This window comes from Rana temporaria, chromosome 8, assembly GCF_905171775.1.
Source record: "Rana temporaria chromosome 8, aRanTem1.1, whole genome shotgun sequence".
NCBI lineage: Eukaryota > Metazoa > Chordata > Amphibia > Anura > Ranidae > Rana > Rana temporaria.
Window position 1 is genome coordinate 412,735 of NC_053496.1, and position 72,089 is coordinate 484,823.

At 49.9% G+C, this 72,089-nt stretch overlaps 1 protein-coding gene and 1 non-coding gene across 2 annotated transcripts; both read right to left on the reverse strand.

Moving 5' to 3' along the window:
• Positions 1-1,331: 1,331 nt before the first annotated feature.
• Positions 1,332-47,583, reverse strand: LOC120946601 (F-box/WD repeat-containing protein 7-like). The gene is made up of 10 exons (XM_040361157.1): positions 47,502-47,583; positions 45,330-45,435; positions 37,382-37,479; positions 36,266-36,378; positions 30,010-30,115; positions 19,547-19,665; positions 14,440-14,523; positions 8,698-8,784; positions 6,925-7,013; positions 1,332-1,673 (listed from the first exon to the last, which is right to left on the reverse strand). The coding sequence occupies exons 2-10, from the start codon at positions 45,426-45,428 to the stop codon at positions 1,347-1,349; spliced, it is 1,122 nt and encodes a 373-aa protein (XP_040217091.1). The 5' UTR covers positions 45,429-45,435; positions 47,502-47,583; the 3' UTR covers positions 1,332-1,346.
• Positions 47,584-49,986: 2,403 nt separating this feature from the next.
• Positions 49,987-50,058, reverse strand: TRNAR-UCU. Its single transcript has one exon. It is a non-coding gene; the product is annotated as a tRNA-Arg (tRNA).
• Positions 50,059-72,089: the final 22,031 nt, after the last annotated feature.

The following is a 72,089-nucleotide window of genomic DNA, read 5'->3' on the forward strand; positions in this document are numbered from 1 at the left end:
GAGGGTGGCTGCATATAGCTCAGCTCTGCACGGCGCATGCGCAATGACTTTCACATGTGCCGCACGCTCCCGAAGCTACTGCTACTCTGCAAGGGGCGGGGTGATTTTACCAATAAAGTACACGTCTTAGCGGGGCTGGCGGCCATCCAAGTTAAATGTGCCATCAAACACGCCCCGCTAAGACGTGTACTTTATTGGTAAAATCACCCCCGCCCCTTGCAGAGTAGCAGTAGCATCGGGAGCGTGCGGCACGTGTGATAGTCATTGCGCATGCGCCGTGCAGAGCCGACTCTCAGCTCTACATGTCCGGCTATTTTCGGAGACTCGGCGCCGCGCCTGCGCAGTACAAGGGGGTCCTTATCCGCCGGGCGGAACTTATTGGGCAGAACACCGGCCTTAAAGTGGAGGTTCAGCCTAAAACTAAAATCTGTGGGGCAGATCCTCAAAGAAATTACGCCGGAGTATCTCTTGATACGACGCGTAATTTCAAATTTTGCGCGTCGTATCTGTTTTGGTATCCACAAAAACAAAATACGACGGCATCTGGGTTAGATCCGACAGGTGTACGTCTTCGTACGCCGTCGGATCTTAAATGCAATTTTTCGGCGGCCGCTAGGTGGCGTTTCCGTCGTATTCCGCGTTGAGTATGCAAATGAGCTATTTCCGACGATCCGCGTACGAGCAGCCGTCGCATTTTTTTATGTCGTTTCCGTTCGGCTTTTTCCGGCGTATAGTTAAAGCTGCTATCTGGTGGCGTACTCAATGTTAAGTATGGCCGTCGTTCCCGCGTATAATTTTGAAAATTTTACGTAGTTCGCGTAAGTCTTCCGTGAATGGGGCTGGACGCCATTTACGTTCACGTCGAAAACAATGACGTCCTTGCGACGTCATTTGGAGCAATGCACCCTGGGAGTTTTTACGGACAGCGCATGCGCAGTTCGTTCGGCGCGGGGACGCGCTTCATTTAAATGAAACATGCCCCCTACCCGCCAAATTTGAATTCCGCGCCCTTACGCCGCGAGAGATACACTACGCGCAAATTCGTTGAGGATTCAAACCAAATCAAAGTAAGTTACAGCGGCGTAGCGTATCGTACATACGCTGCGCCCGGCGCAGATGTATGTGGATCTGCCCCCTGTAAATCTACTTGAAGCCGCAATCCAAGACTGACCTATCTAAGCCTTGTAATGAAGAAACTCCGGGAGGGAGGTGTTCTGTAATCCTGTCCTAGGGTGACAACGCCGCCTCCCCATAGACAGAGTACAGTGAGTGAACGGAAGGGTGTTACTGGCAGGATCACAAGGTGGAAGTACCGAAAAATCAGAAAACTAATGCAGCTGCCACATCTAAGGACATATGAGCTGCAATACATTACACGTCTGTTTTTGTTTTACGAATCGCTTTGACTTCTCCCGATTCCACACAATACAGGTACAATAAACACGGGTTCTATACTCTGGTCTCCTACCTCGCTTCCAGTCCACCACTTTTAAAGAAGCTCCTTGATTGGCTACATAGATGTGATCCGGCGTGGCGCAGAGAGCGTAGAGACCGCGCAGAGGGAGGGACAGACTGTCACAGGAGTGCAGGAGACTCAGCCAACCCGAGGAGGAGACTTTCCAAACCTTCAGATCGCCGTCTGAGGATCCGGAGTACAGCAATCCGGCGTGGAGCTGAAAAGGAACAAACACGATCTTTATGGCTGAAGTACAATCGGCTTATACAGGGGAACCTCGCTTTACGAGTAACGCGGGTCACGAGCGCTTTGAAAGACGAGCAACTTTTTCTTTAAATCCTGACTCGGTTCGCGAGTGTTGTCTGCAAATTTAGCAGGATTCAAGCCAATGGGGTGTGCAGTACCGCATTTGGCCAACGGTGTGGGGGCGCCGGTGACACTTGGAGCCGCTCGGAAACACTCAGTTCCTATGCCTTTCCGAGTTCAGTCGAGCTGTCTCTGAGTATTTCCGATTCTCTCCAGCGCCCCCCCCACTCACCTCTGGCCACATGCGGTATTGCATGCAATAGAAATCAATGCGGAACGAATTACCTTAGTTTCCATTGACTTCTATGGAGAAACTCGCTTTGATATGCAAGTGCTTTGGATTACAAGCATTCTCCTGGAAGGCATTATACTCGTAATGCGAGGTTCCTCTGTACTGTGTCTTCCCTGGTTCCTCCCTCCCCTCTCCCTCATCAACACGTCAGGGAAGTTTTTAATTCAAACATGTCTGCTTTCATTACATACCGCATTTCATTGATTGGTTCTCAGTGCTTTTCTATGTAATGCCTGTGTTTCACCAGATTTGGCGACCCGTCAGAATGTGTAACGGAAGTGACGCTCCGTCACCGCCATCTTGGTACACCCCACACTCCTCCATAGTAAGGATACACTGAGAAGGGGGAGAGCGGACATCTTGGTACACCCCACACTCCCCTTCTCAGTGTATCCTTACTATGGAGGAGTGTGGGGTGTACCAAGATGTCCGCTTTCCCCCTTCTAAGTGTATCCTTACTATGGAGGAGTGTGGGGTGTACCAAGATGTCTGCTTGCCCCTTCTCAGTGTATCCTTACTATGGAGGAGTGCGGGGTGTACCAAGATGTCTGCTTGCCCCTTCTCAGAGTATCCTTACTATGGAGGAGTGCGGGTGTACCAAGATGTCCGCTCTCCCCCTTCTCACTGTATCCTTACTATGGAGGAGTGCGGGGTGTACCAAGATGTCCGCTCTCCCCTTCTCAGTGTATCCTTACTATGGAGGAGTGTGGGGTGTACCAAGATGTCCGCTCTCCCCCTTCTCACTGTATCCTTACTATGGAGGAGTGCGGGGTGTACCAAGATGTCCGCTCTCCCCCTTCTCACTGTATCCTTACTATGGAGGAGTGCGGGGTGTACCAAGATGTCCGCTCTCCCCCTTCTCAGTGTATCCTTACTATGGAGCAGAGCGGGGTGTAGCAAGATGTCCGCTCTCCCCTTCTCACTGTATCCTTACTATGGAGGAGTGCGGGGTGTACCAAGATGTCCGCTCTCCCCCTTCTCACTGTATCCTTACTATGGAGGACTGCGGGGTGTACCAAGATGTCTGCTTGCCCCTTCTCAGTGTATCCTTACTATGGAGGAGTGCGGGGTGTACCAAGATGTCTGCTTGCCCCTTCTCAGAGTATCCTTACTATGGAGGAGTGCGGGGTGTACCAAGATGTCCGCTCCCCCCTTCTTACTGTATCCTTACTATGGAGGACTGCGGGGTGTACCAAGATGTCCGCTCTCCCCCTTCTCACTGTATCCTTACTATGGAGGAGTGCGGGGTGTACCAAGATGTCCGCTCTCCCCCTTCTCACTGTATCCTTACTATGGAGGAGTGCGGGGTGTACCAAGATGTCCGCTCTCCCCCCTTCTCACTGTATCCTTACTATGGAGGAGTGCGGGGTGTACCAAGATGTCCGCTCTCCCCCTTCTCACTGTATCCTTACTATGGAGGAGTGCGGGGTGTACCAAGATGTCCGCTCTCCCCCTTCTCAGTGTATCCTTACTATGGAGCAGAGCGGGGTGTAGCAAGATGTCCGCTCTCCCCTTCTCACTGTATCCTTACTATGGAGGAGTGCGGGGTGTACCAAGATGTCCGCTCTCCCCCTTCTCACTGTATCCTTACTATGGAGGAGTGCGGGGTGTACCAAGATGTCCACTCTCCCCTTCTCACTGTATCCTTACTATGGAGGAGTGCGGGGTGTACCAAGATGTCCGCTCTCCCCTTCTCACTGTATCCTTACTATGGAGGGGTGCGGGGTGTACCAAGATGTCCGCTCTCCCCTTCTCAGTGTATCCTTACTATGGAGGAGTGTGGGGTGTACCAAGATGTCCGCTCTCCCCCTTCTCAGTGTATCCTTACTATGGAGGAGTGCGGGGTGTACCAAGATGTCCGCTTTCCCCCTTCTAAGTGTATCCTTACTATGGAGGAGTGCGGGGTGTACCAAGATGTCCGCTCTCCCCCTTCTCACTGTATCCTTACTATGGAGGACTGCGGGGTGTACCAAGATGTCCGCTCTCCCCCTTCTCACTGTATCCTTACTATGGAGGAGTGCGGGGTGTACCAAGATGTCCGCTCTCCCCCTCTCAGTGTATCCTTACTATGGAGGAGTGCGGGGTGTACCAAGATGTCCGCTCTCCCCCTCTCAGTGTATCCTTACTATGGAGGAGTGCGGGGTGTACCAAGATGTCCGCTCTCCCCCCTTCTCACTGTATCCTTACTATGGAGGAGTGCGGGGTGTACCAAGATGTCCGCTTGCCCCCTTCTCAGTGTATCCTTACTATGGAGGAGTGCGGGGTGTACCAAGATGTCCGCTCTCCCCTTCTCACTGTATCCTTACTATGGAGGAGTGCGGGGTGTACCAAGATGTCCGCTCTCCCCTTCTCACTGTATCCTTACTATGGAGGAGTGCGGGGTGTACCAAGATGTCCGCTCTCCCCCTTCTCAGTGTATCCTTACTATGGAGGAGTGCGGGGTGTACCAAGATGTCCGCTCTCCCCCTTCTTACTGTATCCTTACTATGGAGGAGTGCGGGGTGTACCAAGATGTCTGCTTGCCCCTTCTCACTGTATCCTTACTATGGAGGAGTGCGGGGTGTACCAAGATGTCCGCTCCCCCCTTCTCACTGTATCCTTACTATGGAGGAGTGTGGGGTGTACCAAGATGTCTGCTTGCCCCTTCTCAGAGTATCCTTACTATGGAGGAGTGTGGGGTGTACCAAGATGTCCGCTCTCCCCTTCTCACTGTATCCTTACTATGGAGGAGTGAGGGGTGTACCAAGATGTCTGCTTGCCCCTTCTCAGAGTATCCTTACTATGGAGGAGTGCGGGGTGTACCAAGATGGTGGCGACAGAGTGTCACTTCCGTTACAAATTCTGACGGGTCGCCTAATCTGACGAAACACAAGCAGATTATAGCTTCCTGATAACATCACAGTGCCCTTCCTCAGTACTTTGCTTGGCTGTCCAGCCAGACAGTGGATGTGTCGGCTGATCGCTCAGGTCACCCGTTGGGACAGAGAGCCCAAGGGAGCCATGAAAAGAGGGGGGCAGGAGGGGAGGCCCCCTCCCACTGCTTGTAATAGCAACCGAGTAGCTTGTTAGGCATTCTGATTGCTATTACAAGAGAGATGACCACCGGTGTTCTGTCGAGAAGTGCCCCCTGTCAAATAGTGCCCGCGCATGCGCAGGACGGAGGCGCACTCCAGCCGATCAGCTGGAGTGACGTAAGCGCACATCTTAGGAGTAGGGTGACCACATTTCCAAACTACCATTCAGGGACACCCCCCTTCCCAAAAATCATCTTCTGCTGTAACGAATCACAGCACAGTAATTAGAGACAAGAGGCGGGGTTTATGAGGGCCCCATGAGTTGAGGGCCCCATGAGTTGAGGGCCCCATGATATGAGGGCCCCATGAGATGAGGGCCCCAGGTGGCGGCCTTGCCTAAAAAATCCTGAGCGCAACTCGCCACGATCCTGGGAAAAGGCCTGGTGAAAGGGCGCGAGTGGCGATCGACCTTGCAGCCTTTTCCGAGGATCGCGGCAATCTGGAATTCTTAGGCGCGGCCCCGCCTTCGGCCTAGTCCACTGTGATCCTGGGGAAAGGCCGTGGACTTGGCCGAAGCCGCGGCCTTGCCTAAAAAATCCTGCTCGCAACTCGCCACGATCCTGGGAAAAGGCCGCAAATCGATTTTTTTCCTAGCCCTACAATCAACAAGAAGAAATCATGTGCTGTAACCTCTAGCAACTAATCAGTGAGCCGTAATGTGTGCTGTAACCTCTAGCAACCAGTCAGTAAGTGGTAATGATACACTGTAACCTCTAGCAACCAGTCAGTAAGTGGTAATGATACACTGTAACCTCTAGCAACCAGTCAGTAAGTGGTAATGATACACTGTAACCTCTAGCAACCAGTCAGTAAGTGGTAATGATACACTGTAACCTCTAGCAACCAATCGCAATCACTGCCTGATCTGATACAGTAAACTGATTTTAAGTCTAGCTGATATTTATTGTATGTCTCGAAGAAGGTGGAGAGAGAAATTTTTGCCCAGACGGCCCTGAGCTGGAGGGCCGCAGGTTGAGGGCCCCATGAGATGAGGGCCCCATGAGATGAGGGCCGCAGGTTGAGGGCCCCAGGTTGAGGGCCCCATGAGATGAGGGCCCCATGAGATGAGGGCCCCATGAGTTGAGGGCCCCATGAGATGAGGGCCCCATGAGATGAGGGCCCCATGAGTTGAGGGCCCCATGAGATGAGGGCCCCATGAGATGAGGGCCCCATGAGTTGAGGGCCCCGTGAGATGAAGGCCCCGTGGGATGAGGGCCCCGTGGGATGAGGGCCCCATGGGATGAGGGCCCCATGAGTTGAGGGCCCCATGAGATGAAGGCCCCATGAGATGAAGGCCCCATGGGATGAAGGCCCCATGGGATGAGGGCCCCATGGGATGAGGGCCCCATGGGATGAGGGCCCCATGAGATGAAGGCCCCATGGGATGAGGGCCCCATGAGATGAAGGCCCCATGAGATGAGGGTCCCATGGGATGAGGGCCCCATGGGATGAGGGCCCCATGGGATGAGGGCCCCATGAGATGAAGGCCCCATGAGATGAAGGCCCCATGAGATGAAGGCCCCATGAGATGAGGGTCCCATGAGATGAGGGTCCCATGAGATGAGGGCCCCATGAGATGAGGGCCGCAGGTTGAGGGCCCCATGAGATGAGGGCCCCAGGTTGAGGGCCCCATGAGTTGAGGGCCCCATGAGTTGAGGGCCCCATGAGTTGAGGGCCCCATGAGTTGAGGGCCCCATGATATGAGGGCCCCATGATATGAGGGCCCCATGAGCTGGAGGGCCCCAGGTGGAGGGCCCCATGAGATGAGGGCCCCATGAGATGAGGGATCTTCTTACCTGCAAAGCTGTGACTTTCTCCTCATGTGCTCTCTCTGAACGAACGTTCTCCTGGGTTTCCAGGTCCCAGACATCGATCTTCCCGCCGTCTGCATTACAAGAATGACGTCAGTTTTCCACTCAGGAATGGATCAGAACATATTTGTGACTACCAATCCCCTCCCCCCCCCACACACAATATTTATAGAGAACCTGAAATCCTGAGAGAAGATTTCCTCCCGGAGTAATCCTAGGAAGTCCGTCTTCATTAAATTCATTTATGAATCCCAATTCAGATGAAATCACAAATCACACGTCTCCGGGGCAACAAACCAAAAGTCTTATTGGTCGGAATTTCCGACAACAAATGTTCGATGGGAGCTTGTTGTCGGAAATTCAGAACGTGTGTACACACTTCCAACGCACAAAAATCCTACGCATGCTCGGAATCATTGAACTTTTTGGCTCGTTGTAGTGTTGTACGTCACCGGCGTTCTTGGGGGGTCGGAATTTGGTGTGACCGTGTGTGTGCGCAACACAAGTTTGAGCCGAATTTTTTTTTTAATTTTTTTCATTCTTTATTAGATTTTTTATTTTTTCCATCATATTCATAAATATAAGACCTTCATATTATCTTTTCCAATTACTCCTATAATATAATCCTTTTAATGTCATACATTTAGGCTCCATGCCCACTGAAGCTGATAAAAGCGATAAAAAAACGCCAGTAGCTTTGCAGGGAGCATTTCAACGTTTTTTAGCGTTTTTCAGTGTAGCTTTTTTATTTTATTTTATTTTTTTTCTTTCTTGTTTTTTTTTTTCTCAATGGATAAAAAGAACGCGAAAAACACGCTGGCACCAGCGTTTTACGTTTTTTTTTTCGTTTTTCACGCCGAAAAACTGCACTTTGAACACAAATTTCGGGCGTTCAGAAAAAAGCCAATAAACTCCATAGCTCATTAACACTAAAAACCGCCCAGGTGTGCCCGGGCACATAGGCTAACATAGAGTTCAGTTTATGGGCTTTAACCACTTAAGCCCCGGACCAATATGCTGCCTAAAGACCCAAGGGGTTTTTACAGTTCGGGACTGCGTCGCTTTAACAGACAATTGCGCGGTCGTGCGACGTGGCTCCCAAACAAAATTGGCGTCCTTTTTTTCCCCACAAATAGAGCTTTCTTTTGGTGGTATTTGATGACCTCTGCGGTTTTTATTTTTTGCGTTATAAACAAAAATAGAGCGACAATTTTGAAAAAAATGCAATATTTTTTACTTTTTGCTATAATAAATATCCCCCAAAAACATATATAATTTTTTTTTTTCCTCAGTTTAGTCCGATACGTATTCTTATACCTATTTTTGGTAAAAAAAATCGCAATAAGCGTTTATCGGTTGGTTTGCGCACAATTTATAGCGTTTACAAAATAGAGGATAGTTTTATTGCATTTTTATTTTTTTTACTACTAATGGCGGCGATCAGCGATTTTTTTTCGTGACTGCGACATTACGGCGGACACTTCGGACAATTTTGACACATTTTTGGGACCATTGTCATTTTCACAGCAAAAAAGGCATTTAAATTGCATTCTTTATTGTGAAAATGACAATTGCAGTTTGGGAGTTAACCACAGGGGGCGCTGTAGGAGTTAGAGTTCACCTAGTGTGTGTTTACAACTGTAGGGGGGTGTGGCTGTAGGACTGACATCATCGATCGAGTCTCCCTATAAAAGGGATGACACGATTCAGTGTGCATGGAGCCTTATTCAAGTTCTTTTTGGATGCAGAGAGACTCACCGGATCCGGATATGATGAGTTTGGTGTCGGGGATATGAACGATGGCGGACACTGCGGAGAAGGTGTAGATGCTGAGCACAGGCTGACCTGGAGGGGTTCAAATAGAGGAAAAAACACATCAACAAGTCTGAAGAGATAAAAGAGCAGAAGGTGCCTCACATCTCCGACAGAATATAAAACACGAGACGCGCCGCGCATTATCATCACTAGACACCGCCATTGTCCCAATAAACCTTTATAAACCTCGTCCTGCGCGGCTATAATAAATCCCGACCACATATGAATACCGGAGTCCGTCTTCCACACATCTCCAGCTCTTGTCAAGTTTAGATTCGCTCCACTTTTTTGTTTTAAAAGTTAAAGAGGACAGCATTATTCAGAAAAAAAAAAAGGAGGTGTTGCTGCAATACTCACCATCAATCTAAAGTCAACCCCCCCCCCCATGGTAATGTCTTTTCGCCACTAGATGGAGCTAGTCTTCCATGCTAAATGACAGCCAGCATCATTTAACCTACTTCCTCTGAGCCCAAGATATCATGAACTCCCCCCTCCCCCCAGGGCATTATCATCCAGCAGCCCCTGGGCTCCAGAGGGGAGGAGGAAGGGCTTTTGTCATCACTGTTCCAACCAAAAGGTATAGATGTATTTTTTGTTTTAAGTGTTGGGGAGGAGGGTTAAAGTGTCATAAACCAAACTTGTCTACCGGGCAATCCCCCCCCCCCTCTAATTAGGCGGCCGCCTAAGGCCTCGCACTCACAGGGGCCTCGCGGCCGCCTAATTTGCGTGTGCTCGATCACTAATGTGGACTGACAAAATGGCTCCAGGGGCCATCTGTAAAAGGCGCCCCGGGCGGGCCGCAAGTCCATGTGGGGCCCTAAAGCAGCTGAGCTGCTCCTTCAGCCCGCGCCGCTCACCTGCCGGCTGCCTATTCGGGGTCAGGAGTCCGGCCAGGTGGTGGAAACTATCCAGCTGACTGTCTGTGAAGGGGAAGGAGGAGCTCCGGTGGATGGATCCCATCCCAGCGCCTTCTGCAGCCTGGCTGACCGCCCAGAGAGAGAACGTGAGCGCCCGGCCGTGCCGCCCTCCTGTGTGCCTGGATAGGAGGAGTCTAAATTTTGCCTAAGGCCTCACAAAGCTTAGAGCCGCCTCTGACCCCACCCTCTGACCCCGCCCTCTGACCCCGCCCGGTCCAATGTTCAGTTTCCAGCGCTGTCACACTTTAAATGACAATTACTCTGTCATTGTACACATAGGACATTTTTATCATTTGTGTCACACAAATAGAGCTTTCTTTTGGTGCTATTTAACCACTTAAGGACCAAGCCTGTTTTTCATACTCTGTGTTTGCAAGTTTTTTTTTGCTAGAAAATTACTTAGTACCCCCCAACATTATATATATATTTTTTCTAAAACCCTAGAGAATAAAATGGCGCTCATTGCAATACTTTTTGTCACACCGTATTTGCACAGCGGTCTTACAAGCGCACTCCCTCTCTCCTCCTCCTCCCACTCGACGCCCACTAACCATCTAAACACAATGGGGGACGGGATATTACATGTAGATTACTGGAAACTTCACCTTCCTGTTGTTCTAAGACACAGGCTGGAGACGCGTGACACAGCCTGTGTCTGGTAGAAATTCGCCCACGCCATTTTATTTCCACAAAAAAATAAACATTTGATTTAAAAAATATATTTGTATGACAATTTATTGATATGAAATATTTATTTTTCCTCTGTATTCCAAAGGCTGTTTTTTTTTTTGTGATCATGTGACCAGCAGACAGGCTGGGAAGGAGGGAGCCGAGTCATGTGACGGCTGGATATGGGGGAGAGCCGGGTCATGTGACGGCTGGATATGGGGGAGAGCGGGTCATGTGACGGCCGGATATGGGGGAGAGCCGGGTCATGTGACAGCTGGATATGGGGGAGAGCCGGGTCATGCGACGGCTGGATATGGGAGAGAGCCGGGTCATATGACGGCTGGATATGGGGGAGAGAGCCGGGTCATGCGACAGCTGGATATGGGAGAGAGCCGGGTCATGTGACAGCTGGATATGGGAGAGAGCCGGGTCATGCGACAGCTGGATATGGGAGAGAGCCGGGTCATGTGACGGCTGGATATGGGAGAGAGGCGGGTCATGTGACGGCTGGATATGGGGGAGAGCCGGGTCATGTGACAGCTGTATATGGGAGAGAGCCGGGTCATGTGACGGCTGGATATGGGGGAGAGCCGGGTCATGTGACAGCTGGATATGGGAGAGAGAGCCGGGTCATGCGACGGCTGGATATGAAAGAGAGCCGGGTCATGTGACGGCTGGATATGAGAGAGAGCCGGGTCATGTGACGGCTGGATATGGGAGAGAGCCGGGACATGTGACGGCTGGATATGGGGGAGAGCCGGGACATGTGACGGCTGGATATGAGAGAGAGAGCCGGGTCATGTGACGGCTGGATATGGGGGAGAGCCGGGTCATGTGACGGCTGGATATGGGGGAGAGAGCCGGGTCATGTGACAGCTGGATATGGGAGAGAGCCGGGTCATGTGACAGCTGGATATGGGGAAGAGCCGGGTCATGTGACAGCTGGATATGGGAGAGAGAGCCGGGTCATGTGACAGCTGGATATGGGGGAGAGCCGGGTCATGTGACGGCTGGATACGGGAGAGAGGCGGGTCATGTGACAGCTGGATATGGGGGGAGAGAGCTGGGTCATGTGACGGCTGGATATGGGGGAGAGCCGGGTCATGCGACGGCAGGATATGGGAGAGAGCCGGGTCATGTGACAGCTGGATATGGGAGAGAGAGCCGGGTCATGTGACAGCTGGATATGGGAGAGAGAGCCGGGTCATGTGACAGCTGGATATGGGAGAGAGAGCCGGGTCATGTGACGGCTGGATATGGGGGGAGAGAGCTGGGTCATGTGACGGCTGGATATGGGGGAGAGCCGGGTCATGCGACGGTTGGATATGGGAGAGAGCCGGGTCATGTGACGGCTGGATATGGGAGAGAGCCGGGTCATGCGACGGTTGGATATGGGAGAGAGCCGGGTCATGTGACGGCTGGATATGGGAGAGAGCCGGGTCATGCGACGGCTGGATATGGGAGAGAGCCGGGTCTTGTGACGGCTGGATATGGGAGAGAGGCGGGTCATGTGACGGCTGGATATGGGGGAGAGCCGGGTCATGTGACGGTTGGATATGGGAGAGAGCCGGGTCATGCGACGGCTGGATATGGGGGAGAGCCGGGTCATGTGACGGCTGGATATGGGGGAGAGCCGGGTCATGTGACGGTTGGATATGGGAGAGAGCCGGGTCATGCGACGGCTGGATATGGGAGAGAGCCGGTTCATGTGACAGCTGGATATGGGAGAGAGCCGGGTCATGTGACGGCTGGATATGAGAGAGAGAGCCGGGTCATGTGACGGCTGTATATGGGAGAGAGCCGGGTCATGTGACGGCTGGATATGGGAGAGAGCCGGGTCATGTGACGGCTGCATATGGGAGAGAGTCGGGTCATGTGACAGCTGGATATGGGGGAGATCCGGGTCATGTGACGGCTGCATATGGGAGAGAGCCGGGTCATGTGACGGCTGGATATGGGAGAGAGCCGGGTCATGCGACGGTTGGATATGGGAGAGAGCCGGGTCATGTGACAGCTGGATATGGGGGAGATCCGGGTCATGTGACGGCTGCATATGGGAGAGAGCCGGGTCATGTGACGGCTGGATATGGGAGAGAGCCGGGTCATGCGACGGTTGGATATGGGAGAGAGCCGGGTCATGTGACGGCTGGATATGGGAGAGAGAGCCGGGTCATGTGACAGCTGGATATGGGAGAGAGCCGAGTCATGTGACAGCTGGATATGGGAGAGAGAGCCGGGTCATGTGACAGCTGGATATGGGAGAGAGCCGGGTCATGTGACGGCTGGATATGGGAGAGAGCCGGGTCATGTGACGGCTGGATATGGGAGAGAGCCGGGTCATGTGACGGCTGGATATGGGAGAGAGCCGGGTCATGTGACGGCTGGATATGGGGGAGATCCGGGTCATGTGACGGCTGCATATGGGGGAGAGCCGGGTCATGTGATGGTTGGATATGGGAGAGAGCCGGGTCATGTGACGGCTGGATATGGGAGAGAGCCGGGTCATGTGACAGCTGGATATGGGAGAGAGCCGGGTCATGTGACGGCTGGATATGGGAGAGAGCCGGGTCATGTGACGGCTGGATATGGGAGAGAGCCGGGTCATGTGACGGCTGCATATGGGAGAGAGTCGGGTCATGTGACAGCTGGATATGGGGGAGATCCGGGTCATGTGACGGCTGCATATGGGAGAGAGCCGGGTCATGTGACGGCTGGATATGGGAGAGAGCCGGGTCATGCGACGGTTGGATATGGGAGAGAGCCGGGTCATGTGACAGCTGGATATGGGGGAGATCCGGGTCATGTGACGGCTGCATATGGGAGAGAGCCGGGTCATGTGACGGCTGGATATGGGAGAGAGCCGGGTCATGCGACGGTTGGATATGGGAGAGAGCCGGGTCATGTGACGGCTGGATATGGGAGAGAGCCGGGTCATGTGACGGCTGGATATGGGAGAGAGCCGGGTCATGTGACGGCTGGATATGGGAGAGAGCCGGGTCATGTGACGGCTGGATATGGGGGAGATCCGGGTCATGTGACGGCTGCATATGGGGGAGAGCCGGGTCATGTGATGGTTGGATATGGGAGAGAGCCGGGTCATGTGACGGCTGGATATGGGAGAGAGCCGGGTCATGTGACAGCTGGATATGGGAGAGAGCCGGGTCATGTGACGGCTGGATATGGGAGAGAGCCGGGTCATGTGACGGCTGGATATGGGAGAGAGCCGGGTCATGCGACGGTTGGATATGGGAGAGAGCCGGGTCATGTGACGGCTGGATATGGGAGAGAGCCGGGTCATGTGACGGCTGCATATGGGAGTCGGGTTATGTGACAGCTGGATATGGGAGAGAGCCGGGTCATGTGACGGCTGCATATGGGAGAGAGTCGGGTCATGTGACGGCTGGATATGGGAGAGAGAGCCGGGTCATGTGACGGCTGGATATGGGGGAGAGCAGGGTCATGTGACAGCTGGATATGGGGGAGATCCGGGTCATGTGACGGCTGGATATGGGAGAGAGCCGGGTCATGTGACGGCTGGATATGAGAGAGAGCCGGGTCATGTGACGGCTGGATATGAGAGAGAGCTGAGTCATGTGACGGCTGGATATGGGAGAGAGCCGGGTCATGTGACGGCTGGATATGGGAGAGAGCTGAGTCATGTGACGGCTGGATATGGGAGAGAGCCGGGTCATGTGACGGCTGGATATGGGAGAGAGCCGGGTCATGTGATGGCTGGATATGGGAGAGAGCCGGGTCATGTGACGGTTGGATATGGGAGAGAGTCGGGTCATGTGACAGCTGGATATGGGGGAGATCCGGGTCATGTGACGGCTGGATATGGGAAAGAGCCGGGTCATGTGACGGCTGGATATGGGAGAGAGAGCCGGGTCATGTGACGGCTGGATATGGGGGAGAGCAGGGTCATGTGACAGCTGGATATGGGGGAGATCCGGGTCATGTGACGGCTGGATATGGGAGAGAGCCGGGTCATGTGACGGCTGGATATGGGAGAGAGCCGGGTCATGTGACGGCTGGATATGGGAGAGAGCCGGGTCATGTGATGGCTGGATATGAGAGAGAGCCCTCCTCCGTCTCTTACCTGAGATCAGACTCCAGACTTTGATACTGCAGTCCGCTGATCCGCTGCAGACGAAGTGTTCATATGGAGGGAAGAGACTGGAGTCTGAAAGGCAAAAATATGACAAAAAAATAGAATTAAGACAAACATATTGGGAGGGGGGGGGGAGATTTACTAAAACTGGAGAGTGAAAAATCTGGTGCAGCTCTGCATGGGAGCCAATCAGCTTCTTCTTATAACCGGTTCACGCAGATATACTGCGGCACAATCCCGTACATATACGGCTTTGCCCATGAGAGCCACTGGAGGGCGCACGTGCCCCCTGCACGGTGGGGAACCCGATGCGCGTGGCCGGCGCGATCGCGTGCACGAGCACGGGGGCGGGTTTGTGTGTGTAAACCCCTGAGGAGAGAAGGACAGATCCTGTCTAGAAAACACAATCTGTCATCTCCTATAGTGAGTCCCCCCCCCCCCAGTTAGAACACACAATAGGGAACACCGTTAACCCCATTGATCGCCCCCTAGTGGTTAACCCCTTCCCTGACACTTATACAGTAATCAGGGCATATTTATAGCACCGATCTCTGTGTAAAAAGAATCTGACCTGTCCGCCACAACGTCGCAATACGGCAGAAAAAAAAAAACACACAGATCGCCGCCATTACTAGTATTAAAAAAAAAAAAAGCCATATAAAACGCCATAAAAACTGTCCCCTATTTTGTAGACGCTATAACTTTTGCACAAACCAATCCATAAACGCTTATTGCGATTTTTTTTTTAACCAAAAAAATGTAGAAGAATACGTATCACCCTAAACTGAGGAAAAAAAATGTTTTTTATTTTTTTTTAAATTGGGAATATCAATCACAGATCTGCAGATTGAAAAGGAAAGGGAATTTTTATTAAAGTGGAATTCCACCCAAAAATAAAAACTTCCGCTGATCCGGGTCCCCCCCCCTCCCCCCCGCTTCCGGTGTCACATTTGGCACCTTTCATGGGGGAGCAGACACTCGTCTAATACCGGTATTTGCCCCCACTTTCTGTGAAAGATCTCCGCAGTATCCACGTCGATCTATACCATGTCCTGCCCCTCCTCCATTCCCCCGCTGTCTTCTGGGAGACACACGGGTCCCAGAAGAAAACAAAAACAGGAAACGGATTGGCTACAATGTAAAGCTGCACTGGACATACAATGAGAGAAAATACCGATCGTCTCCCCTGCAGATCGTTACATAGAAATGAATATAATTTCTCTCATAGGTGTATTTTATATGATAGAGACAGAATATCAACCAAAACTCCAGAGAGATCACATGATACAAATGTTATACATGGAGGAAAATAAGTATTTGACCTCCCGACCAACAATAATTCTCCCCCCACAGACTGAATACAGGGGGCGCTCATGTGGTGTATATATGGGGTATATAGAGAGTGTATAGAGTATATATGGTATATAGAGAGTGTATATAGTATATATGGGGTGTATAGAGGGTGTATATAGTATATATGGGGTATATAGAGAGTGTATATAGTATATATGGGGTGTATAGAGAGTGTATAGAGTATATATGGGGTATATAGAGAGTGTATATAGTATATATGGGGTGTATAGAGAGTGTATATAGTATATATAGAGTATATAGAGAGTGTATATAGTATATATGGGGTATATAGAGAGTGTATAGAGTATATATGGTATATAGAGAGTGTATATAGTATATATGGGGTGTATAGAGGGTGTATATAGTATATTTGGGGTATATAGAGAGTGTATATAGTATATATGGGGTGTATAGAGAGTGTATAGAGTATATATGGGGTATATAGAGAGTGTATATAGTATATATGGGGTATATAGAGAGTGTATATAGTATATATGGGGTATATAGAGAGTGTATATAGTATATATGGGGTATATAGAGAGTGTATATAGTATATATGGGGTGTATAGAGAGTGTATATAGTATATATGGGGTATATAGAGAGTGTATATAGTATATATGGGGTATATAGAGAGTGTATATAGTATATATGGGGTATATAGAGAGTGTATATAGTATATATGGGGTATATAGAGAGTGTATATAGTATATATGGGGTGTATAGAGAGTGTATATAGTATATATGGGGTGTATAGAGAGTGTATATAGTATATATGGGGTGTATAGAGAGTGTATATAGTATATTTGGGGTATATAGAGAGTGTATATAGTATATATGGGGTATATAGAGGGTGTATATACCGTATTTTCCGGCGTATAAGACGACTTTTTGGATGCAAAAAAATGCATCCAAAGTCGGGGGTCGTCTTATACGCCGGGTACGGTCTCCGTGCAGCTGCGATCGTCATAATTTCAAAGCTGCGCGCCGTATTCTCAGCACGTCCTCGCTGTCCTGTGATTGGCGGAACAGAAATCTTCCCAGCAGCGCCTCTGTTCTGTTTTCCGCCTATCACGGATGCCTTCTCATCCTCGGACGAGATGAGAAGGCATCCGTGATTGGCGGACCATAGAACAGAGGCGCTACTGGGAAAATGTGTGTTCTGCCAATCACAGGACACGCTGAGAAGACGGCGCGCGGCTTTGAAATCATGGACGCTCGCAGCAGACGGAGACTGTCACCGGCCTGCAAAACGTGAGTGATGGCACAGTGGGGGGGAAAGTGGGGGCATGCAATGTGATGGCACTGTGGGGGAATGCAATGTAATGGCACAGTGGGGGCATGTAATGGCACAGTGGGGGCATGTAATGGCACAGTGGGGGCATGTAATGGCACAGTGGGGGCATGTAATGGCACAGTGGGGGCATGTAATGGCACAGTGGGGGCATGTAATGGCACAGTGGGGGCATGTAATGGCACAGTGGGGGCATGTAATGGCACAGTGGGGGCATGTAATGGCACAGTGGGGGCATGTAATGGCACAGTGGGGGCATGTAATGGCACAGTGGGGGCATGTAATGGCACAGTGGGGCTTGAAAAAAAGGGGGTAGTCTTATACAGTGAGTATATCCCAAAACCAAAAATTTTCCTGGAAAATTAGGGGGTCGTCTTATATGCCGGAAAAGTATATATGGGGGGTATATAGAGAGTGTATATAGTATATATGGGGTATATAGAGAGTGTATATAGTATATTTGGGGTATATAGAGAGTGTATATAGTATATATAGAGTATATAGAGAGTGTATATAGTATATTTGGGGTATATAGAGAGTGTATATAGTATATATGGAGTATATAGAGAGTGTATATAGTATATTTGGGGTATATAGAGAGTGTATATAGTATATATGGAGTATATAGAGAGTGTATATAGTATATATGGGGTATATAGAGAGTGTATATAGTATATTTGGGGTATATAGAGAGTGTATATAGTATATATAGAGTATATAGAGAGTGTATATAGTATATATGGGGTATATAGAGAGTGTATATAGTATATTTGGGGTATATAGAGAGTGTATATAGTATATATAGAGTATATAGAGAGTGTATATAGTATATATGGGGTATATAGAGAGTGTATATAGTATATATAGAGTATATAGAGAGTGTATATAGTATATATGGGGTATATAGAGAGTGTATATAGTATATTTGGGGTATATAGAGAGTGTATATAGTATATATAGAGTATATAGAGAGTGTATATAGTATATATGGGGTATATAGAGAGTGTATATAGTATATATAGAGTATATAGAGGGTGTATATAGTATATTTGGGGTATATAGAGAGTGTATATAGTATATATAGAGTATATAGAGAGTGTATATAGTATATATGGGGTATATAGAGAGTGTATATAGTATATTTGGGGTATATAGAGAGTGTATATAGTATATATAGAGTATATAGAGAGTGTATATAGTATATATGGGGTATATAGAGAGTGTATATAGTATATTTGGGGTATATAGAGAGTGTATATAGTATATATGGGGTATATAGAGAGTGTATATAGTATATATAGAGTATATAGAGGGTGTATATAGTATATATGGGGTATATAGAGAGTGTATATAGTATATTTGGGGTATATAGAGAGTGTATATAGTATATTTGGGGTATATAGAGAGTGTATATAGTATATATAGAGTATATAGAGAGTGTATATAGTATATTTGGGGTATATAGAGAGTGTATATAGTATATATAGAGTATATAGAGAGTGTATATAGTATATTTGGGGTATATAGAGAGTGTATATAGTATATATGGAGTATATAGAGAGTGTATATAGTATATATGGGGTATATAGAGGGTGTATATAGTATATATGGGGGGTATATAGAGAGTGTATATAGTATATTTGGGGTATATAGAGAGTGTATATAGTATATATAGAGTATATAGAGAGTGTATATAGTATATTTGGGGTATATAGCGAGTGTATATAGTATATATGGAGTATATAGAGAGTGTATATAGTATATTTGGGGTATATAGAGAGTGTATATAGTATATATAGAGTATATAGAGAGTGTATATAGTATATATGGGGTATATAGAGAGTGTATATAGTATATATAGAGTATATAGAGGGTGTATATAGTATATTTGGGGTATATAGAGAGTGTATATAGTATATATAGAGTATATAGAGAGTGTATATAGTATATATGGGGTATATAGAGAGTGTATATAGTATATTTGGGGTATATAGAGAGTGTATATAGTATATATAGAGTATATAGAGAGTGTATATAGTATATATGGGGTATATAGAGAGTGTATATAGTATATTTGGGGTATATAGAGAGTGTATATAGTATATATGGGGTATATAGAGAGTGTATATAGTATATATAGAGTATATAGAGGGTGTATATAGTATATATGGGGTATATAGAGAGTGTATATAGTATATTTGGGGTATATAGAGAGTGTATATAGTATATTTGGGGTATATAGAGAGTGTATATAGTATATATAGAGTATATAGAGAGTGTATATAGTATATATGGGGTATATAGAGGGTGTATATAGTATATATGGGGGGTATATAGAGGGTGTATATAGTATATATGGGGGGTATATAGAGTGCCCCCCCATTGTATCAGTTCTGTCACAGGAATGACATCATACAAGATGGCGTCTCCATTACACGGCTTTCACTTACTTTGCTGCGCTTCCCCCGGTGAGACGGAAGCCAGGCATGTGACCGCTCCTGTGTGCCCGCACAGCGTCCTGACCTCAGAGGCGGAGAAGAGGTCCCAAACACGTACCGAGGTATCCCAACTGTCACAAGATAAAGGAGAAGAGGGACATGGTGAGCGTGGAGTATACCGTCACGGAGAGGAGTATACCGTCATGGAGAGGAATGTACCGTCATGGAGAGGAATGTACCGTCACGGAGAGGAGTATACCGTCACGGAGAGGAGTATACCGCCATGGAGAGGAGTATACCGTCACGGAGAGGAGTATACCGTCATGGAGAGGAATATACCGTCATGGAGAGGAGTATACAGTCATGGAGAGGAATGTACCGTCACGGAGAGGAGTGTACCGTCATGGAGAGGAATATACCGTCACGGAGAGGAGTGTACCGTCACGGAGAGGAGTATACCGCCATGGAGAGGAGTATACCGTCATGGAGAGGAGTATACCGTCACGGAGAGGAGTATACCGTCACGGAGAGGAGTGTACCGTCATGGAGAGGAATATACCGTCATGGAGAGGAGTATACCGTCACGGAGAGGAGTATACCGCCATGGAGAGGAGTATACCGTCACGGAGAGGAGTATACCGCCATGGAGAGGAGTATACCGTCACGGAGAGGAGTGTACCGTCATGGAGAGGAGTATACCGTCACAGAGAGGAGTATACCGTCATGGAGAGGAGTATACCGTCATGGAGAGGAGTATACCGTCACGGAGAGGAGTATACCGTCACGGAGAGGAGTATACCGTCACGGAGAGGAGTATACCGTCATGGAGAGGAGTGTACCGTCACGGAGAGGAGTATACCGTCACGGAGAGGAGTATACCGTCACGGAGAGGAGTATACCGTCATGGAGAGGAGTGTACCGTCACGGAGAGGAGTATACCGTCAGGGAGAGGAGTGTACCGTCACGGAGAGGAGTGTACCGTCATGGAGAGGAGTATACCGTCATGGAGAGGAGTGTACCGTCATGGAGAGGAGTGTACCGTCATGGAGAGGAGTATACCGTCATGGAGAGGAGTATACCGTCATGCTGATGAGTGTACCGTCATGCTGAGGAGTATATCGTCATGGAGAGGAGTGTACCGTCATGGAGAGGAGTGTACCGTCATGCTGAGGAGTGTACCGTCATGCTGAGGAGTATACCGTCACGGAGAGGAGTATACCGTCACGGAGAGGAGTATACCGCCATGGAGAGGAGTATACCGTCATGGAGAGGAGTATACCCCCATGGAGAGGAGTATACCCCCATGGAGAGGAGTATACCGTCATGGAGAGGAGTATACCGTCACGGAGAGGAGTATACCGCCATGGAGAGGAGTATACCGTCATGGAGAGGAGTATACCCCCATGGAGAGGAGTATACCCCCATGGAGAGGAGTATACCGTCATGGAGAGGAGTATACCGTCATGGAGAGGAGTATACCGTCATGGAGAGGAATATACCGTCATGGAGAGGAGTATACAGTCATGGAGAGGAATGTGTGAAGGATGTCAGTGTAAATCTCCCTGCTTGGTTCATGTGTCACAAGCTATTGACATGTTAATGACCCTTCCTCAGCCAGCTCCCTAGTTCAAATGGTAATTGATTTATTGTGTGTGGGAAGGAGACCGGCCTTACTGTTTACAATGATTAGATAAGGGGCTCATGTTAATTATTCTGATTGCTTCATTGTGGTCAGGCTGTTACACCTAGTAATTAACTCCGCTGATGTCTTTATCTAAAGAAACATGTCTGCATGGTCGGCTCCGACTTGTCTCCTATAATCTGTATGGGAAACCCCACTGTGTGAGGGGGGCGTTCCTAACAGGCTGTAACCACATATAAGCTGAGTTTTTGTGTCAAAGTGTCTTGTTCCAGCAGTAAGCTTGTCTCATGTGTGGCTTTCTGGGCGATTCCAGGGATATCCCTCCTCGTGGAATATTGGGGTGATTGTCGTTATGGGAAGAAGGGAACGTTGACGGGGATATCATACCGATACCGTCACAATTGGTTGGTAGCAGTGGGATTTTTCCCTTCTATTCCCCTTCACACCCGGATTCCAAGCAGACACTGGAAGAACTACTGGAAGTTCGTGGAAGGATCGCTAGCAACAAAACCAAGCGGGTCATCATAGCAGAATTAATGGAGCTAGACCAGGAGGACGGGATTGCAGCAACGCCAGCAGTACAAGAGATGGAGACACCAGTGATTCAGGAGGAGGAATCGCCAGCCAACAAGCTAATGAGAGAGAAGCTAGCGTGGTTCGGCCCGAACCCAACGCCAGATGTGGTTCTGAAAGTGATGGACCTGTTAGCGGAGGAGGCTAAAGAAATAAGGGACGCAGAACTCCAGAAGGCTAAAGAAATAAGGGACGCAGAGCTACAGTTAAAACTGGCAGCAGTCCAACAAGCAGCCGCACCTTCTCCAAACAGTGAGTACAGCACAGCAGACGCAAGGAAGATTCCGTTTAGCGCTTTTAAAGCTTTTGATGAAAAGGACTGTGAAATTGATAACTACCTGGCGGACTTTGAGCGACAATGTAACCTGCACCGAATTGCTAGAAGAGAGTGGGTTGCAATATTGTCAGGCAAACTGTCAGGCAAAGCTTCTGATGCTTTCCGGACCGTGCCAGATCAGGATATCCATAGCTACGCCCGGGTTAAAGAAGCGCTCCTGGCTCGTTATGCAGTAACCCCAGAGTCCCACCGACAGAAGTTCAGGGACTCACGCAAAACCACGAAAGACTCTTACGCAGAATGGGCATGCCAGCTGTCCCTGTCGGCCTCTAACTGGGTTAACAGCAGCCAGGCCACCACCGCAGAGGACATTTTGCAACTAATGCTCCTGGAGCAATTTTACAATCACATCCAGACGGACGTCAAAGATTGGGTGAGAGATCGCAGGCCCATGACTCTACCAGAGGCCGCGAAGTTGGCGGATGAATATGCGGATACTCGCAAGACAAACCAGGTCACACCCCGGGTACAACCTCCACAACCAACGGCGCCCTCACACCCACCAGCCGCTAGATACCAACCGCCTAACAGACCGATGACATCTAGCCCTCGCTACCCACGCCAGGAGGACAACGAACAACGCTGCTTCCGGTGCAAACAGTTGGGTCACTTCAAGCAGAATTGCCCCATGAACGACAACACCAGGTCAAATTGGTCTCAACCTGGGTACCGCCCACCAGCAGCAGCCCATTGTGTAGACTCGGCTTGGGATCTCCAGGAGCTGGGTCCGGAAGAACCATTGGGCACCCCTTACGAAGCCCTCATGGTACAATCTGTTATTACGGACAACAGGGAACACCATTGTCAGCTGGTCATGGGCGACCGCCATGAGCCGGAGGGGCCTTGGAGGGAGCTGGGCAGAAAGAGGCACCGCCAGCTACCCTCCAAGAAGAAGAGGTCCTGGAAGTCATATAACCAGCGGACCTGGGAGGAGAAGAAGCGACTGGAGGAGATGGAATCGCAGCGGGCGCCCCAGATGCGGGCCGAGATGTTCGCCAAGGGCCCACCGGTGGCCCCTTACACCACCACCCAGTTCCTGATGATGAAGGACCACGTGGAGAGCCTGCAGGACATGAGCAAGCAGGATCTGATCCGTGAGTACATAGAGCTGGAGGAGTGCATAAGCCGCATGGAGGAGGAGAACAACCACCTGAGGTCACAGCGGGCTGACCCCCCCAGGCTCCATGAACTGGAGATGGAGCTGGAGAAGCTCAAAGAGGAGAACCAGCGGCTGCGGAGGGAGCAGGGGGTGGCTGACCTTATGGGGCTCTGAGTCCCCTCTCCCCCCCCCCCCGGACTCTGAGCACCAGTGCTACAGCATTTCAACAAATATAACTTTTTCTTTTTATGAATCTCCTGTGATTGTCACTTCAGAGCCATAACCTGCCCCCTCCCATAGCGGGACACCTAGACGGCGGCGCACAGACCCATTCGCTGTCTTCACACTGACTTCTGGTGACTTTGCAGATCGCACAAAGACTTGGGGACTGACCGGCGTGTGATCTGACGACCCGGTAGCATACCTGAGTCGGAAGCAGTTACCAATGGAGGTCAGTCACGCCAAACGGAGTTAACCTCGGACTAAAAGCTCTGAACCCGTCAACCCTACTGGACCAGGGAAGGTCCAACCGGGTTTGCCGGAGCAGGGAGAAAAAGGGGGGCCATTGTGAAGGATGTCAGTGTAAATCTCCCTGCTTGGTTCATGTGTCACAAGCTATTGACATGTTAATGACCCTTCCTCAGCCAGCTCCCTAGTTCAAATGGTAATTGATTTATTGTGTGTGGGAAGGAGACCGGCCTTACTGTTTACAATGATTAGATAAGGGGCTCATGTTAATTATTCTGATTGCTTCATTGTGGTCAGGCTGTTACACCTAGTAATTAACTCCGCTGATGTCTTTATCTAAAGAAACATGTCTGCATGGTCGGCTCCGACTTGTCTCCTATAATCTGTATGGGAAACCCCACTGTGTGAGGGGGGCGTTCCTAACAGGCTGTAACCACATATAAGCTGAGTTTTTGTGTCAATAAAGTGTCTTGTTCCAGCAGTAAGCTTGTCTCATGTGTGGCTTTCTGGGCGATTCCAGGGATATCCCTCCTCGTGGAATATTGGGGTGATTGTCGTTATGGGAAGAAGGGAACGTTGACGGGGATATCATACCGATACCGTCACAGAATGTACCGTCACGGAGAGGAGTATACCGTCATGGAGAGGAGTATACCGTCATGGAGAGGAGTATACCCCCATGGAGAGGAGTATACCCCCATGGAGAGGAGTATACCGTCATGGAGAGGAGTATACCGTCACGGAGAGGAGTATACCGCCATGGAGAGGAGTATACCGTCACGGAGAGGAGTATACCGTCATGGAGAGGAGTATACCGTCACGGAGAGGAGTATACCGTCACGGAGAGGAGTATACCGTCATGGAGAGGAGTGTACCGTCACGGAGAGGAGTATACCGTCAGGGAGAGGAGTGTACCGTCACGGAGAGGAGTGTACCGTCATGGAGAGGAGTATACCGTCATGGAGAGGAGTGTACCGTCATGGAGAGGAGTGTACCGTCATGGAGAGGAGTATACCGTCATGGAGAGGAGTATACCGTCATGCTGAGGAGTGTACCGTCATGCTGAGGAGTATATCGTCATGGAGAGGAGTGTACCGTCATGGAGAGGAGTGTACCGTCATGGAGAGGAATATACCGTCATGGAGAGGAGTATACCGTCACGGAGAGGAGTATACCGTCATGGAGAGGAGTATATCGTCATGGAGAGGAATATACCGTCACGGAGAGGAGTATACCGTCATGGAGAGGAATATACCGTCATGGAGAGGAGTGTACCATCACGGAGAGGAGTATACCGTCATGGAGAGGAGTATACCGTCATGGAGAGGAGTATACCGTCACGGAGAGGAGTATACCATCATGGAGAGGAGTATACCGTCATGGAGAGGAGTGTACCGTCATGGAGAGGAGTGTACCGTCATGGAGAGGAGTATACCGTCATGGAGAGGAGTATACCGTCATGGAGAGGAGTATACCGTCATGGAGAGGAGTATACCGTCATGGAGAGGAGTATACCGTCATGGAGAGGAGTATACCGTCATGGAGAGGAGTATACCGTCATGGAGAGGAGTATACCGTCATGGAGAGGAGTATACCGTCACGGAGAGGAGTATACCGCCACGGAGAGGAGTATACCGTCATGGAGAGGAGTATACCGTCATGGAGAGGAGTATACCGTCATGGAGAGGAGTATACCGACACTCACAGCCCCAACGATGCGGCTGCCCGGAGGCTCGCTCCTCTCCCCAGCACCGTCATAGTAACTGTGGGCACCCGGCCGTGGCAGCTTATGGCTTCACACGCGAGTCGGCACTGCGCTCTCCTATTGGCCAGCCGATTTTCTGGGACCCGAGTTGTGTCCCAGAAGATGGCTGGCAGGGAGGGGCCGGTGTTCTGTCAGATAAGGTGACCTGTCAGAATTGGTAACGGAAGTGAAGTCCCGTCGCCACCATCTTGCTACACCCCGCACTCCACTACAGTAATGATACACTGAGAAGGGGGCAAGCGGACATCTTGGTACACCCGCCGGAGATTTGCATGCCACACTTATGCTTAATAGGAAGGTTATGTGCTTAAATACAGGATTTGGAGATCCGACGGACTGTTTACATGTTAAGATTCAGAAGCCGCAGCAAACCTGCCGACCTCACCAATGTGACAGAACACCTCCGATTATAAAATTCAACATGGAAACTGTGCGTCGGATCTCCTAATCTTTAAGCACATAAGATCCGTTTTGTGTTAAAAAAAACTGTGAAATGCAAAACTCTGGCGGGTGTACCAAGATGTCCGCTTGTCCCCCTTCTCAGAGTAACATTACTGTGGAGGAGTGCGGGGTGTAGCAAGATGGCGGCGACGGAACGTCACTTCCGTTACAAATTGTGCCCGGTCGCCTAATCTGGCGGAACACCGCCTAGGGCGAGAGCAGGAGTCGCCTAGGCGGCCGAAGAAAAGGAAGCAGGAATCGGGACAGGAAGTCCCATTAAAAAGGGTCACCCCCCCTCTTCTCAGTGTAACATTACTGTGGTGGAGCGCGGGGTGTAGCAAGATGTCCGCTTGTCCCCCTTCTCAGTGTAACATTACTGTGGAGGAGCGCGGGGTGTAGCAAGATGGCGGCGACGGAACGTCACCTCCGTTACAAATTCTGACGGGTCGCCTAATCTGACGGAACACCGCCCAGGGCGAGAGCAGGAGTCGCCTAGGCGGCCGAAGAAAAGGAAGCAGGAAGCGGGACAGGAAGTCCCATTAAAAAGGGTGCACCCCCCCCCCCCCCCCGGCAGCAGCCATCGGCACCTGCTGCTGTCAAACACAACCAGTCAGCCAATGAGGAGAGAGAGGGGGAGGGGCCAAGCCACACTCTGTGTGTCCATTTCCCAAAAGCACAGCTCAGGAACAAGCCTGCTCGAGTACCCCTGTAACCAGAAGCTTGTTATTGGGGGCACTCGGCAGGGGGGAGGGGCCAGGACCGCCTGCGGGGGACTCAAAAAGAAGAGGATTGGGGGGCTGCTCTGTGCAAAACAATTACACAGAGCAGGCGAGTAGAACGTGTTTGGTATTTAAAGAAAGAACGAAATGACAGCCTTTAGAATTACTTGCCAACATTTTATTACCGGGGTCTCCAAACTTTCTATAACAAAGGGCCGGTTTACTCTCCTTCAGACTATAGGGGGGCGGACTGCCTTTGGAAGTATAAATTGTCCTGAACTCAGCGAGGCTGCAGATGGGCACAGCGAGGCTGCAGATGGGCACAGCGAGGCTGCAGATGGGCACAGCGAGGCTACAGATGGGCACAGCGAGGCTACAGATGGGCACAGCGAGGCTGCAGATGGGCACAGCGAGGCTACAGATGGGCTCAGCGAGGCTACAGATGGGCACAGCAAAGCAGCGGATGGGCACAGCGAGGCTGCAGATGGGCACATCGAGGCTACAGATGGGCACAGCGAGGCTACAGATGGGCACAGTGAGGCTACAGATGGGCACAGTGAGGCTACAGATGGGCACAGCGAGGCTGCAGATGGGCACAGCAAAGCAGCGGATGGGCACAGCGAGGCTACAGATGGGCACAGCAAAGCTGCAGATGGGCACAGCGAGGCTACAGATGGGCTCAGCGAGGCTACAGATGGGCACAGCGAGGATGCAGATGGGCACAGCGAGGATGCAGATGGGCACAGCGAGGCTGCAGATGGGCACAGCGAGTATATATACGGTATATAAAAATAGCAACATTTTATTTCAACGTTTGTTAAAAAAAGCGTTTACAAGTGACATCATCATACAGTATCCATGCGATTATGGAAGAAATGCTCTCTACATGTTTCACCAAATAATGGCTTCTTCAGGAGACTGACAGCTACTGCCTGTATAATCACTGAATATCAGGAGATGGACAATGGTGGTTCATATGTCGGGGGAGGGTCTCAAGGCGATATACAGAGAAACCCATAGAGGAAGATATCAAGATTCCAAAAAAAAGACAATGTATCAAATGCTGATCAGAGAAAGTTTCTATTCTCAGTTGTAAATAGAAGTTCTCACTGTGATGTCACCAAGATGGTAAACCTCCCATGTAGTACATCTGGGTGTGGTGAAGAATGGAACGTCCTCTCTCTCCTACAACGAGCCGCCACTTATATTTGCAACTGAGAATAGAAACTTAGTAAATCCCCTTGGATCGCTTCTCATTCCTCTCGCTTTCCTCTGATTAGCATTTGATACATTGTCTTTTTTTGGGGGGAATCTTGATATCTTCCTCTATGGGTTTCTCTGTATGAGACCCTCCCCCGACATATGAACCACCATTGTCCATCTCCTGATATTCAGTGATTATACAGGCAGTAGCTGTCAGTCTCCTGAAGAAGCCATTATTTGGTGAAACATGTAGAGAGCATTTCTTCCATAATCGCATGGATACTGAATGATGATGTCACTTGTAAACGCTGCTTTTAAAACAAACGTTGAATTTAGCTATTTTTATATAGGTTTTATTGGTGAATAACATGCACTTTTTCACCCTGAAAATCGGTGAAAATCGTGTATGCATTTTATACGCCGAGCGTTCAGATTTTGGGGGGGGGGGGGGGGGATGCTGTCAGATTACATACATTGAGAATCTCCTGATTACTCAGCAGGCCTCTGTAATAGGAAGTGCCGTCTCCTGGGCTGGTATTGGACCAATGTTCTGTCTATCATAGAAGCCGGCCCAGGAGGCGGGACTTTGTAGTACAGAGGCCGCCGAGTAAACAGGAGATTCTGGCTGTATGTGATCTGTAGGCGCTCGTCCCTCCCCCTCCCTGTCCCCTCCGAGGTAGCAGGAAGGGGAGGCTGCATTAACGGCACTTGTGAGGCTGCAGATGGGCATTGATCAAGCTGCATTGGGGCAATGGCGAGGCTGCATCTGCAGATGGGCATTGATCAAGCTGCATCGGTGCAATGGGGAGGCTGCATTGATGGCACTTGTAAGGCTGCAGATGGGCATTGATCAGACTGCATTGAGGCACTTGTGAGGCTGCAGATGGGCATTGATCAGACTGCATTGAGGCACTTGTGAGGCTGCAGATGGGCATTGATCAGACTGCATTGAGGCACTTGTGAGGCTGCAGATGGGCATTGAATAAGCTGCATTGGTGGCAATGGCGAGGCTGCATCTGCAGATGGGCATTGATCAAGCTGCATTGGTGGCACTTGTGAGGCTGCAGATGGGCATTGATTAAGCTGCATTGATGGCAATGGCGAGGCTGCATCTGCTGATGGGCATTGATCAAGCTGCATTGGTGGCAATGGCGAGGCTGCATCTGCAGATGGGCATTGATCAAGCTGCATTGGTGGTAATAGTGAGGCTGCATTGATGGCACTTGTGAGGCTGTAGGTGGACATTGATCAAGCTGCACTGGGGCAATGGTGAGGTTGCAGATGGGCACTGATCAAGCTGCATTGGTCGCAATGGCGAGGCTGCAGATGGGCATTGATAAAGCTGCACTGGTGGCAATAGTGAGGCTGCAGATGGGTATTGGTGGCAATAGTGAGGCTGCAGATGGGTATTGGTGGCAATGGTGAGGCTGCAGATGGGTATTGGTGGCAATTGTGAGGCTGCAGATGGGCATTGGTCAGGCTGCATTGGTGGCAATAGTGAGGCTGCAAATGGGTATTGGTGGCAATGGTGAGGCTGCAGATGGGCATTGAGCAAGCTACAATAGTGGCAATAGTGAGGATGCAGATGGGCATTGAGCAAGCTACAATAGTGGCAATAGTGAGGCTGCAGATAGGCATTGATCAGGCTGCATTGATGGCAATGGTGAGGCTGCAGATGGGCATTGGTGGCAATGGTGAGGCTGCAGGTGGGCACTGCTCAAGCTGCACTGGTGGCAATGGTGAGGCTGCAGGTGGGCATTGATCAAGCTGCACTGGAGGCAATGGTGAGGCTGCAGATGGGCATTGGTCAGGCTGCATTGGTGGCAATGGTGAGGCTGCAGATGGGCACTGATCAAGCTGCACTGGAGGCAATGGTGAGGCTGCAGATGGGCACTGATCAGGCTGCATTGGTGGCAATGGTGAGGCTGCAGATGGGCACTGATGACAATGGTGAGGCTGCAGATGGGCACTGATCAGGCTGCATTGACAGACACTTACCGTTATTTTGCTTCACGGTTCCTTATTTAAAATTTACGTATTTTTTCCTGAATCTTCCCTCTCTAAGTGAAGGTGTTATAATCTGATAAATATGGTAATTTGTCTGATTGGCACCTAAACAATCCATTTCTTTTCCTTTCCTATGAATATTCCGGACATGTGGGGGGGGCGGGGCTGACGACTCTCTGACACCCAGGAAATGATTTCTATAAATCAGGCGCTTGTCTCACCTTCCAGAGACGATGGATCGGTGGTGGATGAGGACAGACGTCACAAGATCGCTGTGCCCTTCCAGGCTGTGAACGAGGAACTGGGAGTCCTGCAGGGGGGAGCGATCTGTGGGGGAAACGTGACAGAATTAGGAGGATAACCCCCATCACCCCCCCCCCCCCAGGCATTGCAGTGAGTGGAGTGTTATTAGAGCACAACGTGGACGACACCGACAGAGAGGAAAGAAGAATCTGTAATTGTGATAGAAAGAAAATACCAACAAGAGTCACACCCCCCCCCCCCGCAGTGAGAAACAATCACATGACAAACCGCTGAAGTGTCACATCCCCCGACATGAGAATTCAGAGTCACCCACTGACAAAGTGACAGGTTCTCTTTACAGCTCTGACCCCCTCCCCCCATTGATCTTCCCTTTTACTACACGAGCCTGTCCCTATACTACACTAGCCTGTCCATATACTACACTAGCCTGTCCATATACTACACTAGCCTGTCCCTATACTACACTAGCCTGTCCCTATACTACACTAGCCTGTCCATATACTACACTAGCCTGTCCTTATACTACACTAGCCTGTCCCTATACTACACTAGCCTGTCCATATACTACACTAGCCTGTCCCTATACTACACTAGCCTGTCCCTATACTACACTAGCCTGTCCATATACTACACTAGCCTGTCCCTACACTACACTAGCCTGTCCCTACACTACACTAGCCTGTCCCTATACTACACTAGCCTGTCCGTATACTACACTAGCCTGTCCCTATACTACACTAGCCTGTCCCTATACTACACGAGCCTGTCCATATACTACACTAGCCTGTCCCTATACTACACTAGCCTGTCCCTATACTACACTAGCCTGTCCGTATACTACACTAGCCTGTCCCTATACTACACTAGCCTGTCCATATACTACACTAGCCTGTCCCTATACTACACTAGCCTGTCCCTATACTACACTAGCCTGTCCCTATACTACACTAGCCTGTCCCTATACTACACTAGCCTGTCCCTATACTACACTAGCCTGTCCCTATACTACACTAGCCTGTCCCTATACTACACTAGCCTGTCCCTATACTACACTAGCCTGTCCGGATACTACACTAGCCTGTCCGTATACTACACTAGCCTGTCCCTATACTACACTAGCCTGTCCCTATACTACACTAGCCTGTCCCTATACTACACTAGCCTGTCCGGATACTACACTAGCCTGTCCCTATACTACACTAGCCTGTCCCTATACTACACTAGCCTGTCCCTATACTACACTAGCCTGTCCCTATACTACACTAGCCTGTCCCTATACTACACTAGCCTGTCCGGATACTACACTAGCCTGTCCCTATACTACACTAGCCTGTCCCTATACTACACTAGCCTGTCCCTATACTACACTAGCCTGTCCCTATACTACACTAGCCTGTCCGTATACTACACTAGCCTGTCCCTATACTACACTAGCCTGTCCATATACTACACTAGCCTGTCCATATACTACACTAGCCTGTCCCTACACTACACTAGCCTGTCCATATACTACACTAGCCTGTCCATATACTACACTAGCCTGTCCCTACACTACACTAGCCTGTCCCTACACTACACTAGCCTGTCCCTATACTACACTAGCCTGTCCGTATACTACACTAGCCTGTCCGTATACTACACTAGCCTGTCCCTATACTACACTAGCCTGTCCGTATACTACACTAGCCTGTCCCTATACTACACTAGCCTGTCCCTATACTACACTAGCCTGTCCCTATACTACACTAGCCTGTCCCTATACTACACTAGCCTGTCCCTATACTACACTAGCCTGTCCCTATACTACACTAGCCTGTCCGTATACTACACTAGCCTGTCCCTATACTACACTAGCCTGTCCGTATACTACACTAGCCTGTCCCTATACTACACTAGCCTGTCCCTATACTACACTAGCCTGTCCCTATACTACACTAGCCTGTCCCTATACTACACTAGCCTGTCCCTATACTACACTAGCCTGTCCCTATACTACACTAGCCTGTCCCTATACTACACTAGCCTGTCCCTATACTACACTAGCCTGTCCCTATACTACACTAGCCTGTCCGTATACTACACTAGCCTGTCCCTATACTACACTAGCCTGTCCGTATACTACACTAGCCTGTCCGTATACTACACTAGCCTGTCCCTATACTACACAAGCCTGTCCCTATACTACACTAGCCTGTCCCTATACTACACTAGCCTGTCCCTATACTACACTAGCCTGTCCCTATACTACACTAGCCTGTCCATATACTACACTAGCCTGTCCATATACTACACTAGCCTGTCCATATACTACACTAGCCTGTCCATATACTACACTAGCCTGTCCCTATACTACACTAGCCTGTCCTTATACTACACTAGCCTGTCCCTATACTACACTAGCCTGTCCCTATACTACACTAGCCTGTCCATATACTACACTAGCCTGTCCCTATACTACACTAGCCTGTCCCTATACTACACTAGCCTGTCCCTATACTACACTAGCCTGTCCCTATACTACACTAGCCTGTCCGTATACTACACTAGCCTGTCCATATACTACACTAGCCTGTCCATATACTACACTAGCCTGTCCCTATACTACAAGAGCCTGTCCCTATACTACACTAGCCTGTCCCTATACTACACTAGCCTGTCCCTATACTACACTAGCCTGTCCGTATACTACACTAGCCTGTCCCTATACTACACTAGCCTGTCCCTATACTACACTAGCCTGTCCCTATACTACACTAGCCTGTCCCTATACTACACTAGCCTGTCCCTATACTACACTAGCCTGTCCCTATACTACACTAGCCTGTCCGTATACTACACTAGCCTGTCCCTATACTACACTAGCCTGTCCCTATACTACACTAGCCTGTCCCTATACTACACTAGCCTGTCCCTATACTACACTAGCCTGTCCGTATACTACACTAGCCTGTCCCTATACTACACTAGCCTGTCCCTATACTACACTAGCCTGTCCCTATTCTACACTAGCCTGTCCCTATACTACACTAGCCTGTCCCTATACTACACTAGCCTGTCCCTATACTACACTAGCCTGTCCCTATACTACACTAGCCTGTCCGTATACTACACTAGCCTGTCCCTATACTACACTAGCCTGTCCGTATACTACACTAGCCTGTCCCTATACTACACTAGCCTGTCCCTATACTACACTAGCCTGTCCATATACTACACTAGCCTGTCCCTATACTACACTAGCCTGTCCCTATACTACACTAGCCTGTCCCTATACTACACTAGCCTGTCCCTATACTACACTAGCCTGTCCCTATACTACACTAGCCTGTCCCTATACTACACTAGCCTGTCCCTATACTACACTAGCCTGTCCGTATACTACACTAGCCTGTCCCTATACTACACTAGCCTGTCCGTATACTACACTAGCCTGTCCGTATACTACACTAGCCTGTCCCTATACTACACAAGCCTGTCCCTATACTACACTAGCCTGTCCCTATACTACACTAGCCTGTCCCTATACTACACTAGCCTGTCCCTATACTACACTAGCCTGTCCATATACTACACTAGCCTGTCCATATACTACACTAGCCTGTCCATATACTACACTAGCCTGTCCATATACTACACTAGCCTGTCCCTATACTACACTAGCCTGTCCTTATACTACACTAGCCTGTCCCTATACTACACTAGCCTGTCCCTATACTACACTAGCCTGTCCATATACTACACTAGCCTGTCCCTATACTACACTAGCCTGTCCCTATACTACACTAGCCTGTCCGTATACTACACTAGCCTGTCCGTATACTACACTAGCCTGTCCATATACTACACTAGCCTGTCCCTATACTACAAGAGCCTGTCCCTATACTACACTAGCCTGTCCCTATACTACACTAGCCTGTCCCTATACTACACTAGCCTGTCCCTATACTACACTAGCCTGTCCCTATACTACACTAGCCTGTCCCTATACTACACTAGCCTGTCCCTATACTACACTAGCCTGTCCCTATACTACACTAGCCTGTCCCTATACTACACTAGCCTGTCCCTATACTACACTAGCCTGTCCGTATACTACACTAGCCTGTCCCTATACTACACTAGCCTGTCCCTATACTACACTAGCCTGTCCCTATACTACACTAGCCTGTCCCTATACTACACTAGCCTGTCCCTATACTACACTAGCCTGTCCCTATACTACACTAGCCTGTCCCTATACTACACTAGCCTGTCCCTATACTACACTAGCCTGTCCGTATACTACACTAGCCTGTCCGTATACTACACTAGTCTGTCCGTATACTACACTAGCCTGTCCATATACTACACTAGCCTGTCCCTATACTACACTAGCCTGTCCCATATACTACACTAGCCTGTCCATATACTACACTAGCCTGTCCCTATACTACACTAGCCTGTCCCTATACTACACTAGCCTGTCCATATACTACACTAGCCTGTCCCTATACTACACTAGCCTGTCCCATATACTACACTAGCCTGTCCCTATACTACACTAGCCTGTCCCTATACTACACTAGCCTGTCCCTATACTACACTAGCCTGTCCCATATACTACACTAGCCTGTCCCTATACTACACTAGCCTGTCCGTATACTACACTAGCCTGTCCCTATACTACACTAGCCTGCCCGTATACTACACTAGCCTGTCCGTATACTACACTAGCCTGTCCCTATACTACACTAGCCTGTCCGTATACTACACTAGCCTGTCCGTATACTACACTAGCCTGTCCATATACTACACTAGCCTGTCCGTATACTACACTAGCCTGTCTATATACTACACTAGCCTGTCCCTATACTACACTAGCCTGTCCCTATACTACACTAGCCTGTCCGTATACTACACTAGCCTGTCCCTGCCCCGATCCTCCTCTTCTGGGGTTTCCCACAGCGGCTCCTCCCCACATTAGTTAACCCCCTCTGGGAAGCTCTCTCCCCGAGGCGGTTACCTTACAGGCGTGCTCCTGTGTCATACAATCGGCGTCCATAGCCGCCAAGTGTATGACTCAGCCCTGCCCCCCCCGGTCATTGGATTTGATTGACAGCAGCGGAAGCCAATGGCTGTGCAGCTATCAATCTATCCAATGAAGAGCCGAGAAGCTGTGGGGAGAGCGACGCGGGATCGCGCCCACTGAAATTTGGGGCTCAGGTAAAAAAAACGGGGGGGGGTGACACTCCATGCACACTGGAAAGGAAGATTAGTGGAGTCTAGCACTGGAATGTGTTCCGGTTCTAGGCTCCACTGCCCGCCGCGGTACTCGGGACGGATTCCGGGGACAGCGCGTCTCGGCCCCGATTCCGGGGGACAGCGCGACTCGGCACGCATTCCGGGGGACAGCGCGACTCGGCACGCATTCCGGGGGACAGCGCGACTCGGCACGCATTCCGGGGGACAGCGCGACTCGGCACGCATTCCGGGGGACAGCGCGACTCGGCACGCATTCCGGGGGACAGCGCGACTCGGCACGCATTCCGGGGGACAGCGCGACTCGGCACGCATTCCGGGGGACAGCGCGACTCGGCACGCATTCCGGGGGACAGCGCGACTCGGCACGCATTCCGGGGGACAGCGCGACTCGGCCCCGATACGGGGGACAGCGGGACTCGGCCCCGATTCTGGGGACAGCGGGACTCGGCCCCGATTCCGGGGACAGCGGGACTCGGCCCCGATTCCGGGGACAGCGGGACTCGGCCCCGATACCGGGGACAGCGGGACTCGGCCCCGATACCGGGGACAGCGGGACTCGGCACGCATTCCGGGGACAGCGGGACTCGGCACGCATTCCGGGGACAGCGGGACTCGGCGCCCATTCCGGGGACAGCGGGACTCGGCACGCATTCCGGGGACAGCGGGACTCGAGACGAATGCTTCGGCGCCCCCACCTCTGCAGCGCCCGGGTGTGGAGCACCCCGCGCACCCGCCTAGGATGGGTCCTGCTGCAAGGTGTTTTTTCACCTCAATGCATTAAAGTGAAAAGACACAAAAGTTTGGAACCCCTTCTAGTCTTCCCCTCCAGCCGTCCTTTATAGGAATATTTCCGCTGTAATAAATATTGTATCTTCCTGGAATAAAATGTTTAGATCTCCATAGAATGCACATTTATCAGGAACATAATAATAATATTTATCAGAGGCTCCGAATCTCGGACTCCCGTCTCACCTCGTCCCTTCAGTTTTACTTTTGGCGTGGGCGGAGCCGTTGTCATTTTGGGAGGGGTCTTGGGAGGGGTGCGCTTCTTCAATGGAGGATCCGGGAGTGAGGAGGACTCCGAGCTGTGAGGACAAAAAGGAGAAAACACAAGGCGAGTCCCATAAAAGTCATCATCAATGTTGTGCACAGCGTATGAAGACGTCCAATCAGAATTCATCGTTTCCTGGTCTCACTTTGGAAATAACAGAAATCTTATAGGTTGCTGATCATTTAGCTCTGCCCATCATGGCTGCACTTAGTACCGTATATACTCAGTATAAGCCGAGGCACCGAATATTACCACAGGAAAAAATGGGAAAACTGATTGACTCGAGTATAAGCCTGGGGTGGGAAATGCAGCAGCTACTACAAGTGGAAAAGAAAGTCAACAATGCCCATCTGCAGCCTCACTGTGCCCATCTGTCTCATTAGTGCCCATCTTCAGTCTCACTGTGCCCATCTGTCTCCTCAGTGCCCATCTGCAGTCGCACTGTGCCCATCTGTCTCATTAGTGCCCATCTGCAGCCTCACTGTGCCCATCTGTCTCATTAGTGCCCATCTGCAGTCTCACTGTGCCCATCTGTCTCATTAGTGCCCATCTGCGGCCTCGCTGTGCCCATCTGTCTCATTAGTGCCCATCTGCAGCCTCCCTGTGCCCATCTGTCTCATTAGTGCACATCTGCAGCCTCACTGTGCCCATCTGTCTCATTAGTGCCCATCTGCAGTCTCATTGTGCCCATCTGTCTCAGTGCCCATCTGCGGCCTCGCTGTGCCCATCTGTCTCATTAGTGCCCATCTGCAGCCTCACTGTGCCCATCTGTCTCATTGGTGCCCATCTGCGGCCTCACTGTGCCCATCTGTCTCATTAGTGCCCATCTGCAGGTAAGCCTTAGTCTAGGACCTTGAACCTAGAACCAGTTAGTATTGGATTGGACTTCCATGGTAATCACTTTCATATAAAAATGGATTTCAGCTTTACTATAAGAATAGAGTGGAAGGAGGTCCCCCCTCTCGGGGTCACTGCGATAATTTCCGGCTGCTCTGGGATTGATATCCGACATCAACAAGAAAACATTCACATCACACCTGCCATGTTCCCTGCTCTCGGCCTCCTCGGGTTCTACTTTCAGATTCTCCGACAATATTTCTTCCACACGTCTGCGAAGTTCCACCTTGAGAGATACCTGGAGATTCACACAGGAGAGGAGAGAGAATGGATTGTGGGGATCTCTCTATAAACATCACAAATACAACCAATCACAACCCCCCCTTACACAGCGATATGTCACTCACCTGTACCCCACCTCCAGCACAAATACAACCAATCACAACCCCTAACACAGCGATATGTCACTCACCTGTACCCCACCTCCAGCACAAATACAACCAATCACAACCCCTAACACAGCGATATGTCACTCACCTGTACCCCACCTCCAGCACAAATACAACCAATCACAACCCCCCCTTACACAGCGATATGTCACTCACCTGTACCCCACCTCCAGCACAAATACAACCAATCACAACCCCCCCTTACACAGCCATATGTCACTCACCTGTATCCCACCTCCAGCACAAATACAACCAATCACAACCCCCCCTTACACAGCGATATGTCACTCACCTGTACCCCACCTCCAGCACAAATACAACCAATCACAACCCCCCCTTACACAGCGATAGGTCACTCACCTGTATCCCACCTCCAGCACAAATACAACCAATCACAACCCCCCCCTTACACAGCGATATGTCACTCACCTGTACCCCACCTCCAGCACAAATACAACCAATCACAACCCCCCCTTACACAGCCATATGTCACTCACCTGTATCCCACCTCCAGCACAAATACAACCAATCACAACCCCCCCTTACACAGCGATATGTCACTCACCTGTACCCCACCTCCAGCACAAATACAACCAATCACAACCCCTAACACAGCGATATGTCACTCACCTGTATCCCACCTCCAGCACAAATACAACCAATCACAACCCCCCCTTACACAGCGATATGTCACTCACCTGTATCCCACCTCCAGCACAAATACAACCAATCACAACCCCTTACACAGCGATATGTCACTCACCTGTATCCCACCTCCAGCACAAATACAACCAATCACAACCCCCCCCAACACAGCGATATGTCACTCACCTGTATCCCACCTCCAGCACAAATACAACCAATCACAACCCCCCCTTACACAGCGATATGTCACTCACCTGTATCCCACCTCCAGCACAAATACAACCAATCACAACCCCTTACACAGCGATATGTCACTCACCTGTATCCCACCTCCAGCACAAATACAACCAATCACAACCCCCCCTTACACAGCGATATGTCACTCACCTGTACCCCACCTCCAGCACAAATACAACCAATCACAACCCCCCCTTACACAGCGATATGTCACTCACCTGTATCCCACCTCCAGCACAAATACAACCAATCACAACCCCCCCTTACACAGCGATAGGTCACTCACCTGTATCCCACCTCCAGCACAAATACAACCAATCACAACCCCCCCTTACACAGCGATATGTCACTCACCTGTATCCCACCTCCAGCACAAATACAACCAATCACAACCCCCCCTTACACAGCCATATGTCACTCACCTGTATCCCACCTCCAGCACAAATACAACCAATCACAACCCCCCCTTACACAGCGATATGTCACTCACCTGTACCCCACCTCCAGCACAAATACAACCAATCACAACCCCCAACACAGCGATATGTCACTCACCTGTATCCCACCTCCAGCACAAATACAACCAATCACAACCCCTTACACAGCGATATGTCACTCACCTGTATCCCACCTCCAGCACAAATACAACCAATCACAAACCCCTAACACAGCGATATGTCACTCACCTGTATCCCACCTCCAGCACAAATACAACCAATCACAACCCCTTACACAGCGATATGTCACTCACCTGTATCCCACCTCCAGCACAAATACAACCAATCACAAACCCCTAACACAGCGATATGTCACTCACCTGTACCCCACCTCCAGCACAAATACAACCAATCACAACCCCTAACACAGCGATATGTCACTCACCTGTATCCCACCTCCAGCACAAATACAACCAATCACAACCCCCCTTACACAGCCATATGTCACTCACCTGTATCCCACCTCCAGCACAAATACAACCAATCACAACCCCTTACACAGCGATATGTCACTCACCTGTATCCCACCTCCAGCACAAATACAACCAATCACAACCCCTTACACAGCGATATGTCACTCACCTGTATCCCACCTCCAGCACAAATACAACCAATCACAAACCCCTAACACAGCGATATGTCACTCACCTGTACCCCACCTCCAGCACAAATACAACCAATCACAACCCCCCTTACACAGCGATATGTCACTCACCTGTATCCCACCTCCAGCACAAATACAACCAATCACAACCCCTTACACAGCGATATGTCACTCACCTGTATCCCACCTCCAGCACAAATACAACCAATCACAACCCCTAACACAGCGATATGTCACTCACCTGTATCCCACCTCCAGCACAAATACAACCAATCACAACCCCCCTTACACAGCGATATGTCACTCACCTGTATCCCACCTCCAGCACAAATACAACCAATCACAACCCCTAACACAGCGATATGTCACTCACCTGTATCCCACCTCCAGCACAAATACAACCAATCACAACCCCCCTTACACAGCCATATGTCACTCACCTGTATCCCACCTCCAGCACAAATACAACCAATCACAACCCCTTACACAGCGATATGTCACTCACCTGTATCCCACCTCCAGCACAAATACAACCAATCACAACCCCCCCTTACACAGCGATATGTCACTCACCTGTATCCCACCTCCAGCACAAATACAACCAATCACAACCCCTTACACAGCGATATGTCACTCACCTGTATCCCACCTCCAGCACAAATACAACCAATCACAACCCCCCCTTACACAGCGATATGTCACTCACCTGTACCCCACCTCCAGCACAAATACAACCAATCACAACCCCTAACACAGCGATATGTCACTCACCTGTATCCCACCTCCAGCACAAATACAACCAATCACAACCCCCCTTACACAGCCATATGTCACTCACCTGTATCCCACCTCCAGCACAAATACAACCAATCACAACCCCTTACACAGCGATATGTCACTCACCTGTATCCCACCTCCAGCACAAATACAACCAATCACAACCCCTTACACAGCGATATGTCACTCACCTGTATCCCACCTCCAGCACAAATACAACCAATCACAAACCCCTAACACAGCGATATGTCACTCACCTGTACCCCACCTCCAGCACAAATACAACCAATCACAACCCCCCTTACACAGCGATATGTCACTCACCTGTATCCCACCTCCAGCACAAATACAACCAATCACAACCCCTTACACAGCGATATGTCACTCACCTGTATCCCACCTCCAGCACAAATACAACCAATCACAACCCCTAACACAGCGATATGTCACTCACCTGTATCCCACCTCCAGCACAAATACAACCAATCACAACCCCCCTTACACAGCGATATGTCACTCACCTGTATCCCACCTCCAGCACAAATACAACCAATCACAACCCCTAACACAGCGATATGTCACTCACCTGTATCCCACCTCCAGCACAAATACAACCAATCACAACCCCCCTTACACAGCCATATGTCACTCACCTGTATCCCACCTCCAGCACAAATACAACCAATCACAACCCCTTACACAGCGATATGTCACTCACCTGTATCCCACCTCCAGCACAAATACAACCAATCACAACCCCCCCTTACACAGCGATATGTCACTCACCTGTATCCCACCTCCAGCACAAATACAACCAATCACAACCCCTTACACAGCGATATGTCACTCACCTGTATCCCACCTCCAGCACAAATACAACCAATCACAAACCCCTAACACAGCGATATGTCACTCACCTGTACCCCACCTCCAGCACAAATACAACCAATCACAACCCCTTACACAGTGATATGTCACTCACCTGTACCCCACCTGCAGCACAAATACAACCAATCACAACCCCTTACACAGTGATATGTCACTCACCTGTACCCCACCTCCAGCACAAATACAACCAATCACAACCCCTAACACAGCGATATGTCACTCACCTGTATCCCACCTCCAGCACAAATACAACCAATCACAACCCCTTACACAGCGATATGTCACTCACCTGTATCCCACCTCCAGCACAAATACAACCAATCACAACCCCCCCTTACACAGCGATATGTCACTCACCTGTATCCCACCTCCAGCACAAATACAACCAATCACAACCCCCTAACACAGCGATATGTCACTCACCTGTATCCCACCTCCAGCACAAATACAACCAATCACAACCCCTTACACAGCGATATGTCACTCACCTGTACCCCACCTCCAGCACAAATACAACCAATCACAACCCCCCCTTACACAGCGATATGTCACTCACCTGTATCCCACCTCCAGCACAAATACAACCCCCCCTTACACAGCGATATGTAGGAAACAAAACTAATACACGGCTACAAACCAATCAAAAGCTGCATTTTGTAACTGGCCAGATGTAGACGGGGGGGGGGGGGATATGACAGCAGTGCTGGGTCCATCATATATTCTGGGCTGATGTCATTCAGGGCACAGACTGGTCTTCTCCGGTAAGATCCCACCTCCAGCACACAGACTGGTCTTCTCTAGTATGATCCCACCTCCAGCACACAGACTGGTCTTCTCTAGTATGATCCCACCTCCAGCACACAGACTGGTCTTCTACAGTAAGATCCCACCTCCAGAACACAGACTGGTCTTCTACAGTAAGATCCCACCTCCAGCACACAGACTGGTCTTCTACAGTAAGATCCCACCTCCAGCACACAGACTGGTCTTCTCTAGTAAGATCCCACCTCCAGAACACAGACTGGTCTTCTACAGTAAGATCCCACCTCCAGCACACAGACTGGTCTTCTCCAGTAAGATCCCACCTCCAGCACACAGACTGGTCTTCTCCAGTAAGATCCCACCTCCAGCACACAGACTGGTCTTCTACAGTAAGATCCCACCTCCAGCACACAGACTGGTCTTCTCTGGTAAGATCCCACCTCCAGCACACAGACTGGTCTTCTGTAGTAAGATCCCACCTCCAGCACACAGACTGGTCTTCTGTAGTAAGATCCCACCTCCAGCACACAGACTGGTCTTCTCTAGTAAGATCCCACCTCCAGAACACAGACTGGTCTTCTCTAGTATGATCCAACCTCCAGCACACAGACTGGTCTTCTGTAGTAAGATCCCACCTCCAGCACACAGACTGGTCTTCTCCGGTAAGATCCCACCTCCAGCACACAGACTGGTCTTCTCCGGTAAGATCCCACCTCCAGCACACAGACTGGTCTTCTCTAGTATGATCCCACCTCCAGCACACAGACTGGTCTTCTACAGTAAGATCCCACCTCCAGCACACAGACTGGTCTTCTCTAGTATGATCCCACCTCCAGCACACAGACTGGTCTTCTCCGGTAAGATCCCACCTCCAGCACACAGACTGGTCTTCTCCGGGAAGATCCCACCTCCAGCACACAGACTGGTCTTCTACGGTAATATCCCACCTCCAGCACACAGACTGGTCTTCTCTAGTATGATCCCACCTCCAGCACACAGACTGGTCTTCTCTAGTAAGATCCCACCTCCAGCACACAGACTGGTCTTCTCTAGTAAGATCCCACCTCCAGCACACAGACTGGTCTTCTCTGGTAAGATCCCACCTCCAGCACACAGACTGGTCTTCTCTGGTAATATCCCACCTCCAGCACACAGACTGGTCTTCTCTAGAAAGATCCCACCTCCAGCACACAGACTGGTCTTCTCCGGTAAGATCCCTCCTCCAGCACACAGACTGGTCTTCTCTAGTAAGATCCCACCTCCAGAACACAGACTGGTCTTCTACAGTAAGATCCCACCTCCAGCACACAGACTGGTCTTCTCTAGTATGATCCCACCTCCAGCACACAGACTGGTCTTCTCCGGTAAGATCCCACCTCCAGCACACAGACTGGTCTTCTCCGGTAAGATCCCACCTCCAGCACACAGACTGGTCTTCTCTAGTATGATCCCACCTCCAGCACACAGACTGGTCTTCTCTAGTAAGATCCCACCTCCAGCACACAGACTGGTCTTCTACAGTAAGATCCCACCTCCAGCACACAGACTGGTCTTCTCTAGTAAGATCCCACCTCCAGCACACAGACTGGTCTTCTCTGGTAAGATCCCACCTCCAGCACACAGACTGGTCTTCTCCGGTAATATCCCACCTCCAGAACACAGACTGGTCTTCTCCAGTATGATCCCACCTCCAGCACACAGACTGGTCTTCTCTAGTATGATCCCACCTCCAGCACACAGACTGGTCTTCTCTAGTAAGATCCCACCTCCAGAACACAGACTGGTCTTCTACAGTATGATCCCACCTCCAGCACACAGACTGGTCTTCTCCAGTATGATCCCACCTCCAGAACACAGACTGGTCTTCTCTAGTAAGATCCCACCTCCAGCACACAGACTGGTCTTCTCTACTAAGATCCCACCTCCAGCACACAGACTGGTCTTCTCCAGTATGATCCCACCTCCAGAACACAAACTGGTCTTCTACAGTAAGATCCCACCTCCAGCACACAGACTGGTCTTCTCTAGTATGATCCCACCTCCAGCACACAGACTGGTCTTCTCTAGTAAGATCCCACCTCCAGAACACAGACTGGTCTTCTACAGTATGATCCCACCTCCAGCACACAGACTGGTCTTCTCCAGTATGATCCCACCTCCAGCACACAGACTGGTCTTCTCCAGTATGATCCCACCTCCAGCACACAGACTGGTCTTCTCTAGTATGATCCCACCTCCAGAACACAGACTGGTCTTCTCTAGTAAGATCCCACCTCCAGCACACAGACTGGTCTTCTCTACTAAGATCCCACCTCCAGCACACAGACTGGTCTTCTCCAGTATGATCCCACCTCCAGCACACAGACTGGTCTTCTCTAGTAAGATCCCACCTCCAGCACACAGACTGGTCTTCTCTAGTATGATCCCACCTCCAGAACACAGACTGGTCTTCTCTAGTAAGATCCCACCTCCAGCACACAGACTGGTCTTCTCTAGTATGATCCCACCTCCAGCACACAGACTGGTCTTCTCTAGTAAGATGACAGGCTAAAGTGATGACAGCGGTGAGTGGAGAGCGGTGACTGCTGAGCCCATACATTGCACTGACAGGCTGCAGAGATGACATCGGTGAGTGGAGAGCGGTGACTGCTGAGCCCATACAATGCACTGACAGGCTGCAGTGATGACAGCGGTGAGTGGAGAGCGGTGACTGCTGAGCCCATACATTGCACTGACAGGCTGCAGGGATGACAGCGGTGACTGCTGAGCCCATACATTGCACTGACAGGCTGCAGGGATGACAGCTGTGAGTGGAGCGCGGTGACTGCTGAGCCCATACATTGCACTGACAGGCTGCAGAGATGACAGCAGTGAGTGGAGAGCGGTGACGGCTGAGCCCATACATTGCACTGACAGGCTGCAGGGATGACAGGTGGTGCACGTCACGCACTCGAACACTCATTTCTGATTGGGTCCTGTGGGTAACTCCGCCCCATAACTAATCTGTACAATAAATGAAATGTGAAAGATGATTGGACAGAGATACGATTTTCAAGTCGATGTAAAAACACAAAGTATCAGAAAAAGTTTATTTTTTCTATAAAGTTTTATTTTCCTGGGTTTTTTCTCTCTGCTGATCTCCTGCGGCCCTTTTCATGCACTTCTTGTCCCCGTGTATTTTCTCCTGAACACCTTTGCTCCAGACACCGGTAATCCCGGCCTGAGCAATGTGTGTGAAGGAGACTCCCCCGTTGGGTTTAGTACCCCCCATGACCCCCTTGTACTGTACCTTGGCGGCCTCACAGGGGGTCAGCTCCCGGGGAAGGTGTTCCAAAGTCTCAATCTGTCTCAGCTTCTTCCGCAATCTCCTGAGTTCTGTGGTGTCCATTATGGCCCTGCAAGAACAATACACAGGTGATGAGAAAAGGAAAGCGGGCGCAAGGGGGTGAGAACATTCGGGAAATGCGCCGCACATGCGTGGGTAGACAGCAATGTACAGGAGCAATGATGATTACATGAATACAGACATTCACTTCTATGGCACTTATCAGCCTCTAAAGGTTTGTGTGGGAGGGGCCTCGGGGGTGGGGGGGAGGGACTACCTTTGCTCAGGGGTGGCGCCCTTTAGAAGTCTGAAAAATCTCCCGGTCCCCCGAGAAATCTGTAAATGTTATTTATGGGAAATCCGAGTCTGGGGATGACATTGACTTCATATCAGGGGCGTGGTCAGCAGAGGCCCCGCCCATAGATACTGGCAGTAGGAAGAGCGATCATGTGACCTGATTCAGAGGCAAGTGTGTGATGAAGGACCGCCCACAAGGTGGCTGAGCCCAGGAGCTGACACTCTAATGTCCCCACTATAGTCTATGGCTGAACCCAGGAGCTGACACTCTAATGTCCCCAGTGCAGTCTATGGCTGAGCCCAGGAGCTGACACTCTAATGTCCCCAGTACAGTTCTATGGCTGATCCCAGGAGCTGACACTTTAATGCCCCCAGTGCAGTCTATGGCCCCGTACACACGACAGAGTTTCTCGGCAGAATTCACCGAGAAACTCGGTCAAAACCCGGATTCTGCCGAGAAACTCTGTCGTCTGTACAGTTTTGGCTCGATGGAGCCGCCGAGGAGCTCGACGAGAAAATAGAGAACATGTTCTCTATTTTCTCGTTGTTCTATGGGAGAAGGCGTCCCGCCGAGCTCCTCGGCGGCTTCATCCCAAAACTCGACGAGGAACTCGACGTGCTTGGCACGTCGAGTTTCTCTGTCGTGTGTACGGGGCCTATGGCTGAGCCCAGGAGCTGACACTCTAATGTCCCCAGTGCAGTCTATGGCTGAGCCCAGGAGCTGACACTCTAATGTCCCACTATAGTCTATGGCTGATCCCAGGAGCTGACACTCTAATGTCCCCACTATAGTCTATGGCTGAGCCCAGGAGCTGACACTCTAATGTCCCACTATAGTCTATAGCTGAGCCCAGGAGCTGACACTCTAATGTCCCCAGTGCAGTCTATGGCTGAGCCCAGGAGCTGACACTCTAATGTCCCCAGTGCAGTCTATAGCTGAGCCCAAGAGCTGACACTCTAATGTCCCACTATAGTCTATGGCTGAGCCCAGGAGCTGACACTCTAATGTCCCCAGTGCAGTCTATAGATGAGTCCCCCATCACATTAGAGCACCCCACTCTCACAGTCCCCCTCCCAACACAGAGCCCCCCAATACCAGAGCACCCCACTCTCACAGTCCCCCCAATCAAGGAGCCCCCCCCCAATCAGGCGGGAGGTTTGGGGGGGTCAGGAGGAGACGGATATCTTTTCCTCCGGAATGTTGGGGGTTCCTCTGCATGTCGCCCACCTTGGGGAGGGTCATGCATTGCCATGGTGCGGACAAGCTGCCCCCATCACCATGGCAACGAAAGATGCCGCACTACCAGGACCTAGAGAGTGTTATTGGGCGTGTCTTCCTGAATGTTGGGGGGGCGGTCCTGAGTGCGCCCCACCCCCTCCCCCTGGGCGGGGTCATGCATTGTCATGGCGACCAGCTTGCATACACAATGACAATGCATGACCTTGTTCAGGGGGTGGGGGGGGCCACACAGCACTGCCCCCCCAACATTCAGGAAGAAAAGGAAGTCCGCTGGTCATGGTGCCGGCCTGGTAAGACCGTGACAACCCGTGGCACTGATCCAGGGGGAGTGTCCTGTGCACCCCCGGGTGATAAACACTGATCTACAGAGGGGGGGGGGCACACAGAGGGGCAGGCAGGGCTGACACCTCATAAAGGGGGGGGGGGGTCACTCTATCCTATATAGATATACAGGGGGGGGGCACACAGAGGGCCAGGCAGGGCTGACACCTCATACAGGGGGGGGGGTCATTCTCTCCTATAAGGGGGGGTCACAGAGGTGTGAGAGGGGGAGGGGAGCGCTCTGTCCCTCACATGGTCTGTTATACGGCACCATTCACCTCTCACCCCGCTCCTCCACCGACCCCGGAAGGTAAACAGACTCCTCACCCGGAAGTAAAGAGGAAGACCGGAAGTGGGTGGAGCCCGAGAGATACCCGGTAGTTGGGTCTCTTTCTTTGGTTGGCGGGCAGAAGAAGAGACACCCGGGTGGCTCCGCCTATTAGGGGGCGGGGCGTCACGTGATCTCGTTTTCCGCAGAGGCCCCGCCCAGAAACGCTGGCAGTGTGCAGAGTGATCATGTGACCTGAAGGAGAGGTGAGTGTGATCATCACTGAGGACCGCCCACAGGGAGGGGCTGAGCCCAGGAGCTGACACTCTAATGTCCCACTATAGTCTATGGTTGAGCCCAGGAGCTGACACTCTAATGTCCCCACTATAGTCTATGGCTGAGCCCAGGAGCTGACACTCTAATGTCCCCACTATAGTCTATGGCTGAGCCCAGGAGCTGACACTCTAATGTCCCACTATAGTCTATAGCTGAGCCCAGGAGCTGACACTCTAATGTCCCACTATAGTCTATGGCTGAGCCCGGGAGCTGACACTCTAATGTCCCCACTATAGTCTATGGCTGAGCCCAGGAGCTGACACTCTAATGTCCCACTATAGTCTATGGCTGAGCCCAGGAGCTGACACTCTAATGTCCCCACTATAGTCTATGGCTGAGCCCAGGAGCTGACACTCTAATGTCCCCACTATAGTCTATGACTGAGCCCCGGAGCTGACACTCTAATGTCCCCACTATAGTCTGTGGCTGATCCCAGGAGCTGACACTCTAATGTCCCCACTATAGTCTATGGCTGATCCCAGGAGCTGACACTCTAATGTCCCCACTATAGTCTATGGCTGAGCCCAGGAGCTGACACTCTAATGTCCCCAGTGCAGTCTATGACTGAGCCCAGGAGCTGACACTCTAATGTCCCCAGTGCAGTCTATGACTGAGCCCAGGAGCTGACACTCTAATGTCCCCACTATAGTCTATGGCTGAGCCCAGGAGCTGACACTCTAATGTCCCCACTATAGTCTGTGGCTGATCCCAGGAGCTGACACTCTAATGTCCCACTATAGTCTATGGCTGAGCCCAGGAGCTGACACTCTAATGTCCCCACTATAGTCTATGGCTGAGCCCAGGAGCTGACACTCTAATGTCCCCACTATAGTCTATGGCTGAGCCCAGGAGCTGACACTCTAATGTCCCACTATAGTCTATGGCTGAGCCCAGGAGCTGACACTCTAATGTCCCCACTATAGTCTATGGCTGAGCCCAGGAGCTGACACTCTAATGTCCCCAGTGCAGGCTATGGCTGAGCCCAGGAGCTGACACTCTAATGTACCCAGTGCAGTCTATGGCTAAGCCCAGGAGCTGACACTCTAATGTCCCCACTATAGTCTATGACTGAGCCCAGGAGCTGACACTCTAATGTCCCACTATAGTCTATGGCTGAGCCCAGGAGCTGACACTCTAATGTCCCCACTATAGTCTATGGCTGAGCCCAGGAGCTGACACTCTAATGTCCCACTATAGTCTATGGCTGAGCCCAGGAGCTGACACTCTAATGTCCCACTATAGTCTATGAGTGAGCCCAGGAGCTGACACTCTAATGTCCCCACTATAGTCTATGGCTGAGCCCAGGAGCTGACACTCTAATGTCCCCACTATAGTCTATAGCTGAGCCCAGGAGCTGACACTCTAATGTCCCCAGTGCAGTCTATGGCTGAGCCCAGGAGCTGACACTCTAATGTCCCCACTATAGTCTATGGCTGAGCCCAGGAGCTGACACTCTAATGTCCCCACTATAGTCTATGACTGAGCCCAGGAGCTGACACTCTAATGTCCCACTATAGTCTATGACTGAGCCCAGGAGCTGACACTCTAATGTCCCACTATAGTCTATGGCTGAGCCCAGGAGCTGACACTCTAATGTCCCCACTATAGTCTATAGCTGAGCCCAGGAGCTGACACTCTAATGTCCCACTATAGTCTATGACTAAGCCCAGGAGCTGACACTCTAATGTCCCACTATAGTCTATGGCTGAGCCCAGGAGCTGACACTCTAATGTCCCACTATAGTCTATGGCTGAGCCCAGGAGCTGACACTCTAATGTCCCACTATAGTCTATAGCTGAGCCCGGGAGCTGACACTCTAATGTCCCCACTATAGTCTATGGCTGAGCCCAGGAGCTGACACTCTAATGTCCCACTATAGTCTATGGCTGAGCCCAGGAGCTGACACTCTAATGTCCCCACTATAGTCTATGGCTGAGCCCAGGAGCTGACACTCTAATGTCCCACTATAGTCTATGACTGAGCCCAGGAGCTGACACTCTAATGTCCCCACTATAGTCTATGGCTGAGCCCAGGAGCTGACACTCTAATGTCCCACTATAGTCTATGGCTGAGCCCAGGAGCTGACACTCTAATGTCCCCACTATAGTCTATGACCTTGTATAGCGCTTTTCTCTCTGAGGACTCCAAGTATTGGAGATGGCATTGGCCGGGGATCGAACCCGGGTCATCTGCTTAGAAAGCAGCTGTGCTAACCACTGCACCACCAACGCAAAGGTAGCATGTATTGTGGAAGGAAACCGGAGAACCCGGAGGAAACCCACGCAAGCACAGGGAGAACATGCAAACTCCATGCAGATAGTGTCCTGGTCAGGATGTGAACCAAGGACCCCAGTGCTGCAAGGCTCACCACTAAGCCTCTGTGCTGCCCATATGCGGCCTCTGTTCTCTAAGGCCCGCCCCCGCTGAGCGGGGTACATCAGTAATGTCCACTCAAAATTCCTCCAGAAGAAATCCAAACTTCTCCTAATCTACAATCTATAACACTCCTATAATAAAACACCCCAAATAACAATAATGAGGGGTACAGTGGTCCCCAAATTACCAACACAATGGGGATAAATATTCTATTCACACTTAGGCCTCATTCACAGGGGGGGTAATAATCCGTACCCCATGGGAGGGCCGCGTGTACCGCAATGGGGATGCACAGGTGTTCCCAGCATCCCATGTAGGCAGTCCCATTGCTGTCATCTGGGGTGCAGCGGCTGTTCCCAATGTGACATCTGTGTGGGTGCCGGTGCACGGCCCCGAACGCACCCAGGGTGCGCCCGCGCAACTGCGCCCACATGGATGTCCTCTTTGGGGTAATTGCAGCCCCCATACAGGGTACAGATTCATACACCCCGTGTGAGTGAGGCCTGGGACTTCTCCATGAAGGACCTCACTGGTGGGAAGAGTTCTCATTTCTCCAGCAAAGAAAGCTGGAAAGACTCCTCCCATACCGGCCTCCAACCTCCCCATAGCCGGTCCAAACCACACCTTAAAAACATACCGGCCTCCAACCTCCTCTCCTCGCCGGTCCAAACCACACCTTAAAAACATACCGGCCTCCAACCTCCTCTCCTCTCCGGTCCAACACACACCTTAAAAAGATACCGGCCTCCAACCTCCTCGCCGGTCCAACACACACCTTAAAAACATACCGGCCTCCAACCTCCTCTCCTCGCCGGTCCAAACCACACCTTAAAAACATACCGGCCTCCAACCTCCTCTCCTCGCCGGTCCAAACCACACCTTAAAAACATACCGGCCTCCAACCTCCTCTCCTCGCCGGTCCAAACCACACCTTAAAAACATACCGGCCTCCAACCTCCTCTCCTCGCCGGTCCAAACCACACCTTTTTTTTAAATCCACTTTATTTTTATATCTTTTCTTTTCTTATTTCATACATAGATATGCCTATTCGGCATCCATTTCATTTTATTTGACATACATTATACCACATTTTTATATTCATATACTACTCCAGTGTACGTATATACCTATGTAGGATAAAGAGTTGCGACAATTTGTGCGACGCAGAGACAGATACCGCCGGAACAGATTCAATCGCCCTCTCCCACTGATCTCCATCTATCTCCCCAATGTCTTCCACCCACTTCCTACGGCTTCTAAGGGAAGCATGACTCTGAATTGTTGCTAACAGTCCCTCATATGTTTTTGTTATGAGTCCTCTCCGAGCTTCTGCTTGCAGAACCGTCGTCATCAAAGGTGACGGTAAAGTCACCACCAATGATCGTGTTTGTTGTTGTTTCTGTAGAGCATGCCGGAGCTGGAGGTACTGATAGAAGCCCCGTGGGGCTAATTGGTATTCTCTACACAGCTGCTCGTACGTTTTCAGTACCCCACCCTCGTACAGCTGTGAAAAGAACACACACCTTAAAAAGATACCGGCCTCCAACCTCCTCTCCTCGCCGGTCCAACACACACCTTAAAAACATACCGGCCTCCAACCTCCTCTCCTCGCCGGTCCAACACACACCTTAAAAACATACCGGCCTCCAACCTCCTCTCCTCGCCGGTCCAACACACACACCTTAAAAACATACCGGCCTCCAACCTCCTCTCCTCGCCGGTCCAACACACACCTTAAAAAGATACCGGCCTCCAACCTCCTCTCCTCGCCGGTCCAACACACACCTTAAAAAGATACCGGCCTCCAACCTCCTCTCCTCGCCGGTCCAACACACACCTTAAAAAGATACCGGCTTCCAACCTCCTCTCCTCGCCGGTCCAACACACACCTAAAAAACATACCGGCCTCCAACCTCCTCTCCTCGCCGGTCCAACACACGCCTCGAAAATTTGATGTCGATCGACAATACATTGATGAAACATAATTACCTGTAAAAAAGTGACTGAGATGTTGGTGGTAAACGGCCTGCTAGGCCCGGGGGGACCCGAGTCCTCCAAAAGCCGCCTCATATCCAAGAGTTGCCAAGAGTGGAAATGTAGACATTAAGCTTTAAGGTTAATCAAAAATATCACATTCTAAAGGGAAAGGTAGAACAAGGGGGAGGGGAGTATGGAAGAGGGAGAGAGGGAGATAAGGAGGAGGGGAGGTTGGAGGTAAGGAAGGGGTGTGGGGGTTCCCCCAAACCCTCACTCCCCTTCTTTCTCCAAACTTCCCTCCCCCTTCCTCCCTCTCTCCCTCTTCCATACTCCCCTCCCCCTTGTTCTACCTTTCCCTTTAGAATGTGATATTTTTGATTAACCTTAAAGCTTGATGTCTACATTTCCACTCTTGGCAACTCTTGGATGTTGGACGTCATATTTGCCCAGCCAATTAAATGGGGCAGAGGTTGGTACCAGGAAGTCACCCGGCCAAAAGTGCTATGAAAAGTCAAGATCCGGTTTAATGGCGGTCCTCCTTGGTTGCCCTTCGCTTCTTCACTAGCTGGAATAATTTCCGTAGGTGAAGACGGGTTACTACGAGTTTCAACATTGGGATCAACAGCCAGTGTTGCCCTTTGTTGACCAATGACGGAATCCAATAGCATATTGATGTCATCGGTCACTGGTGACATAAGGGAACTCGGTAGTGGGAGGAGACCACCATTCTGTGGGATGTTGTTGCTGTGGTCCCTGGGAGGTGCCACGCTGGGAATGGGAACGTCAGTCTCCTCCATGGCGCTTGCTGCATTTTTCCTTGATGGTGGAATGATGACATCACTCGGTGGCAGTCTTTTGTGGGACGATATCCCTGTGTCCGACCTCCATTGTTGCTTGGTGCTCCTTTATTTGCTGTCTTATCCAAGCACTAAGGGAAGCTTGAGGAGATGCAACTCTGGAAATGGGAATGGCCGCCTCCTCCATGGTGCTCGCTGCATTTTTCCTTGATGGTGGAATGATGACATCACTTGGTGGGATGATGTCACTCTTTCGTGGGACGATATCCGTGTGCCCAACCTCCATTGTTGCTTGGTGCTCCTTTATTTTCTGTCTTAGCCTAGCACTAAGGGAAGCTTGAGGAGATGCAACTCTGGGAATGGGAATGGCCGCCTCCTCCATGGTGCTCGCTGCATTTTTCAGATGTTGGTGGTAAACGGCCTGCTAGGCCCGGGGGGACCCGAGTCCTCCGAAAGCCGCCTCATATCCAAGAGTTGCCAAGAGTGGAAATGTAGACATTAAGCTTTAAGGTTAATCAAAAATTTCACATTCTAAAGGGAAAGGTAGATCAAGGGGGAGGGGAGTATGGAAGAGGGAGAGAGGGAGATAAGGAGGAGGGGAGGTTGGAGGTAAGGAAGGGGTGTGGGGGTTCCCCCAAACCCTCACTCCCCTTCTTTCTCCAAACTTCCCTCCCCCTTCCTCCCTCTCTCCCTCTTCCATACTCCCCTCCCCCTTGTTCTACCTTTCCCTTTAGAATGTGATATTTTTGATTAACCTTAAAGCTTAATGTCTACATTTCCACTCTTGGCAACTCTTGGATGTTGGACGTCATATTTGCCCAGCCAATTAAATGGGGCAGAGGTTGGTACCAGGAAGTCACCCGGCCAAAAGTGCTATGAAAAGTCAAGATCCGGTTTAATGGCGGTCCTCCTTGGTTGCCCTTCGCTTCTTCACTAGCTGGAATAATTTGCGTAGGTGAAGACGGGTTACTACGAGTTTCAACATTGGGATCAACAGCCAGTGTTGCCCTTTGTTGACCAATGACGGAATCCAATAGCATATTGGTGTCATCAGTCACTGGTGACATAAGGGAACTCGGTAGTGGGAGGAGACCACCATTCTGTGGGATGTCGTTGCTGTGGTCCCTAGGAGGCGCGACGCTGGGAATGGGAAAGGCCGTCTCCTTCATAGCTCTGTCCACATTTTTCCTACGCCATGTGACGCGGTAAAATGGAAAGGCCGTCTCCTCCATGGCGCTCGCTGCATTTTTCCTTGATGGTGGAATGATGACATCGCGCGGTGGCAGTCTTTTGTGGGATGATATCCCTGTGTCCGACCTCCATTGTTGCTTGGTGCACCTTTATTTTCTGTCTTATCCAAGCACTAAGGGAAGCTCGAGGAGATGCAACTCTGGAAATGGGAACGGCCGCCTCCTCCATGGTGCTCGCTGCATTTTTCCTTGATGGTGGAATGATGACATCACTCGGTGGGATGATGTCACTCTTTCGTGGGACGATATCCGTGTGCCCAACCTCCATTTTTGGTTGGAGCTCCTTTAGTTTCTGTCTTATCCAATCACCAAGGGAAGCTCGAGGAGATGCAACTCTGGAAATGGGAATGGCTGCCTCCTCCATGGTGCTCGCTGCATTTTTCCTTGATGGTGGAATGATGGGAATGATGACATCACTCGGTGGGATGATGTCACTCTTTCGTGGGACGATATCCCTGTGACCGACCTCCATTTTTGGTTGGAGCTCCTTTATTTGCGGGCTTAGCCTAGCACCAAGGGAAGCTTGAAGAGGTGCAACGCTGCAAACAGGAGTGTCAGTCTCTTCCATAGCGCTGTCCACATTTTCTCTTGGTGAAATGGTGTCATCGCTTTCTGATATAACGATGTCACTTGGTGGTGGAATGGTGTCATCGCTTTCTGATATAACGATGTCACTTGGTGGTGGAATGGTGTCATCGCTTTCTGATATAACGATGTCACTTGGTGGTGGAATGGTGTCATCGCTTTCTGATATAACGATGTCACTTGGTGGTGGAATGGTATCATCGCTTTCTGATATAACGATGTCACTTGGTGGTGGAATGGTGTCATCGCTTTCTGGTATAACGATATCACTTGGTGGTGGAATGGTGTCATCGCTTTCTGATATAACGATGTCACTTGGTGGTGGAATGGTGTCATCACTTTCTGATATAACGATGTCACTTGGTGGTCGAATGGTGTCAACGCTTTCTGGTATAACGATGTCACTTGGTGGTGGAATGGTGTCATCGCTTTCTGATATAACGATGTCACTTGGTGGTGGAATGGTGTCATCGCTTTCTGATATAACGATGTCACTTGGTGGTGGAATGGTGTCATCGCTTTCTGGTATAACGATGTCACTTGGTGGTGGAATGGTGTCATCGCTTTCTGATATAACGATGTCACTTGGTGGTGGAATGGTGTCATCGCTTTCTGGTATAACGATGTCACTTGGTGGTGGAATGGTGTCATCGCTTTCTGATATAACGATGTCACTTGGTGGTGGAATGGTGTCATCGCTTTCTGATATGACGATATCACTTGGTGGTGGAATGGTGTCATCACTTTCTGATATAACGATGTCACTTGGTGGTGGAACGGTGTCATCGCTTTCTGGTCGAACGATGTCACTTGGTGGTGGAATGGTGTCATCGCTTTCTGATATAACGATGTCACTTGGTGGTGGAATGGTGTCATCGCTTTCTGGTATAACGATGTCACTTGGTGGTGGAATGGTGTCATCGCTTTCTGATATAATGATGTCACATGTTGGGGAAATGGGATGACTCGGGGGTGGGGTGATGTTGCTACTTGTTGGTCGGCGCAGTCGGTAGAATGGCTTGAAACATATTAGGAGCAGCACCACCAGCATGGTGATAACCCCCAGACAGCATTCTGACCGGTGCTCAGTAACAATATTAATAAGGACGGGTGGGACTGTGTTGTCTAGGGTCACCCACCCCTTGGACCAGACTGACCAGAGCCCGGTGACCACCCATTGGTCCCAATCACGCGCATTTATATAGAGGGGTAGGATCATGTTCTCAAAGACTGCCCCCCGTCTGTTCCAGATATCGATCAGTAGATAAATCAATCCAATCAGCTCCTGGAACATTATAAAACGTCCTAATATTCTGGCCAGGTGATATTGGCGCAGGATGTATTTCAGAATCAGAAACGTTATCAGGACTGCCAAGCTAAACCAGACTGGAGGACGGGTCAGGAATATAAACCGGCTGATGGGTTCTAGAGGGTCATTTTCATTTCCTCTCAATGTTTCCTCCACTGGCTGCTCCGTCCTCTTCATGTTCTCCTCCTCCATGCAGGTCTCTGGGGGCCCCCTGGTGACGTTTGTGAGCCCCTCCTGCTCCATGCGGGTCTCTGGGGGCCCTCTGATGACATTTGTGGGCCCCTCCTGCTCCATGCTGGTCTCTGGGGTCCCTCTGATGACATTTGTGGGCCCCTCCTGCTCCATGCGGGTCTCTGGGGGCCCTCTGATGACATTTGTGGGCCCCTCCTGCTCCATGCTGGTCTCTGGGGTCCCTCTGATGACATTTGTGGGCCCCTCCTGCTCCATGCGGGTCTCTGGGGGCCCTCTGATGACATTTGTGGGCCCCTCCTGCTCCATGCGGGTCTCTGGGGGCCCTCTGATGACATTTGTGGGCCCCTCCTGCTCCATGCTGGTCTCTGGGGTCCCTCTGATGACATTTGTGGGCCCCTCCTGCTCCATGCTGGTCTCTGGGGTCCCTCTGATGACATTTGTGGGCCCCTCCTGCTCCATGCGGGTCTCTGGGGGCCCTCTGATGACATTTGTGTGCCCCTCCTGCTCCATTCTGGTCTCTGGGGTCCCTCTGATGACATTTGTGGGCCCCTCCTGCTCCATGCTGGTCTCTGGGGTCCCTCTGATGACATTTGTGGGCCCCTCCTGCTCCATGCAGGTCTCTGGGGCCCCTCTGACATCTCTGGGGACAGCCCATGGATACAGGATCCTAAAAATCAGCGGAATCTTCGCTGGCTGCTGTGGTGTTTCCACAATCTCCTCCTCTGGGGGCCCCCTGATGACATTTGTGGGCCCCTCCTGCTCCATGCGGGTCTCTGGGGGCCCTCTGATGACATTTGTGGGCCCCTCCTGCTCCATGCTGGTCTCTGGGGTCCCTCTGATGACATTTGTGGGCCCCTCCTGCTCCATGCTGGTCTCTGGGGTCCCTCTGATGACATTTGTGGGCCCCTCCTGCTCCATGCGGGTCTCTGGGGCCCCTCTGACATCTCTGGGGACAGCCCATGGATACAGGATCCTAAAAATCAGCGGAATCTTCGCTGGCTGCTGTGGTGTTTCCACAATCTCCTCCTCTGGGGGCCCCCTGATGACATTTGTGGGCCCCTCCTGCTCCATTGGGGTCTCTGGGGTCCCACTGATGACATCTCTGGGGACAGCCCATGGATAAAGAATTTTAAAAATCAGCGGAATCTGCGCTGGCTGCTGTGTTTCCACAATCCCCTCCTCTGGGGGCCCTCGGATGACATTTGAGGGCCCCTCCTGATCCACGTGGACCTCTGGGGATTGTATGATGGTATTTCTCTGTCCTCCCAAAGAGAGCAACAGTGAAACAATCATAACGAGGATTTGGTTCCTCATTTTTGCTTGTAGAAAATAACTGGCAGGAAATGCCAAGTACTAGTAATAGACGATTAGACAATTAATGCCAATCAATCAATAGACTCTGAATTCCAATCACTGGAGATAATGTGATGAAATACAAATCAATCAGTCAGGAGCTCTGCAAGAGAGATGCTTCTGCTGTGAAGACCTATTGTCAACTGAAAGCTCCTCCCCCTGCCGGCTATTTATTCGCTTCCACAGCTGTGACATCACATAGCTCTATGTTCACAGTGCAGGTTACCATGGTAACAGAATGTTTGTTTTCTCTCTGTGTGCTTCTATTTTTACACTGCAGGTCACATGACCAGCACTGAGAAAATTGTGTCTGTGTCTGTAAACAATCATTGGTCTCCCTTGCAGCCGATCAATCCGATCAATTCCTTTTATTATTAGATATTATTTTATCCCAATAAATTCCTTATCGTTATTCAGAGATAATCCCGTATTTTATATTCGTGTAATATTATAAAATGTAACAATTCTGTATGTTTGATTTGTTTTATTATAATTTAATATGAATGATGTTATTATTATTGTAAATATGAATACACTAATAATATCAGTAATAATAAGAAGAATATTACCAATAAAAATACGATTATTAATTAAATAATGATTTATAATAATTGTAGCACCAAAAAATAAATAAAGCAAATATTGATGACAATATTAAAAATGATAAATAAAAAAGGAAACAATATCATTGTAATTATTAACTTATAATGGTAAAAAATAATGACAGTGATAAAAAACAATATTTGTTTTTGTTTATTACCTTTTTCATTTTTTTATTTTTTTGCACACTGTATTTAATACAGCGTTACCATAGTAACACCATACTACTCTCAGTAGGTGATCAGGATTTTTTTTTTTTTTTTTTAATCTTATGATTATCTAATAAAAATAACAAAATAAATAAAATAAAAGGATATATATTTCCCAGATTGATTGTTTTCTAGATGCAGATGTTATAGGTCTGACGTTTTCTTTGTCTATATACAACGTGGATGTAATGACTTGTAAATATATATATATTTATGTTCTATTTTGTTATTTTTATTAGGTAATCATAAGGTGTAAATTAAAAATAAAAGTTTCTTGTTAGTGTTGGATGGAGTGGAGAGGGATTAGAACTCCTGTCAGGTTTTTTTCCCCTTTAAAAAAAAATTGTCAGTTATTTTTTTTTTTGCTGACTCAGCAAAAAAAATAGAGGAGCCACGTCCTGATTTGTGAGCTTTGTGAATTCAGGCTGTAGGATCACAATACGGATCTCATAGGGACGCGGCTCCGGGAAGAACATGTCATTGGGGCTGGTTTACCAAGCCTTTACTCCATGACTCATGGAGTAAAAGCAGGAGTAGCAGCCGTTTGGTCATTTACTAAAGAAATACGCTGCTAGTGCAGTGTATTTCCCTAGTTACTAATGTGCTCAGTGCGCCCAGGAGAGGGCGCATGGTGCGCCTGATAGACCTGGCGCACGGCACTTTGAAATGTAAATTGCGGGGGTTTGGGCGGGAGTTTATTAGGGAGGGAGGGGGGTGATGCAGGGGAAGTGAAGTGACATGTGTTTTAATGTGTTTGGCGGGCCGAATTGAAAGGGAAAGTGTTTTTTGAAAACAGATTCCCGTACGCTTACACAGTGCGCCTGAACCTCGGGAGGTTCATTTGCATACTGGGCATGCGTAGAGAGAAATGTCAGGGATTCCCGTGCGCCTTGTCAGTACGCCGTGAAAATCTTGGTAAATACCAAGCGGCGTAACCGTGATTGCGCTGCGTGACGCGGCGCACGGGAATCTCCGACCTGTTTTCAGCCTGCGCTGACCATGAAGGGGAACTCCGCGCCAAATTTCAAACTTGAAATCGGCGCGGGGTCCCCCTCCAGGGGTACATTAGGCTCTTAGGCTTGGTCCGGAACGTGAGGGGTTCCCCCCCAGATCCAAACCAAGCCCTCATCCCAGGCACGCAGTCTGGCCGGACAGGAATTGGGGTGGGGACGAGCGAGCGCCCCCCCCCCTCCTGAGCCGTACCAGACCGCATGTCCTCAACATGGGGGAGTGTGTGCTGTGGGGGAGGGGGGCACTGCCCCCCACCCCACAGCACTCTTGTCCCCATGTCGATAGGGACAAGAGCCTCTTCCCGACAACCCTTGCCATTGGTTGTCGGGGTATGCGGGCGGGGGCTAATCGGAATCTGCGAGCCCCCTTTAATAAGGGGGCCCCCAGATGCCGGCCCCCCACCCTATGTGAATGAGTATGGGGTACATCGTACCTCTACCCATTCACATGGGGAAAATGTAAAGTAAAATAAAACACCACACAATAAAATATTTTATTAATCAGCTCCGGAGCCCCCCCTTTCTTCTTTAGCTCTGTCACAAGGGGGGGTTTCTTCTCTCCCGATCTTCCGCCGGGACCCTGGGCTTCGGTGATTTCTGCCGGGGGAGGGCGCCATCCCTCGGTCCTCTCCGGAGCCTTCCGCCGGGGGCCCCCACCCCATTTAAGCTCTTTTACATTAGGGGGGGGCCATCCGGCCTTCGGCGACTTCTGCCGGGGGATGGCGCCTATCCCCCGGTCTTTCCGGTGCCTTCCGCCAGGGTTCCGGTCTTCCTGGTCTTCTGCCTGGGGTGCGCCAACTCCCCTGTCTTTTCTCTGCTCCCTCTTCTGCCTGGCTCCCCCACGGAGCCAGGGCTTTCTTCCGTCTTCTTTCTTCTCTCTTCCTTCTTCTGCCTGTCTCCTCCGGGAGCACAGGGCTTGTCTGCGCTGTCCTCTCCCTTCTCTTCCATTGGATGTTGACACAACGAGGTTCCGCGCTGACATGCCGTGTGAGCGGCGGGCATCGACTTATATAGGGCAATGCCACCATGTGACCTCAACCCATGTGACATCACATTCCCTGGGCATGATGGGAATGTGATGTCACATGGGTTGAGGTCACATGGTGGCATTGCCCTATATAAGTCAATGCCCACTGCTCAGACAGCATTCCAGCGCGAGACCTCGTCGTGTCAACATCGAATGGAAGAGAAGGGAGAAGACAAGCCCTGTGCTCCCGGAGGAGACAGGCAGAAGCGGAAGGCACCGCAGAAGCCCGGAGGGTGGCGCCTCCCGGCGGAAGAAAGCCCTGTGCTCCGCGGAGGAGCCAGGCAGAATCGGAAGGCACCGCAGAAGCCCGGAGAGTGGCGCCCTCCGGCGGAAGAAAGCCCTGTGCTCCGCGGAGGAGCCAGGCAGAATCGGAAGGCACCGCAGAAGCCCGCGGGTGTCGCCCCCCGGCGGAAAACATCGTAGAAGCCCGGGACCCTCCCCCATAGGCAGGAAGCCTCATGGTGAAGGGGGTCCCGGTGAAATACGGCGCTGAAGACGGGGGGGAGGGGGGGCAGGTGCACAATTCTTAAAAGACTTAGTCTTTTTGGATTTAGTGGTAACACATGATCAAGACAAAATAATTACCAAAAATCACACCAAACCAACTAATGGCAATTCGTATCTACATTTTGATAGTTGCCATCATCCGGCATTGAAGAAAAACATCCCAAAAGGACAATTCAAAAGACTTAAGAGAAATTGCACCCGGGATGATGAGTATATAGAACAAAGCATTTTAATGCAGAAATTTTTTTAAGAAAAAGGCTATCCTCAAAAGTTGGTGAATGAGGCTTTCTCTTATTTTCTAAAACCTCCTGAGACATCAATAACCAAAAAGCAACCTTTAAATGTACATACCACTAGATTTGTTACCACATACAATGATTGCTATAAATCAGTGGCCGAGATCATAAAAAAAACATTTTAAAATACTCCATCTAGATCAAAAACTGGCCCCTATACTTCCAGCCACCCCGCAGGTTCCTTTTCGGAAGGCTAGAACAATTCAAAATATTCTAGCTCCGAGCAAAATCCAAAAGAAACCGTCATGTTCCCCGTTAGACATTAGAAGTTATTTTAATGACCGAAAGGGAATTTTTCAGTGTAAAAAACGGGCGTGTTTGACGTGCCAATTTATTACCCATGGCACAGACAAAATACATTTATCTTCTGGAAAATCACTCATCATCAAACATTTTGTGACATGTTCCACAGAGTTTGTCGTTTATGTCCTACGATGTTCCTGTGGTCTCTTCTACGTGGGTCGCACGATCAGAGCACTACGCGCCCGAATCGCCGATCACCGTCGCTTAATTAACCACTTCCAGACCTGCGCACGACGATGTACGTCCTCTTTTTAAAGATTGATATCTCTGTAATGGCAGCAGCTGCTGCCACAATGGAGGTATCAATCTTTAGTGTGCGCTGTCTGGAATCCGATAATGGCGGTCTCCGCGGCGGATTCACCGCGAGATCGCCGTTATCGGTGGCGGGAGAGGGGCCCCCCCTCCCGCCGCTCTCCCGCGCCCTCCGCCGCTTACCGGAGCCGACGGTATCGGCGGAGGCGATCGGGTGCTGTCGGCTGGTGAGCGGGGACGAGACTGAAGGAAAAATCTCCTTCGCCCGTCCCCATAGCTCGGCTGGGCGGAAGTGACGTCAAAACGTCAGTCCCGCCCAGCCTCTTAAAGAGACCAATTATTTTTTTGGTCATTTGAAAAAATGACATTTTTAATTTTTTTTAATTTTTTTGCATTTAAGCCCAAATATGAGATCTGAGGTCTTTTTGACCCCGGATCTCATATTTAAGAGGACCTGTCATGCTTTTTTCTATTACAAGGGATGTTTACATTCCTTGTAATAGGAATAAAAGTGATCAAATTATTATTATTATTTTTTTCAGTGTAAAAAATAATAAAATAAATAAAAATAAATAAGAAAACAAAAAAATTTTTTTTTAAAAGCGCCCCGTCCCGACGAGCTCGCGCGCAGAAGCGAACGCATACGCGAGTAGCGCCCGCATATGAAAACTGTGTTCAAATCACACAAGTGAGGTATCGCCGCGATCGTTAGAGCGAGAGCAATAATTATAGCCCTAGAGCTACTCTGTAGCTCAAAAAATGCAATCTCTAGCATTTTTTAAACATCGCCTATCGAGATTTTTAAGGGTAAAAGTTTGACGCCATGCCACGAGCGGGTGCAATTTTTAAGCGTGACATGTTGGGCATCATTTTACTCGGCGTAACATTATCTTTCACAATATATAAAAAAATTTGACCAAATTTATTGTTGTCTTATTTTTTAATTCAAAAAAGTGAATTTTTTCCAAAAAAAGTGCGCTTGTAAGACCGCTGCGCAAATACGGTGTGACAAAAAGTATTGGAATGACCACTATTTTATTCTCTAGGGTGTTAGAAAAAAAAATATATAATGTTTAGGGGTTTTAAGTAATTTTCTAGCAGAAAAAACTGTTTTAGTCTTGCAAACACCGAATCTGAAAAACACCTAAGGTCTGGAAGTGGTTAAAAAGGGATGTACGGAACACAGTGTTCCTCGGCACTTTAACCTGAGTCACAACAGAGATTTTAAACATTTAGAAGTCTTCGTGATAGAACACATTCCAAAAGGAACCCTGACTAATAATGAAAGATTCTCCCTGCTGTGCAGAAGGGAGGTCTTTTGGATACATAGGTTCGACGGTCTGGCACCGAAGGGGTTAAATGAGGAGATTGAAGTGAACGTCCTCATTTGATCTTGTTTCTTTATTTTTAAACAGCTTTTTATTTTTTATTTCATGAGTAGATATTATTAATCACCACTAGAGGGCTCCATTTTATTGGATCACCCTTTTAACGTCCGCTTTTATTATTCTTTTATGGAATTTGACATTCAGCTATAGATATAAAAATCTCTCTTTTTTATAGGAATCGATTATACGTTTTAAACTCCATAAGTTTTATGACTGTTATTTATATGATGTAATTGTACTTGTATTTATATGTGTTTCATTTCTCATTTTTCTTTTTATTTATATTTATATTTATTTGTATTCCTAATTTTTGACCATAAAAGGGTTAAAGCTCTCGGTTTGATGCACATGCCCTCATGAGTCACTTCCCCCTCCCTCTTACTACACCCCTCCCCTATTTTAGTCTATTTAATAATCATGTCCTATTGACTGTGACAAAGGGCTTGTGAGCGCGAAACGCGTCGTCTAGGACACTTTTAATCACCCTCTTCTCAACATGGAAGTTCCTATCCATTAATAATATTTTATAAAAAAAATTCTCCACCAATATTCCACTTCTAGTTCATGATCTGCAAAGAACGTGCTTTCTGCAGCTTGTCCACCAGAGGGCGTCCAGCATCCCCCTACATTACATCTTGTGGATCCGAACGGCGTCTCAGACGTGAGACGCCAGCGCGCTCATCCAGAGAGCGTCGCCTTCTATTGGCTTCTCTGCACCGTGTCCCCGACGGCTGAAACCATTGGGTCTGTCAGCGCCCCCAGACTCGCACAAAGAAGTGACCAGGATCCCGGGTTGCCTGGTATCACCCAGAGGGGTGATACTCGCTCCATGGTCGCACTGGCTGGGTAATGTACTGACATGTGTAACTAAAACCGCAAGTCTCAGAGGAGTGAGAATCGCTCCATGTCCACACTGACTGGTTAATGTACTGACTGCCCGTTTCTTGAATCTCTTACATGAGACAGCTGAAATTTAAAACTGCAAGCTTTAACCCTTTTAAGCCCTGAGAGTGGGCTACAGCCATATAGGCATTGGGAGTTTATGTATACTATATTTTGAAGTGCATCGTGGAATTTCGGGAGATTATAATTATTCTTTATTAAAAGGACTGGACTTTCTTAAAGATTGTATGCCTATTCATTTTGAGCTGATCCTATTTTTTTTGAACTTTCATGAGCGCAGAGTTCTTTTTGGTGTGTTTACACCTGTAACACAGAGGCTTGATGTCGGAAAGCCCAGGAGGCCCCGATCGCCCTGGTCGAATGCGCCGTGACCCGAAAGGGAGGCGCCCGCCCCTTCAGGGCGTAGGCCTGAAGCACAACCTGTCGGATCCACCTGGAAATGGTGGCCGACGAGACTGCCAGGCCCTTACTGGGACCGGACACAGACACGAACAGCGAGTCCGACTTCCGGAACGGAGCTGTCGCCGACAAGTAAACTCGAAGGGCCCGAACTACATCCAGAGAATGTAAAATGGCTTCCTTCGGGTTCTTCGGCTGAGGACATAATGATGGAACAACAATGTCCTCGTTAATGTGAAAGGCCGAAACGACCTTCGGAAGAAAAGAAGGTCGCGGGCACAGCACCGCCTTATCCTGATGGATGACCAAGTAGGGGGCCTTGCAGGACAGGGCCGCCAGTTCAGACACTCGTCTGATAGAGGTAATAGCTACCAGAAAGACCACCTTCTGCGACAAAGTCACGCGACGCAGTAATAAGAGCACCAACAAATTCCTTGTCAGCCGACTCCGCAGCAGAGTCATCCGCCCTGTCAGTTTATTTTGTATTATCTGTGTCCAATTGGGGAGATTTGCCTTCACTTCCTGCCCCATAGCCAAACAGGAAGTGAGAGAAAAACTATGCAAATTAAGGGAATCCAGTAACCCCCCCCCCCCCAGAACTAGTGTGTGGGTCCCCTGAAAATTCCTGGGCGGGTCATACAAAAACAGGGTGTGGCTTTGACAGGAAGGGGTGGGTCATTTTTCTATTAGGAGGTGCAGATATGTAGTCAGGCCTAGGGCAGCACAAAACCTAAATATACTACTGCATATTAGGGCTTATTTAGACCGGATCCGATTTACAGCGTGTTTTTATATTGTGGGAGGAAACCCACGCAGGCACAGGGAGAACATGCAAACTCCATGCAGATGCTGTCACGGGCGGGATTCGAACCAGCGACCCTTTTGCTGCTAGGTCAAAGTGCTATACACTACACCACTGTGCTGAACGAACATGATTGCAGCTGAAAGCATGAGAACTTTTATTTTTTTTTTCCAATACCATGCTTTCCAGCCTTATTGACCCCGCCTCTCTCCATAAAGAGGACCTGTCACACACTAGTCCTATTACAAGGGATGTTTACATTCCTTGTAATAGGAAGAAAAGTGATCCGAAATCAAAAAAAGTGACAAAAAAGTGAAAGAAGAAAAATATGAGCTAAAAAACACAAAAAAATAAACGGCCCTGTCCCTAGAAGCTCGCACTCAGAAGCGAATATGCATGTAAGTCCCGCCCACATATGTAAACACCATTCAAACCACACATGTGAGGTATTGACGCATGCGTTAGAGCGAGAGCAATAATTCTAGCCCTAGACCTCCTCTGTAACTCTGAACTGGTCACCTGTAAAAAAAAAAAAAACAAGCATCGCCTATGGATATTTTTATGTCCCGAAGTTTGGCGCCATTCCATGATTGTGTGACAAGTTAGGTATCTATTTACTCGGTGTAACATCATCTTTCACATTATCCATAAAAATTGGGCTAACTTTACTGTTTTGTTATTTTTTAATTCATGGACCGTGTTTTTTTTTGGGCCAAAAAAAAAGGCGTTAGAAAAATGATTGCGCAAATACCGTTGGAAATCAAATAAAAAATGACCGCCACTTTATTCCCTAGGGTGTCTGCTAAAAAATTATATATAATGTTTGGGGGCCCTGAGTAATTTCCCAGGAACAAAATATAATTTTTACATGAAGGAGAGAAGTGCCAGAATAGGCGCGGTATGGAAGTGGTTAAAGTGAAATAATAAAAGTGAAATATTCCTTTAAATTTCATACAGGGGGGAGGGGGGTACACGCATGTTTCCCGTGCTTAGAACTGTCCCTGTACAAGATGTCATTTCTGAAGTGAAAAAAAAGTAAGTTTAAATTACTCATGGCTATAAAGAATAGTCATTGCTCATTAAAACTAAAAAAAAAAAAAAAAATGTATGGGGGTCCCCCCAAATTAAATTACCAGGCCCTTCAGGTCTGGAATGGATATTAAGGGGAACCCCGCCGTAAAAACAAAAAAAAATGGCGTGGGGTCCCCCCAAATATCCATACCAGGCCCTTCAGGTCTGGTGTGGATTTTAAGGGGAACTCCACCCCAAATTTAAAAAAAAAAATGGCGTGGAGTCCCCCTAAAAATCCACACCAGACCCCTATCTGAGCACGTTAACCTGGCTGGCCGCAGAAAAGAGGGGGGACAGAGTGCGGCCCCCCCCTCTCCTGAACCGCACCTGGCCACATGCCCTCAACATGGGGAGGATGTCCCCATGTTGATGGGGACAAGGGCCTCATACCCACAACCCTTGCCCGGTGGTTGTAGGGGTCTGCGGGTGGGGGGCTTATCAGAATCTGGAAGACCCCTTTAACAAAGGGGACCCCCAGATCCCGGCCCCCCCTGTGTGAAATGGTAATGGGGTACATTGTACCCCTACCATTTTACAAAAAAAAAGTGACAAAAGTGTGAAAAATGACAGTAGCCGGTTTTTGACAATTCCTTTAATAAAATCTTCTTTCCGCGGTTCCTTCTTCTTCTTTCATTCGGGTTTCTTCCTCTGCTTCTTTCTTGGGTCTTCTCGTCCACATCTTGCCGTCTTGCTGTCTTCTCCCATCTTCTTCTCTGTCCGTCGACCTTCTCGTCCCGCATCTTCTTGATCTTCTGGGTGCTGCGCTTGAAATTGAAGATCCCGCCGTGTTCCCGCTCCTGGGACCCGCCCCCCTCTGACGCCACAGGTAAGCTCATATGAAAGTCCGCGTGTGGCATATGTGCGTCAGAGGGGGGCGGGGTCACATGAGTGTGACACGGCGGGAACTTCAATTGGAAGCTGCGGCGGCTTCTTCTTCTCCGGACGGCGCGCTTGAAATTGAATTCCCCCGCCGTGTGACGCTCTGTGACCCCGCCCCCCTCTGACGCACATGACCTTCTAAGGAGTTTACTTGTGGCATCAGAGGGGGGCGGGTCCCAGGAGCGGAACACGGCGGCCAATTCAAATTCAAGCGCTGGGTCCGGGGAAGAAAAAGATGTGGACGAGAAGGCTGGCGGACGGAGAAGAAGACACAAAATGCGGACGAGGAGGCTGGCGGACGGACGGAGAAGATACAAGAACACGTCGGACTCGGGCAAGATGCGGACGAGAAGGCTGGCGGACGGACGGAGAAGATAGAAGAACACGTCGGACTCGGGCAAGATGTGGACGAGAAGGCTGAAGGACGGACGGAGAAGATAGAAGAACACGTCGGACTCAGGCAAGATGTGGACGAGAAGGCTGGCGGACGGACGGAGAAGATAGAAGAACACGTCGGACTCGGGCAAGATGTGGACGAGAAGGCTGAAGGACGGACGGAGAAGATAGAAGAACACGTCGGACTCGGGCAAGATGTGGACGAGAAGGCTGGCGGACGGACGGAGAAGATAGAAGAACACGTCGGACTCGGGCAAGATGCGGGACGAGAAGGCCGACGGACGGAGAAGATAGAAGAACACGTCGGACTCAGGCAAGATGTGGACGAGAAGGCTGGCGGACGGACGGAGAAGATAGAAGAACACGTCGGACTCGGGCAAGATGTGGACGAGAAGGCTGGCGGACGGACGGAGAAGATAGAAGAACACGTCGGACTCGGGCAAGATGCGGGACGAGAAGGCTGGCGGACGGACGGAGAAGATAGAAGAACACGTCGGACTCGGGCAAGATGTGGACGAGAAGGCTGGCGGACGGACGGAGAAGATAGAAGAACACGTCGGACTCGGGCAAGATGTGGACGAGAAGGCTGGCGGACGGACGGAGAAGATAGAAGAACACGTCGGACTCGGGCAAGATGCGGGACGAGAAGGCCGACGGACGGAGAAGATAGAAGAACACGTCGGACTCGGGCAAGATGCGGACAAGAAGGCTGGCGGACGGACGGAGAAGATAGAAGAACACGTCGGACTCGGGCAAGATGTGGACGAGAAGGCTGGCGGACGGACGGAGAAGATAGAAGAACACGTCGGACTCGGGCAAGATGCGGGACGAGAAGGCTGGCGGACGGACGGAGAAGATAGAAGAACACGTCGGACTCGGGCAAGATGTGGACGAGAAGGCTGAAGGACGGACGGAGAAGATAGAAGAACACGTCGGACTCAGGCAAGATGCGGACGAGAAGGCTGGCGGACGGACGGAGAAGATGGAAGAACACGTCGGACTCGGGCAAGATGTGGACGAGAAGGCTGGCGGACGGACGGAGAAGATAGAAGAACACGTCGGACTCGGGCAAGATGCGGACGAGAAGGCTGGCGGACGGACGGAGAAGATAGAAGAACACGTCGGACTCGGGCAAGATGTGGACGAGAAGGCTGGCGGACGGACGGAGAAGATAGAAGAACACGTCGGACTCGGGCAAGATGCGGACGAGAAGGCTGAAGGACGGACGGAGAAGATAGAAGAACACGTCAGGCAAGATGTGGACGAGAAGGCTGGCGGACGGACGGAGAAGATAGAAGAACACGTCGGACTCGGGCAAGATGTGGACGAGAAGGCTGGCGGACGGACGGAGAAGAAGATGGGAGAAGACAGCGGGCAAGATGTGGACGAGAAGGCTGGCGGACGGACGGAGAAGATAGAAGAACACGTCGGACTCGGGCAAGATGCGGGACGAGAAGGCCGACGGATGGAGAAGATAGAAGAACACGTCGGACTCGGGCAAGATGTGGACGAGAAGGCTGGCGGACGGACGGAGAAGATAGAAGAACACGTCGGGCAAGATGTGGACAAGAAGGCTGGCGGACGGACGGAGAAGATAGAAGACGTCGGGCAAGATGTGGACGAGAAGACCCAAGAAAGAAGCAGCGGAAGAAACCCGAAGGAAAGAAGAAAAGAAGATTTTATTAAAAGATTTGTCAAAAACCGGCTACTGTCATTTTTAACACTTTTGACATTTTTTTTGGGGGGGAAATGGTAGAGGTACAATGTACCCCATTACCATTTCACATAGGGGGGGGCAGGATCTGGGGGTCCCCTTTGTTAAAGGGGTCTTCCAGATTCTGATAAGCCCCCCGCCCGCAGACCTCCACAACCACCGGGCAAGGGTTGTGGGGATGAGGCCCTTGTCCCCATCAACATGGGGACATCCTCCCCATGTTGAGGGCATGTGGCCTGGTGCGGTTCAGGAGAGGGGGGGCCGCACTCTGTCCCCCCCTCTTTTCTGCGGCCGGCCAGGTTAACGTGCTCGGATAAGGGGTCTGGTGTGGATTTTTAGGGGGACTCCACGCCATTTTTTTTTATTTGGGGTGGAGTTCCCCTTAAAATCCACACCAGACCTGAAGGGCCTGGTAATTTAATTTGGGGGACCCCCATACATTTTTTGTTTTCCTTTATGAATGAATCCCTTTAGAATTGCCAGAGCCGACAATTCATTAGAGCCGCGTGTGAATTTTAAATGGCTTTTTTCCTTCAGAATGTCACTTTGTGCAGGGACAGTTCTAAGTGCGGGAAAAATGCGCTATTTCACATGCTGACATTACACCCCCCCAGGTACGAAATTTAAAGGAATATTTCACTTTTATTGTTTCACTTTAAGCATTATTAAATTCACTGCTCCCGAAAAAACGCCCGTTTTAAAAAATAAAAAAAGCATTGATACATGTCCCCTGGGGCAGGACTGAGGTCCCCAAACACTCCCCTGGGGCAGGACTGAGGTCCCCAAACACTCCCCCGGGGCAGGACTGAGGTCCCCAAACACTCCCCTGGGGCAGGACTGAGGTCCCCAAACACTCCCCTGGGGCAGGACTGAGGTCCCCAAACACTCCCCCGGGGCAGGACTGAGGTCCCCAAACACTCCCCTGGGGCAGGACTCGGGTCCCCAAACACTCCCCTGGGGCAGGACTGAGGTCCCCAAACACTCCCCTGGGGCAGGACTGAGGTCCCCAAACACTTTTTAGGACAAAACTTGCAGATTAGCCTTTAATATGAACACTTTTGATTTCTCCCATAGACTTCTATAGGGAGATCGGCGCGGCTTTACATATTACTTTCAATGCGCCGGCTGCTGCGCTGGTTCATGCGCCTAATTAAAGCGGTGGTTCCCCTAAAAATAAAGTTTTGACATTGCATTTGCTATAATAATTACAGTTAGAATCGGCTGGTTTTATGTAAATAATACCTCCGTACGTAGCGTTTGTATTATTCGTTCCCACCGCCACTTCCGGGTACGATGCTAGCGGTGGGCGTTCCTTATTGATGGACAGGCATCCGACCGACGCATCCATCGCGTCACGAGATGCCGAAAGAAGCCGAACGTCGGTGCGGCTCTATACGGCGCATGCGCAACATATACTACACGAGCCTGTCCATATACTACACTAGCCTGTCCATATACTACACTAGCCTGTCCCTATACTACACTAGCCTGTCCATATACTACACTAGCCTGTCCATATACTACACTAGCCTGTCCCTATACTACACTAGCCTGTCCGTATACTACACTAGCCTGTCCCTATACTACACTAGCCTGTCCCTATACTACACTAGCCTGTCCCTATACTACACTAGCCTGTCCCTATACTACACTAGCCTGTCCATATACTACACGAGCCTGTCCCTATACTACACTAGCCTGTCCCTATACTACACTAGCCTGTCCCTATACTACACTAGCCTGTCCCTATACTACACTAGCCTGTCCATATACTACACTAGCCTGTCCATATACTACACTAGCCTGTCCATATACTACACTAGCCTGTCCCTATACTACACTAGCCTGTCCCTATACTACACTAGCCTGTCCATATACTACACTAGCCTGTCCCTATACTACACGAGCCTGTCCCTATACTACACTAGCCTGTCCCTATACTACACTAGCCTGTCCATATACTACACGAGCCTGTCCGTATACTACACTAGCCTGTCCATATACTACACTAGCCTGTCCCTATACTACACTAGCCTGTCCGTATACTACACTAGCCTGTCCCTATACTACACTAGCCTGTCCGTATACTACACTAGCCTGTCCCTATACTACACTAGCCTGTCCCTATACTACACTAGCCTGTCCGTATACACTAGCCTGTCCATATACTACACTAGCCTGTCCCTATACTACACTAGCCTGTCCCTATACTACACTAGCCTGTCCGTATACTACACTAGCCTGTCCCTATACTACACTAGCCTGTCCATATACTACACTAGCCTGTCCGTATACTACACTAGCCTGTCCCTATACTACACTAGCCTGTCCGTATACTACACTAGCCTGTCCCTATACTACACTAGCCTGTCCGTATACTACACTAGCCTGTCCGTATACTACACTAGCCTGTCCCTATACTACACTAGCCTGTCCGTATACTACACTAGCCTGTCCGTATACTACACTAGCCTGTCCCATATACTACACTAGCCTGTCCATATACTACACTAGCCTGTCCCTATACTACACTAGCCTGTCCGTATACTACACTAGCCTGTCCGTATACTACACTAGCCTGTCCCTATACTACACTAGCCTGTCCCTATACTACACTAGCCTGTCCCTATACTACACTAGCCTGTCCCTATACTACACTAGCCTGT

Bases quoted from the DNA above. Each gene is read 5' to 3' on its own strand.
- LOC120946601 (XM_040361157.1), bottom strand. From the start codon at position 45,428: ATGGACACCACAGAACTCAGGAGATTGCGGAAGAAGCTGAGACAGATT. The intron at 8,785-14,439 runs GTAAGAGACGGA...GAACCCCTCCAG, and splicing joins AGTCTGGAGTCTGATCTCAG to GTCAGCCTGTGCTCAGCATC. The intron at 1,674-6,924 runs GTAAGAAGATCC...GTTCCTTTTCAG, and splicing joins AGAAAGTCACAGCTTTGCAG to CTCCACGCCGGATTGCTGTA.